The sequence below is a fragment of the Lolium rigidum genome, unplaced genomic scaffold (genome assembly GCF_022539505.1).
Source record: "Lolium rigidum isolate FL_2022 unplaced genomic scaffold, APGP_CSIRO_Lrig_0.1 contig_24363_1, whole genome shotgun sequence".
Taxonomy (NCBI): Eukaryota; Viridiplantae; Streptophyta; class Magnoliopsida; order Poales; family Poaceae; genus Lolium; species Lolium rigidum.
The window spans coordinates 83,477-154,847 of NW_025900026.1; the positions used below are offsets into that span (position 1 = coordinate 83,477).

At 45.9% G+C, this 71,371-nt stretch overlaps 4 protein-coding genes and 1 pseudogene across 4 annotated transcripts; 3 read left to right on the forward strand and 2 right to left on the reverse strand.

Annotated features, from left to right (window-relative positions):
* Positions 1-8,895: 8,895 nt before the first annotated feature.
* Positions 8,896-11,065, forward strand: LOC124680684 (calmodulin-binding receptor kinase CaMRLK-like). The gene is made up of 2 exons (XM_047215745.1): positions 8,896-10,240; positions 10,398-11,065. Exons 1-2 carry the CDS (start codon positions 8,896-8,898, stop codon positions 11,063-11,065), a joined length of 2,013 nt encoding a protein of 670 aa, XP_047071701.1.
* Positions 11,066-19,503: 8,438 nt separating this feature from the next.
* On the reverse strand, positions 19,504-22,756 carry LOC124680686 (annotated as a pseudogene).
* A 4,169-nt stretch (positions 22,757-26,925) lies between these two features.
* Positions 26,926-33,449, forward strand: LOC124680689 (50S ribosomal protein L1-like). Its single transcript, XM_047215748.1, has 10 exons — positions 26,926-27,492; positions 29,357-29,443; positions 29,888-29,929; positions 30,080-30,185; positions 30,398-30,462; positions 30,542-30,586; positions 30,664-30,771; positions 30,898-30,985; positions 32,074-32,120; positions 32,896-33,449. The coding sequence occupies exons 1-10, from the start codon at positions 26,926-26,928 to the stop codon at positions 32,971-32,973; spliced, it is 1,233 nt and encodes a 410-aa protein (XP_047071704.1). The 3' UTR covers positions 32,974-33,449.
* A 1,369-nt stretch (positions 33,450-34,818) lies between these two features.
* Positions 34,819-36,464, forward strand: LOC124680685 (aspartyl protease family protein At5g10770-like). The gene is made up of 2 exons (XM_047215746.1): positions 34,819-34,945; positions 35,236-36,464. Exons 1-2 carry the CDS (start codon positions 34,819-34,821, stop codon positions 36,462-36,464), a joined length of 1,356 nt encoding a protein of 451 aa, XP_047071702.1.
* Positions 36,465-51,843: 15,379 nt separating this feature from the next.
* Positions 51,844-53,004, reverse strand: LOC124680687 (peroxidase 2-like). Its single transcript, XM_047215747.1, has 3 exons — positions 52,789-53,004; positions 52,486-52,665; positions 51,844-52,401 (listed from the first exon to the last, which is right to left on the reverse strand). The coding sequence occupies exons 1-3, from the start codon at positions 52,993-52,995 to the stop codon at positions 51,844-51,846; spliced, it is 945 nt and encodes a 314-aa protein (XP_047071703.1). The 5' UTR covers positions 52,996-53,004.
* Positions 53,005-71,371: the final 18,367 nt, after the last annotated feature.

Here is a 71,371-nt window from a genome sequence, read left to right on the forward strand (position 1 = left end):
CACACCCATTTCATCTCCTCCACTCTCCATTTCCACTCCTCTCGAACGCCATGTCTTCGTCCGGCGGTTCGAGCGACGGAATAGAGGGTGAGCTGATCGCTGCATTCCAGGCGGAGTACGAGGAGGAGATGCTGAACGAGGAGGAGGAGCCAAGACGTCCGCGAAAGCGCCGAGAGTTCATCAGGCGTGATCGTCTTGGTGCCCACGATCGGCTGTTCGAGGACTACTTCGCCGACGACTGCAACTACCCTCCGAGCTTCTTTCGGCGAAGGTATCGGATGAGGCGATCCCTTTTCCTGCGCATTGTGGATAGATTGGGTGAATACTCTCCGTATTTCACCCAAAGGAATGATGCTCTCAACCGTGCTGGTTTTTCTCCCCTGCAAAAGTGTACTGCGGCTTTGCGTCTGTTAGCTTATGGAGCCTCTGCAGATACAATAGATGAGTGGCTTAAGTTAGCTAGACAAACTTCATCAGATTGTCTAGATAGATTCTGTGAAGGCATCATTGCCTGTTACGGAGAACACTTTTGCCGTCGACCTACTATCGAGGATACTCAGCGTCTGTTAGCGAAAGCGGAGGAGCGTGGCTTTCCGGGGATGTTAGGGAGCATCGATTGCATGCATTGGCAGTGGAGGAACTGCCCAGTGGCTTTTGCTGGTCAATTCACAAGGGGAGACATCAAACACCCTACCATAATCTTAGAAGCCGTTGCGTCGTATGATCGCTGGATCTGGCATGCCTTTTTTGAGTGGCCGGGTCCAACAACGACCTCAATGTACTCAACCAGTCGCCGTTGTTCACGGACGTGCTTAGGGGAGAAGCACCCGTAGTGAACTTCACGGTGAATGGACACGAGTACAACTATGGTTACTACCTTGCCGACGGCATCTACCCCTTGATACGTCTCCAACGTATCGATAATTTCTTGTGTTCCATGCCACATTATTGATGTTATCTACATGTTATATGCACACTTTATGTCATATTCGTGCATTTTCTGGAACTAACCTATTAACAAGATGCCGAAGTGCCAGCTCTCGTTTTCTCGCTGTTTTTGGTTTCGAAATCCTAGTAACGAAATATTCTCGGAATCGGACGAAATCAACGCCAAAGTTCCTATTTTCACCGGAAGCATCCGAACACCCGGGAAGGACCGGAGGGGGGCATCGGGCCCCCGGACCCTAGGCCGGCGCGGCCCGGGCCTGGCCGCGCCGCCCTATGGTGTCGTCGCCCCTTCGACCCCCCTGGCGCCGCCTCTTCGCCTATAAAAAGCCCCTGGATCGAAAACATCGAGGCGTTCGACGAAAACCACAGAAACCTTCCAGAGCCGCCGCCATCGCGAAGCCAAGATCTGGGGGACAGGAGTCTCTGTTCCGGCACCCTGCCGGAGCGGGGAAGTGCCCCGGAAGGCTTCTCCATCGACACCGCTGCCATCTCCACCGCCATCTTCATCACCGCCGCTGCTCCCATGAGGAGGGAGTAGTTCTCCATCGAGGCTCGGGGCTGTACCGGTAGCTATGTGGTTCATCTCTCTCCTATGTGTTTCAATACAATAATCTCATGAGCTGCCTTACATGATTGAGATTCATATGATGATGCTTGTAATCTAGATGTCATTATGCTAGTCAAGTGAGTTTTACTTATGTGATCTCCGGAGACTCCTAGTCCCACGTGTGTAAAGGTGACAGTGTGTGCACCGTGTGGGTCTCTTAGGCCATATTTCACAGAATACTTACTCAATGTTGAATGGCATAGTGAGGTGCTTATTTATATCTCTTTACGATTGCAATGTGTTTGTATCACAATTTATCTATGTGCTACTCTAGTGATGTGTTATTAAAGTAGTTTTATTCCTCCTGCACGTGTGCAAAGGTGACAGTGTGTGCACCGTGTTAGTACTTGGTTTATGCTATGATTATGATCTCTTGTAGATTATGAAGTTAACTATTGCTATGATAATATTGATGTGATCTATTCCTCCTACATATGCATGAAGGTGACGAGTGTGCATGCTATGCTAGTACTTGGTTTAGTCTCGTTGATCTATCTTACACTAAAGGTTACTAAAACATGAGCATTATTGTGGAGCTTGTTAACTCCGGCATTGAGGGTTCGTGTAATCCTACGCAATGTGTTCATCATCCAACAAAAGTGTATAGTATGCATTTATCTATTCTGTTATGTGATCAATGTTGAGAGTGTCCACTAGTGAAAGTCTAATCCCTAGGCCTTGTTCCTAAATACTGCTGAGTTACTACTGCTTGTTTACTGTTTTACTGCGTTACTACTGCTGCGTTACTACTGCTACATTACTACTGCTTGTTTATCGTCCTGGGCAAAGCACTTTTCTGGTGTCGTTGCCGTTGCTACTACTTATTCATACCACATGTATTTCACTATCTCTTCGCCGAACTAGTGCACCTATTAGGTGTGTTGGGGACACAAGAGACTTCTTGCTTTGTGGTTGCAGGGTTGCATGAGAGGGATATCTTTGACCTCTTCCTCCCCGAGTTCGATAAACCTTGGGTATCCACTTAAGGGAAACTTGCTCGCTGTTCTACAAACCTCTGCTCTTGGAGGCCCAACACTGTCTACAAGAATAGAAGCTCCCGTAGACATCAAGCACTTTTCTGGCGCCGTTGTCGGGGAGGAAAGGTAAAAAGGCACTCATACTACGGTCTCAGGTAAAGTATTTTTCTGGCGCCGTCGTGTGTGTGCTCGAAGCTATTTCCTTTAGATCCCGCAATTGCATCTTTTTGTTTCTTGTTTACACTAGTTTGGCATAATGTACAAGAGTGAGCTTCTTATTCTATTTCCCGATTTAAAACATGGATTGTTTGATGCGAAAATTAAAAAACCTATGAAATCTTATTTGCATGCTTGGTAGTAATATTAGTATGAACGCTTTGAACACCATTGTTGATAATGATATAGAAAGTTCTAAGCTTGGGGAAGCTGGTTTTCATGATATTTTTAGTCCCCCAAGCATTGAGGAGAAAATTTTCTTTGATGATACTTTGCCTCCTATTTCGATGATGATAATGATAGTGGTCTTTTTGTGCCACCTACTATGGAGAGTAAATTTTGTTGTGATTATACTATGCCTCCTACACTTGATGAGAATAATAATGATAGCTACTTTGTTGAATTTGCTCCCACTACAACTAATAAAACTGATTATGCTTATGTGGAGAGTAATAATTTTATGCATGAGACTCATGATAAGAATGCTTTATGTGATAGTTATATTGTTGAGTTTGCTCATGTTGCTACTGAAAGTTATTATGAGAGAGGAAAATATGGTTGTAGAAATTTTCATGTTACTAAAATGCCTCTCTATGTGCTGAAATTTTTGATGCTACGCTTGTTTTATCTTCCTATGCTTGTTACTTTGCTCTTCATGAACTTGTTTATTTACAAGATTCCTATGCATAGGAAGCATGTTAGACTTAAATGTGTTTTGAATTTGCCTCTTGATGCTCTCTTTTGCTTCAAATACTATTTCTTGCGAGTGCATCATTAAAACTGCTGAGCCCATCTTAATGGCTAAAAAGAAAGAACTTCTTGGGAGATAACCCATGTGTTTATTTTGCTACAGTACTTTGTTTTATATTTGTGTCTTGGAAGTTGTTTACTACTGTAGCAACCTCTCCTTATCTTAGTTTTGTGTTTTGTTGTGCCAAGTAAAGTCTTTGATAGTAAAGTAAGTACTAGATTTGGATTACTGCGCAGAAACAGATTTCTTTGCTGTCACGAATCTGGGTCTAATTCTCTGTAGGTAACTCAGAAAATTATGCCAATTTACGTGAGTGATCCTCAGATATGTACGCAACTTTCATTCAATTTTAGCATTTTCATTTGCGCAAGTCTGGTGGCCTAATAAAATCCATCTTTACGGACTGTTCTGTTTTGACAGATTCTGCCTTTTATTTCGCATTGCCTCTTTTGCTATGTTGGATGAATTTCTTTGATCCATTAATGTCCAAGTAGCTTTATGCAATGTCCAGAAGTGTTAAGAATGATTGTGTCACCTCTGAACATGTTAATTTTTATTGTCCACTAACCCTCTAATGAGTTGTTTCGAGTTTGGTGTGGAGGAAGTTTTCAAGGGTCAAGAGAGGAGGATGATATACTATGATCAAGGAGAGTGAAAGCTCTAAGCTTGGGGATGCCCCGGTGGTTCATCCCTGCATATATCAAGAAGACTCAAGCGTCTAAGCTTGGGGATGCCCAAGGCATCCCCTTCTTCATCGATAAATTATCAGGTTCCTTCTCTTGAAACTATATTTTTATTCGGTCACATCTTATGTACTTTACTTGGAGCGTATGTTTCTTTGTTTCTATTTTGTTTTTGTTTGAATAAATTGGATTACATCATGCTTGTGTGGGAGAGAGACACGCTCCGCTGGTTCATATGAACACATGTGTTCTTAGCTCATAATATTCATGGCGAAGTTTCCTCTTCGTTAAATTGTTATATGGTTGGAATTGGAAAATGATACATGTAGTAATTGCTATAATGTCTTGGGTAATGTGATACTTGGCAATTGTTGTGCTCATGTTTAAGCTCTTGCATCATATACTTTGCACCTATTAGTGAAGAATACATAGAGCATGCTAAAATTTGGTTTGCATAATTGGTCTCTCTAAGGTCTAGATAATTTCTAGTAAGGTGTTTGAACAACAAGGAAGACAATGTATAGTTTTATAATGCTTGTAATATGTCTTTTATGTGAGTTTTGCTGTACTAGTTCATACTTGTGTTTGTTTCAAACAACCTTGCTAGCCTAAACCTTGTATCGAGAGGGAATACTTCTCATGCATCCAAATACTTGAGCCAACCACTATGCCATTTGTGTCCACCATACCTACCTACTACATGGTATTTCTCCGCCATTCCAAAGTAAATTGCTTGAGTGCTACCTTTAAACAATTCAAAATTTATCACCTCTGATTTGTGTCAATGTTTTATAGCTCATGAGGAAGTATGTGGTGTTTATCTTTCAATCTTGTTGGGCAACTTTCACCAATGGACTAGTGGCTTCATCCGCTTATCCAATAATTTTGCAAAAAGAGCCGGCAATGGGATTCCCAGTCCCAAATTAATTAACAAAAATAGACACTCCTCCATGGTATGTGATTGTTGGACGGCACCCGAAGGATTCGGTTAGCCATGGCTTGTGTAAGCAAAGGTTGGGAGGAGTGTCATCATAATAAAACTAAAATAAAAAGGCACTCCTTCATGGTATGAGATTGTTGGCAGGCACCCGAGGATTCGGTTAGCCATGGTTTGTGAAAGAAAGGTTGGAAGGAGTGCCATCCAAAAATAAAATAAAATGGGAGCCGCTCTTTGAAGGTTTGTCCGGCAAGGGGGTTAGAGTACCCGCTACCATTCGTTGACAACAACATACACCTCTCAAAACTTTATTTTTATGCTCTCTTTATGTTTTCAAAATCAAAGCTCTAGCACAAATATAGCAATCGATGCTTTCCTCTTTGAAGGACCATTCTTTTACTTTTATGTTGAGTCAGTTCACCTATCTCTCTCCACCTCAAGAAGCAAACACTTGTGTGAACTGTGCATTGATTCTTACGTATTTGCATATTGCATTTGTTATATTGCTTTGCATTGACAATTATCCATGAGATATACATGTTATAAATTGAAAGCAACCGCTGAAACTTAATCTTCTTTTGTGTTGCTTCAATACCTTTACTTTGAATTATTACTTTATGAGTTAACTCTTATGCAAGACTTATTGATGCTTGTCTTGAAGTGCTATTCATGAAAAGTCTTTGCTTTATGATTCAGCTTGTTTACCCATGTCATATACATTGTTTTGATCGCTGCATTCACTACATATGCTTTACAAATAGTATGATCAAGATTATGATGGCATGTCACTCCGTAAATTATCTTTGTTATCGTTTTACCTCGCTCGGGACGAGCGGAACTAAGCTTGGGGATGCTGATACGTCTCCAACGTATCGATAATTTCTTGTGTTCCATGCCACATTATTGATGTTATCTACATGTTATATGCACACTTTATGTCATATTCGTGCATTTTCCGGAACTAACCTATTAACAAGATGCCGAAGTGCCGCTCTCGTTTTCTGCTGTTTTTGGTTTCAGAAATCCTAGTAACGAAATATTCTCGGAATCGGACGAAATCAACGCCAAAGTTCCTATTTTCACCGGAAGCATCCAGAACACCCGGGAAGGACCGAGAGGGGCACTCGGGCCCCGCACCCTAGGCCGGCGCGGCCCAGGCCCTGGCCGCGCCGCCCTATGGTGTCGTCGCCCCTTCGACCCCCCTGGCGCCGCCTCTTCGCCTATAAAAAGCCCCTGGATCGAAAACATCGAGGCGTTCGACGAAAACCACAGAAACCTTCCCGCAGCCGCCGCCATCGCGAAGCCAAGATCCGGGGACAGGAGTCTCTGTTCCGGCACCTCGCCGGAGCGGGGAAGTGCCCCGGAAGGCTTCTCCATCGATACCGCCGCCATCTCCACCGCCATCTTCATCACCGCCGCTGCTCCCATGAGGAGGGAGTAGTTCTCCATCGAGGCTCGGGGCTGTACCGGTAGCTATGTGGTTCATCTCTCTCCTATGTGTTTCAATACAATAATCTCATGAGCTGCCTTACATGATTGAGATTCATATGATGATGCTTGTAATCTAGATGTCATTATGCTAGTCAAGTGAGTTTTACTTATGTGATCTCCGGAGACTCCTAGTCCCACGTGTGTAAAGGTGACAGAGTGTGTGCACCGTGTGGGTCTCTTAGGCCATATTTCACAGAATACTTACTCAATGTTGAATGGCATAGTGAGGTGCTTATTTATATCTCTTTACGATTGCAATGTGTTTGTATCACAATTTATCTATGTGCTACTCTAGTGATGTGTTATTAAAGTAGTTTTATTCCTCCTGCACGTGTGCAAAGGTGACAAGTGTGTGCACCGTGTTAGTACTTGGTTTATGCTATGATTATGATCTCTTGTAGATTATGAAGTTAACTATTGCTATGATAATATTGATGTGATCTATTCCTCCTACATATGCATGAAGGTGACAAGTGTGCATGCTATGCTAGTACTTGGTTTAGTCTCGTTGATCTATCTTACACTAAAGGTTACTAAAACATGAGCATTATTGTGGAGCTTGTTAACTCCGGCATTGAGGGTTCGTGTAATCCTACGCAATGTGTTCATCATCCAACAAAAGTGTAGAGTATGCATTTATCTATTCTGTTATGTGATCAATGTTGAGAGTGTCCACTAGTGAAAGTCTAATCCCTAGGCCTTGTTCCTAAATACCGCTGAGTTACTATCGCTTGTTTATCGTTTTATCGCGTTACTACTCGCTGCGTTACTACCGCTACATTACTACCGCTTGTTTATCGTCCCGGGCAAAGCACTTTTCCGGTGTCGTTGCCGTTGCTACTACTTATTCATACCACCCGTATTTCACTATCTCTTCGCCGAACTAGTGCACCTATTAGGTGTGTTGGGGACACAAGAGACTTCTTGCTTTGTGGTTGCAGGGTTGCATGAGAGGGATATCTTTGACCTCTTCCTCCCCGAGTTCGATAAACCTTGGGTATCCACTTAAGGGAAACTTGCCGCCGTTCTACAAACCTCTCGCTCTTGGAGGCCCAACACTCGTCTACAAGAATAGAAGCTCCCGTAGACATCACCCTCCCGGCCGGTGTTCATGAAAGGTGTTACTCTTCCACAAAGTGAAAAGCGCCGAATGTTCACCGTCGCTCAATCAGCCTTGGCGCAAAGATGTCGAGTGTGCCTTTGGAGTGCTCGAAGGCTAGGTTCAACATTCTAGCGAGCTTCCGGACGCTCCTACTCCGTGCGTACTCTTGGGTTGATCATGCGTGCATGTGTCATTCCGCACAACATGATCATCGACGATGAGCGTGGTACAAATTTGGAGCACACCTATGAGACCGTTGAGTCCAATGTCGGCCCCGCAATACACCACCATGCACCACCAAGCCTAGCAACCAGATTCGGATGGACAACGATATGAGGGACTCATCGTTGTATACACAGACTCCAGACAAGATTTGATAGAGCATGTGTGGGCTCATAATGGCTAGATTATGTAATTTTTTCAACTATTTATGTAATTTTTTCTAATTTTTATGTAATTTCTTTTTATGATGTAATCGGTAACAATTTTAGTTCAATAAAATAATTTCCTTCCATTATTTTTAATGTTGTAATCTGAAAAAGATAAGCTAATGTTGAGGAGAGAGAAAAGTCGATGTGGAGGAGAGAGAAGTGAGAGCTCTCACTATAGCCCATGCATTGGTAAGGTGGGGTGAGAGTGGGGTGAGAGTGAGGTGAGAGTGAGGAAAAAGCTGACGTGGCGAGGCTAGAGTGGGGCGGTGCATTGGCACCAGCCTTACAGTCTCTATGACTTGAGCTAACATTTTTTGACAGTCAAGATAAACTCTCGACGAATTTTCACGGGTATTCTACCCGCAAAAAAAAATCAGCGTATTCTAGCTGTAGCTGTAGCTTTGCAGTTTTTGGAAGTCAAGAAGGCAGAAAAACTCAGAGGGGAACCGGCGTACCAGATCAACCATCTCGCTCACTCTCTCCACCCGACTCCACTCTTCCAAGTCCACGATGAGATGGGGAAACCAACAACTCCTCGACCCCCATGTTTCAAGCTCACACTGACTGACACTACCAGTCGCTATTAAACCAGCTCACACACTTCCCACCCACATCAACTGAGCAACTCCCCTGCACTGCACGGCGCACTGTTCCATTCTTCATCTTCTTCCTCCGTCAATGTCCAAATCTCCTTCAAATAAGTAATGACTCCCCGACACACGTACTAGGTACACTTCCACTGCTCCTCAGCAATGCCACTCCACCCCCTCCTCGTCCTCCTACTGCTGCTGGTCCTTTCCGCCTCCATTCCTTCCGACTCTGCCTCCTCTTCCTGCCCCGGCGACGACGCGGCCATCGTCGCCGCCGCGTTCCGGCACGTGCGCAACTTCCAGCCGCAGAGCGTCTCGGCATGCACGCCTGTCCAGGAGCTCCGCCTCCCGTCCCGGAACCTGACGGGCGCCGTGGCCTGGGCGACGCTCGCGAACCTGTCCGCACTCGCCGCGCTCGACCTCTCCGGGAACGCGCTCCGGGGCGCCATCCCCGGCGCGTTCTGGCGCGCGCCGTCGCTCCTCTCCGTGGACGTATCCGGGAACCAGCTCGGCGGCACGCTGCGGGTGGAGCCGAGCCCGCGGCTCCGGTCCCTCAACGTGTCCGGCAACCGCTTCACCGGCGTGGCCGGGCTGGACGGCCTCGCGGGGCTCGACGCGCTCGATTTGTCGGCGAACAGGATCCGGGCGGTGCCGCTGGGGCTGAGGCGGCTAGCGCGGCTCAGCCGGCTCGACCTCTCCGGGAACGCCATGCAGGGGAGGTTCCCCGGCGACCTGCCGCCGCTCGGTGGGGTGCGTTTCTTGAACGTGTCGTACAACAACATGACTGGCGCGGTGAACGCCAGTGCGGTGAAGAAGTTCGGAGCCTCGGCGTTCGTGCACGCTGGCAATGCCTCGTTAGTGTTCTCCAAGGACTCTGCTGCGCCTGCGCCGCTTAGGGCGCCTCCACCGTCGCCGCCGCCGCCACGAGGACCAAGTACAAAGAAGGATCCGGCGAGGAAGGCGAAGAGCACGGAGACGGAAACGAAAGGAAAGAAGCATCTGGGTGTGGTCGCCGTGGCGCTGGTGTGCGGCGTGGCGTCATTGATCGTTCTGCTTTGCTTGGTCGGATCCGTGGCGTGCGGGGTAGTGAGGTGCAGGAAGAGGAAGAACGGAGGCAAGGAGGCGGAAGAGAAGAATGCGCAGTGGGGCGGTGAGAAGGAGGAAGAAGAAGAAGTTGCTGTGCCGGCCGCAGCGGCAAAGGGGGCTTCTGCCGCGCCGGTGGTGCTCTTCGAGCGGCCACTCATGGAGCTGACGCTTGCCGACCTCGCCGCGGCCACGTCCGGGTTCGGGCGCGAGTCCCAGCTCGCGGAGCGCGGCGGCCGCAGCGGCGCCGCGTACCGCGCCGTTCTACCCGGCGACCTGCACGTCGTCGTGCGCGTCGTGGAGGGCGGCATGGCAGGAGTCGAGGAGGACGACGACGACCCGGCTGCCGCGGCCGCCGCGTTCCGGGAGCTCGCGCGGTTCCGGCACCCCAACATACTGCCGCTCCTTGGCTACTGCATCGCAGGTACTAGCTCATTCTTGGGTTCTTTTCTAGTTGGAGCAGTTAGGTTAGGTGCAACGACCAAAGTCAGATGAGCTTTCGCCATGCATTCAAGTCTCTGCCGACTGCCGGAGCCGCGCGCCGCAGCTTTTGAAATTCAAAGCCGGTTCATTTACTGCAGGGAGGGAGAAGCTGCTGCTGTACGAGTACATGGAGAAGGGCGACCTGCACCGGTGGCTGCACGAGCTGCCGGCGGGGCGGCCGGACATGGACGACGCCGGCGGCAGCGGCGACATCTGGGAGACGGCGGAGGACAAGCGCTCCATATCGGACTGGCCGACCCGGCACCGCATCGCGCTGGGCGTGGCCCGGGGGCTGGCGTTCCTGCACCAGGGGTGGGCGGGGTCGGGCCGCGCCGTCGTGCACGGCCACCTGGTCCCAACGAACGTCCTGCTCGGCGACGACCTGGAGCCCCGGATCTCCGACTTCGGGCACCTCGGCGGCGGCGGCGGCGAGGACGCCACGGCGGAGGGGGACGTGTACGGGTTCGGCGTGCTGGTGCTGGAGCTGATGACGGGGCAGGCGCGGTGGGACGAGGCGTCCGTCAGCTGGGCGCGCGGCATCGTGCGCGACGGCAAGGCGCTCGACATCGTCGACCCCAGGGTGCACGGCGACGCGGCGGCCGGGCCGGAGGCGGAGACGGAGCGGGAGATGGTCGAGTGCCTGCGCGTCGGGTACCTGTGCACGGCGCACGCGCCCGACAAGAGGCCGACGATGCAGCAGGTGGTGGGGGTGCTCAAGGACATCCGGCCGGCTGCCCGTGCGCCTCACGGTGCCGACGATGCATGATGCCATGATGCCAAGTGAACTCATCGTGATCATGTCAGCCACCAACACATTTTTTTTTTTTGAGGGAAGTCAGCCACCAACACATGCATTCGCTCGAGTACACCATGCACCTCACTCACAACACGGCAGCTTTGTACAATATTTGTAAACAATTTTCCTTGCCGGAAACAGTTGATTTCACAGCCTTTTTCTCGTGTTGCTTTGGGGTCTTCATTGCGTTGGCACTTGGCAGGAACACCAACAGTTCCTACTTAGACTAGCCACAATGGGAGTATCATAGGTAGTATCATGCATTCCATGCATGCAAAATGCTGATGTGGCAGTGCAATTAAGGATGAGAGAGAGGGTACTAGTATCATAGGTAGATCATCGTATCATAGCACATACTACTAGAAAAATTAATGCCAAGTAAATCTTGTACATATATTTTTATTGAGATTCTACAAAACAATTAATATATGAAGACTATGATACTATTATATGATACCATGCATTGTGGAGATAGTAACATCTAGTAGTATCATACGCATGATACTTCTATATGATACTATGCATTGTGACTAGTCTTAATTGTTGGCACATGTTTTGCCCGGACAAACAGTTGGGTTCCCGCCATTTAATTTCAAAAGGCTGGCTTACATTGCTTATACCCAGACCAAAATCATGGACAAAATATTCAGAGCAAGTTTACTATAGTACAACCCACCGTTGACAATAAGAAATATGCCCTGCCATCTATAGCGAACTTATAACTAGTATATATTTTCTCTGTTTTTATTTAGTTGGTGTTCTGAGTTTAGACAAAATCATACTCCCACCGTTTGAGATTATAAGGCCAGAGATCTTTTTAAATTTGTTACAATTATAAGATCTATCCTATTTATTGTCCTTTTCTCTCCCAATAATGCATGTTCACTTATTCCTCTCTCTTCTCTCATCTACTATTACTTATAAAGGCAAAAAGTGCCGTTGGAAAATTGAATCTCCACCGTTTATTCACGTGCATCACACGGTCCACGTTTCGCTGTTCTCCCACATCCTCCAACCATCAACCACGCCCACAAATAGATCCTAAAATCACGTTGCAAATTAACTGCCACATATGCATGTCAACCACTCCAAAAATCCTGCAGCATAATTTTCTCCCCAAGTCTACCTCTTGCCTAATTTATCTTTTAGACGACAACAACCGATACTCAGATGACGGGAGCTGGAGATTAATTGCCAGCTCGCTCAACTCGCCCCGCCATCGGCTTGGACGCGGAGTTCTCTATGGAGTGCACGACGCCTAAGGCTTCTAGGGCGAAGCCGTCCATGGCTTGCGTGACGGCGCCTTCAACAACGTTTGTGGCGGCGCCCTGGACACCGTGTGTGGCCTCGAGCCTTCGATAGCATGCACGACAAGGTATTCCCTGCCAGTAGTGTACGAGGACGCCCTGGATGGCTCTTCAATGCCCTCGACGACGTGCGTGGAGATCCAGGTCTTCCCGGTATTCCGAGCGTGCACAACACCATCCTCCAAGGTAAGTATATCCTTTTTCTGATTCACCCTTTTCTGTTTCTTCTAGGGCGTCCTGGACGTGCACAACGGTGCCCTCTGATTCCTTATCCCAAGGAATTGCCAGCATAACTAATTAATGGTGAGTGTTTTTGGGTCAAGTTTTTCACATCTGGCTGCAATGGTTTCAGAAGAAAAAAAACACGAGCTTGAACTTCTACAGTTATCTTTGCAATGTAAAGTTTGTTTGTATGAGTTTGAGTTTCCATGTTGATGTTGTACAAAGAATAGAAAAACTATGCCACATTTCTTGCGGTGCTGAATTGGTTTTTTTTCCTATCCATTTTCCATTAGTTTACCAATGAATATAGTTTTTAAGCGTTTGATTGAGAAGATACTCGAACATCAACTTCATAATTGCTGCTATAAAAATAGCGGCAATCAGCTAATATAAGCCATATGTCTGCCCTACAGGCCCGTGAAATTTCAATTAGTCAAGCAAGATGCATTTGATGCGATTCGTAGAAATTGGAACTTTTCAAGGTATGCACGTCACATAACGATCCTATGAATTCTGGTTGCCTGCAGTTTGTCTGGTTGTCTCATATCTTGAATATTACAATTGTGCTATAGTGTCATGTTGCTCGTGTCTGGCGGGGAACACATCACCGTTCTTGAAAGTGGAGGCCGATGCACATTATATTGCGGTGTAATCAAGGTATGTCCGCAACCACCAATACACATCGTTATACCATTCATTTTGAGAAGCAAGGCCTTGGACTATAAAATTGCAACATGACCAGTTGTCGAAGTGAATAGGCCACATTCCATCTTCATGCACATTTTAGGTGGAGGTATGTATTGCCCTGCCAAAGCTACGACATTGGGTAAGACGTCTTAATGAAAAACATGACAACGGTGAAGGAAACTAGAGCCATATTTTCATAGGTAGAAGAGTGAGGCAACTCTCCGAGGTTCGAAAATTGCAGTCGTGTTTTTAAACAGTAAAAACACGACTGCAATTTTCGAACCTCGGAGAGTTGCTTGCACAACCACGCTGCTTACCGCTCGAACTAGCATTTGAGGCATGCAAATTGTTTCTTCACTGTTAGTTTGATCAGAGCATTTGAAGCATCATGTTTTCTTTGATTCAGCAACCATATATAGTGCATGCAATTTAAGTATAATGATAGTTCATGCATATAAAATCATATGTGCCATTAGCTGATTACCGGAATACAGAGAGCTATTGTTTCAGTAAGAGAATGAGGCATATAGTCTCCTAGCTGCGTATGTTGTTCCCATATATTTAGCAGAATGATGGTGTGCTTGATGTATATTTAAGAGGTAACGAAGCATCAATTTGTACGAGAAGTAATTGTGATATCTTGTTCGGATCATGTACACCTATGAGATGGAATTGTTCAATAATCTACTTGATTCTATTCGCGAGGACTTTGTTTGACGTGATAGGATAGATTTGGAGATCTTGATTGAACGCATATGCCAATTCGTGCAGGTTAAGAGGATTTGAACGAATTATACGCCAATAGAATATAGAAGAAGCTTCACTATTAGAGTGACAAGGAGGTGTCACATTCTTATCATCCTTGCCTAGAAGAGATTTGGGCAAAAGTATGTTGTTTTTAGTACTATTTGTGAGTGAGATGAGCAACACTAGCGAGGTAGATAACAATGTGAAGAGTATCTTTTGATTAGTTTTTTTTTCTTTTTCTTTGTGTGGTAGATATGGCACTCTATTTTGGGACTTCTGGTTTCCATCAAGTTTAAGAGCTCAATCAATCCTCCAGGTCAAGTAGATCGACTCATTTTTTTAGCTTAGTGATTATATTTGTTTTGGAAATTATATCTTAATTAAGCATTGAACATTTTTGTGGCAGAACATTTTAAACATAGATGGAGAAACGAGTAATATAATTTTGAGCTCTTTTATTTGGCTTCATTCGTATTTGTTGAGAAGTTCCTTGCATGTATAGTGGTGTTGGGACTTCCAGAGATGTGAACCATCTACGGAAGTGTTGTGGGGATTTTCATGAGTTGGGAACTGAAGATTGTAGGTGACGTTGCATTGTTGCTAGGACAAACACGACAATCACTACCTCAAAAAAATCATTGTGAAGTGGTTGTTAAGAAATTTTATTAATGATAATCAAAACGTGCATTGCACGTGCCCGCTTACTAGTGAGTGTAAAATTATTGGTGCATGCAGTAACCCTCTAGCCTTATAATCTCGAACAGAGAGAGTACTTCACAAAGTTTAACCAATAATATAATAATAAAAAAATATAATATTTATCATACCAAATACATATAATATGGAAGTATACTCTATGTCAATTTTACTAGCACAATAGATTTTGAATCATAGATGTTGATATTGTTTGTAAATATTTAGTCAAAGCTTAACTTTGACTAAACCTAGAACGCGTAGTAATTGTGAACGGAGAGAGTACAATAGTTAGTCATAGAGATGTGGTATTTTATCATTACTTGGCCCACATTTCATTTCCGCAAAGTGTTTAGGAGTACGTGATAGAGCTGGCTCTTGCGAGAGCCAACTTACCTTCTCTCCTCTTCTCTTTCCACTAACTAAGCATAAATACAATATTTAAATCTTTATAGTCTGTTGACTAAACCTTATTGTACTTGCTCTTAGAGCTTCACTAGAAAGAATACTAGACCAAAATCATGCACAAAAATTTTCTTCCATCGAATAGTTGATTTCAAAACATTTTTCTCGGGTCGCTTGGGGTTTTTGTTGTGTTGGTAGGGACAGAAAAAGTTCGTAGTTAATTGTTTGCCGATAGGGATGTAACTGGATCGGGTTTGATTTTGGCTTTACCATATCATATACCATATTTTTCGACGGATTCGGAGCAGATCAGATAATAATCAATTGCTGATTTGAATATGGATATAAATGACCATAGATTCGAAACAAAAAAAATGGAGCGAACTCGAGGTATAAACAAAATTAATCGGATATGTGTAGGTCAGAAAACCATACAATCAAAAATAATAATCCCTCCAAACCATATTAATTATTGCCAATATAGATGTAGACACATTTTAGTTTTAAATACATACATATTAGCGACAAGTAATATAAATCGGAGAGAGTAGATAAAACGAGTTTGATAAAACACACATAAAATAAACAATGTTGAATAAATATAACATAGCCATACTAACAAAGTAAGTTCATGTAGATGCAATTACGCAAACATAAGACATGGGTGTGACATTCAGAGCATCACTGATCAGAATCCGCAGGCAGTTTTTCACTGGTATGGCGTAGTAGCAAAGATATTGGTAATGCTAAACAAAAGGTGAGATCGAGATTGAAAAACATCAGCGTACGAACGATGGTGCTCATGCAAGCTTGCTTTACAAGTATGGCGTAGTAGCAAAGATATTGCTAAAATAGCAAAAGGAGACGCAGAACGATGGTTAGTGGAGGGGAATGCGAGGTTGTTAAGCTTGCTAGACATAGATCTCACTGGGGTTAGTTACCGGCCGGCCAAGGGGACCTCACGCTTTTGGCCTTTTAGGTTTGGGAGGCCACACCACACATGTACACGAGAGTACAAGAGTCAAAAAAGGAAGGGCTCGATCTTGTCGCCATGCCTCCGGATCGTTGTGGGGACTGGGGAGGCTACGACAGTGTGCAGGTCAGCGATTAGGGTTTTGGTGGCTTGCTTCCAGCGAGTTGCGCACCCGTACAAGGCCAACAGCAGCGCACTTGTCACAAACTCACTACGTGAATGTGGATGTAGTTATGCAGACTGATTATTTTACTGTAAGTGCAGACTGATTTTGATGTGTATGTGTATATTATTATAAGGAGAAACTACGGCTCAATCAACTTACAAATACCAGTTGTTGATAGTCCTCAACTCCTCATATCAAGACTTTCTCCTCCCTTTTGTAATTGCACAGATTCTATTAAGAGCATCTCCAACAGGCGCGCTATCGTGGCGCGCTAAACCTCAGATTCCGCGCGCTGTAAACAGGTAGCGCGCGCTGGGCCGTATTTTCCCCCGCCGGACGCGCTACTATGCAGCGCGTGCGCGGGCGGAAAAAATCGTCCTCCGCCGGGCGCGGCAAAATACAGCACGCGCGGGCGCGGAAAACAGTTTTGTAGACTAGTTTGCAATCACAAAGATCAAATAATCACACATAATTCATAAAACAAATGATGTACCATAATTTAAATGGACACAAAGTGCAACATACATCACATAGTTCAAGAACGACACACAAAATGACGTAGTTCAACAATGACACACGACATATGGTTCAAATGGACAAAGTGAAACACATATCACAAATGCATATCATACTTCCGCATTTTCCAAATCAACACCTTCTTCTTCTTCTTCCTCGTCATCTTGGGTTGAAGGAGGAATAGTAGCATTCATGGAAGACACGAAGCCTCCCGGTGGTGCTCCCATACTCCCATAGACACCACTCACCGAGCCTCCCATGGTCCCTCCAAACACTCCTCCATAGCTTGGTCCTCCCATGCCGGCCATGCCTCCATAGCCTCCCATGCCGGCCATGCCTCCCATGCCGGCCATGGGCATGCTTCCCATGCCGGCCATGCCTCCCATGGTGGGCATGGGCATGCTTCCCATGCCGGCCATGCCTCCCATGCCTCCTCCAAACGTCGGCATGCCTCCTTCAAACATGCCTCCTCCAAACGTCGGCATGCCTCCTTCAAACATGCCTCCTCCAAACATGCCGGTAGTGGAAGTGTTCATGTTGGCTACCAACAATCTCTTTTTGGCCAACACTTCATCGCGAAGAAGGTTGATGTACTCCTTTTGCCTCTCATCCATATGGGAAGTATCCATCAAGAAAATCTTCCTCTCCTCCTCCGCTAGGCGTGCATGCCGGTAGTTGGATCCATTCCAATTGTCAACCACGTCTTGCAAAGCAACTTGTCCTCCGCTATGGTGTAGTTGGCGGATCGACCGGGAGGGCGAGGTTCAATCAACCCTTCTCCTTCCTCATCTACATCCTCATATTCCTCCTCTCCATCGGCGGCTTCATCATGCATGAACGAGGATCCAACATTCATTGTGTCCATGAATGCCGCATCATCGACTCTACATTGCAATGAAATTCATCACTTCCCGGCTAGGTATGCATCTAAACTACAATTTGGACGAAAAGTAGTGTTTTTTTTACCTCTCGGGCATTTCATCATGCACCGTATGTGCGCCCGCGCGGTTGCCGGACGGAGGCGGCGGCTGGTTCGTCGTCGTCGTCGTCGGAGGAGGCGCCTGGTTCGTCGGAGGAGGAGGAGGCTGCGGCCGGCGGGGGACGGGCGCCTTCGCTTTCTTCGGCGGCGCGACGGAGGCGGGACCGATGTGCGGCCGTTTGCTCGACGGCGCCTTTCCCCTCCTCGGCACGGGCCGGGCGGTGCCGGCGGCTTGCGTGGCCATCTGCGCGACGGCAGCGCCTGCGTGCAGTGCCCCGCGCGGCGGGACGAAGAGCGCGCGCGCAGCAGCCGTTGCGTTGCCACCGTCGGCGCCGCCGCTAGGGTTTGGCGGTGGTACGGCGGAAGTGGCGGCGGCGGAGGGTGGGACAGAGTAGGGAGGGGTCGGTGGGTTGCCGGAGGGGTCGTCCATCGTCGGGATTTCGCCGGCGGCGCGCGGAGACGACGGATTGGGCGCTCGGGCGGCAACGCGGAAGAGGAAGTTTCAGCGCGGGGGTTTTTTTCGCGCTTGGACGAGCTTTGCCGCGCGCTGTAGCCGACGCGCCAGATATGCCGCTCCGGTTTGTGCAAAACGCCGCGCGCCCAAAAATTTTTACAGCGCCGCGCCGTTTACCGCGCCTGCTGGAGCGCCACATTCCCTCCCGCGCGCGCTATATCGGTCGTTTTTATGCCGCGCGGCCTATATAGCGCGTCTGTTGGAGATGCTCTAAGGTCTGGATAACTGGTGTAGTGAAAATAACTGACCCCGCGCCGCTCCGACACGCGGCGACTAGGGGAAACCATAGCTGCCGCTCGCCGCCGATTCGGTGGCGGCGGTGCCATTGCCCCCGCGGTGCCAGTGCGATTATCGCCTGATCCACGTGCACAGGCCAGGCCGGGCTACTTCAACAAACTGGCTGGTCAGGGTTACAATTCTGGAGTGGGTGGAGGCCCCTCCAATTGTGCCAGATACAATCCGAGTGGTGGCTATCATCCGCGACAGGGTGACAATCGTGGAGGACAGTACCGTGACGGCAACAATGGTTGCGATGGAGGAGGGAATCGGCCGGTCATACGGCGTCCAACTGCTTCAAGAAGTTCAAAACCGACTACCTTGGCAGCAACAATGATGGGCGGTACATGGACCGCCAAGTTGCACCTGCTATCACACATTGACTTCGTCGGAGACATTACCGGAGAAAAAAAAAAGTGCTACCAAAGCAGGTTTTGCTGAAAATTGACTTCATCGGAGACATCACCAGAGAAAAAAAAAAGTGCTACCAAAACAGATTTCGCCGCAGACATCGCAAGCTTTTAGCAAAACCAAAGAGCAAATGTAGCAAAACAGATTTCGCCGGAGAATCACCTTGTGCTACCATGCCTAACCATGCCTAAGGCGTACTAGATACCCGATAGTACACCGTATTAGTGGCACCAAAATGGTCAGATCTAGCTAAAAATTGAAAAGAATGCTTTATTTCGAGAGTTTCGTATAAATGTTGGATTTGTCAAATCCTGTGCCGCACATTAGACATGCTAATGCGAACCTAACTCTATCAAACTTCAAAGTGATACTCAAATATTACAATTCAATAAAAAACAAAATTAATTGATTTAGAAGTATCCCCTAACATAACAGCTTAAGTTCCAAATCAAAATCATCAAAAGAGGTGACTCACCAGATACACACGTCTCATTTCTACATCTCTTCTTTACAAACGGCCTCTGTTACAAGCATACTAGTATTACTCAAAAAATTCAATCTAATTCTGTACTGTGAGTACTCTAAAATCTCATGAATTGGACTACTGTATCCTATATATATAGCTATCTAAATTCCATTGATCTCCAATATAAACAAGTTTTATGCACATAAGAACGAAACAAACAACTGCAGGCTTCAACACCGTGACAGAGAAACTCAGAAGTCGACGCTGCCGTCGCCGCCGGCCCTGCACATGCACCCGGGCGTCCTGGGCTGGCGGTAGACGGTGCGGCCCCTCGGCCGGGCGCGCACCCGCTTGTACTCCTCCACCATGGTCATCACCCTCTTCCGGAAGCCGCTCCACTCGATGCCGCCTTCCTCCGACAGGATCTGCGCGTAGCGCTTCCGGTTCGGGTGCAGCGTCGGCGCCCGGCCCCTGCCGTGGTACACGCGGTACCCCGACACGAGCGACGACAGCTGGCTGCCGGAGTCCGTCACGGCGAACACGTCCGACGAGGCGCACGCTATGAAGTCCAGCGCCGCGAGCTGCGATGGCAGGTCAGTCTCGTCAGGTTGAAAACTCAAATTCAGAAACTGTCACGGAAGAAAAGTGCTTCCATCCATACCCGGGAAGAGAAGTTCTTTAATGGAGCGAGCTCGTCGGAGGAGAGGATGTCCTCCTTGGTCACCAGATTCGGGTACAGCCGCGTCAGAGGGCGAAGCCGTGTCGCACCGCCGTATATCTGAGACCCGGCAACGTACATGAACGTCCGGTGGTCGTAGCCGAGCGCGGACAGAATGAGCCCGGCTTCTTCAGGCGTCAGCGGGCACCTCCCCTGGCTCCTCAGCTCCTCCGGCGACACCGTGCTGGCGACACACAAGCACCACAAAAGGTTATGTCAGGAACCACTACAGTTCTTGGAAGATGCAGCAAAAACAGCATGCTACAAACAGGTGATCACTGATCAGTGTCGCACGCAGCAATGGCGTGGTTGCTTACGTGTTCCGAAGGCGCGCGGCGAGGGCCGGGAAGTGGGTCTCCCTGAACGCGTGCAGCTCCCTCCTCTCCTCTTCTCCGCCGCCGAACTCGCAGAGGGAGTAGGCGACCATGTCCACCTCGAACCTCATGTGCAGAGCGAGGTACCTGCTCGGCCCGCCGGCGTCATCGGTGTGCTCCTCCCGGGACGCCGTGTCAATCATGTTGCCTCCGAAGATCTGCTTGTCCATCTCCGTCTGCATCTCGCTCACTCCTCGCAGCCGCTGGACCAGCAGAGACCCCAGCTTCTGGATTTCAGGGGTGAACTTCAGCGCGTGGAAGTTGCATCTGCACCGCAGCCTCTGCAAATGCAAACAAACATCTTATGATGAAACAGGGCGTGTGGATGGAGGCGGCCGGTGTTCATTGTACATTGTTCATCTGAAAATAATCTCAAACGGAGATGAACTTGTTACCTGCAGATGGACTGGTACCGAGTCGAAGCCGAGCCGGTTACCGAACCCGAGGAAATGAACGACATGGTTCTTCCGAAGAACGGGAAGTGCAGTTTTGATGAATTCAGACGGATCAGCCTCTTTCGTGATGTCATTATCAGTGATCTGAGATAAAGGGGCACGAGTGGAACAAATAAGAAACCCTGAAGAAACAGAGGCATCTGAAGTTTCAGAACATGGTTCGGGCACTAACTTGGCTACCGATTGCCTCGAAATCTACAGACTGTAGATGGGGCGGCAAATCTTTCACAATGCGCACGTCACTCTTCATGTAGTTCACAAAGTAGTCTTCCTGGTAGATGTCACCGAACTGACTGGATGAAAAGGAGAGATGGCACACATACCAAACAAAAACTGTCAAACTTCATTTAATGGAAAAGAAAGTCAAATACAGCCACTGCACAATTTTTGTCTCTACAAATTGATGAGCGACTACTATTTCCCAACATAATAGTTCGAATTTCTAACCTTTTGTCCTTCCACACGCTGCTGTAAAGAAACCGGGGGAGAACTAGTGTGGCATTAAGCAGAGCTGCAACGACAACTGCGTTACACACCTGGAGGAAGAATGGAGCTCATTTAGGAACTGGTAAATATCAAAATTGAACTGATCTTTATGGGGATTTTAAAAATGGATCCTTACGGCCACACGCTGTTGATTCAATCCACCGTTTGCACTGATCAGAATGTAGCCATTGTTGTTCTCGCCGGGCTCTATAAGATTGATCAAATCCAGTGTAAGGAAGCAAGTAAAAAAGGCACAGCAACAATCTGCACAGGGTTGAGTAAAGTCTAACCATCGTCTGCCAAACTGTGTTTGGCGGCACAGGGCTTCCATTTGCGCGCCTGTTGGTAGGGTTCTTCCCATAATGCGAAATTATCACTATCTGACTCGTTCTGCACTGGCAGGAATTGGAGAAGTGCAGCATCAGTAAAAGTGAAAGATATACAGTTGCAGAGAGTAACTGGTACTGATGACAGAATCAAACCTTTGTGGTGGCTAAAGTTGCCATCTGTATAAGTCTTTCATGCATTATCTGCTCTGCTTGTTCTTTCCTTACTAAATTCTGCTTGACCTCCTTCGTTCACAAAAATGGATTTATCAGGTCCAGAGAATTCACGACATGAGGTGCAGAGATCAAAAATGTTTCAGTATGCAAGAAGATTCAAATGGGTACAGCTATCGTACAATCAGAGAACAGAATCAAATTCAGACGCGAAAGAAAACCGACAGAGGCGATCAGATAGGAAAGGTGATCTTGAATTCTTGATCAAACGAGGCTGTTCTGAATTCGACCGGGAGCAGAGCAAACATACCTGGAGGCCCCTGAAGTTGACAGAGATGGCGCCGTTCCTGAACTGCACCTGGTGGACCGCGGACATGAGGAGGGAGGCGACGAGCAGGAGGCAGCCCATGAAGCCGACCACCCCGGCGAAGACCCTGAGGTCCCACGAGGTGACGCCGCCGGCGCCGCCCCGCGCCGCCTTCCCCTGCCGCAGCCTCCCGATGTTGGTCGCGCCGACCCGCCCCTCGCCGCCCGTCTGGCCGACGACGACCCAAGAGCCCTCCATTTCCGCCGCGCGGCCGATCGATCAAGAAAGCGCCGCCATTACAGGACCTCCAGCCGTTCCTCCATCGGGGGCTGGGCTGGCTTGGCTTGTCGTGGAGGGCAACCCCTCAAGTCCAGCATCACGGCAAGAAGGACCCCATCTGGTGCCGAATTATTCTCTTCCCCTGACCTGACCTCCATTTTCCATGGAAAGCGTGGGCATCCCGCGATCGCTCGTGGTACGAGTTTCGGAGTAAAGAACGGTTGGTCAAACGAGGCGGCAGCTTCCGTTCGTTCGTTCGTTCTGTCCCGATCGGCGCAACCACCGGGCAGGTGAGATGGATGGATGATAAGGTAATGATCGGCGGCGGCGATAAAGAAATCGATCGGGGATCGGTGATGAGGATTAAAGAAGTGGTGAGCGGACGTGGAAGGGGTGGAGCTAACGTGAGGACGACTCGCCGGCATCGTCCTATATATGTGCCCTGGCGATCGCTGTGGCAGGTAGGTGGTGGCGTGGCGTGGCGGGGTGGAGATGGCATTTTGGGAGCGGGAGGTGTTCCGTAGAAGCGAAGAGAGGTTTCGGTTGGGAATGAGGAGGTCGATTGATGACGACGACGGGAAAGGCGACGGGAGTCGGTAGCCGGCCCGGTTGGTGGCGCACGAGTGCAATTTTGGTTCTCCGTAGCCGGCGTTGTGGACATAGCCTGTCACCGAGTAATAAACACAGTGCCATCTGGGCTTATGTCCTGCCGTGTGGTGGCAAGCGGGTGAGATGGCGGCGGCTTCGGCCGCTCTGGAACCATGGCGGCCGCGCGTCGGACATACAGGTGGAGTGGCTGTCCCGTGTGCGGTGTGCCTCGAGAAGACGACCAATATTGGCAGCCCATAAAAAGTTGAGAGGCTGCATGAGCGGCCAGCTTGAAAAGGTCGTAGGGCGTACCAGAGTAGTTCGAAAGTTTTGGTGATCCGAGAGGTCTAGGCTCAGTACTTGTGGCTTGCAAACCAACTGTGCGTCCGGAGATCACAAGACTCCACAATGTTTGCCCGGTACTGGTAGTTGGAGATCACAAGACTCCACAATGTGCTGTTGGCAAAAGCACCGGCACCGCACGAGCTGCAAGCAGTGATTTCCTTTTCCGATAAAATTTAAGGGTGTGTCTATTGCTCGAACTAACTTTGTTCTCAGTCAGATGATGTCATTAAATTTTAGTCACAATTTCCTCATGATTAGAACGAATCACGATGCAAATTCAATAATGTAAAATTTGACTGAGTACGAAGTTAGTTCTCAGCTAGCCGAGAACTACCAAATCCCAAAAAATAAAATGTTATGTTCATAAGAATTACTAAGCACATCAAACATAAAAAAAAGTATCATATTGAGGTTCTTGGACCACCTAATGATCAGTGTCCTGCCAAAATCGTGGCCATTGAAGTATTGAATTCATCTAAATCCTACATGGGAGCATCAATCAGACGATTCCCCGCCTTCTTTAACACCACCGGTGTGATCACCGCCGATGAGCTTGGCGCGGAGGCAGGTCTACCTTTTTTTTCTGCACGACGCCACCATAGCTACGATAATGTATATGTGACTGACCAATTTCTAACTTTAAAAACCTTGCTACAACGCCGGGCGCAGATCCGAGGCCTCCACCCCCTCCCGCAGCCGGAGCATCAAACGAAGGATGCAGGGACACATTGTTTCCCGATCAAAGATAGGCAGATAGCGGCAGTGGCGGCGAGGATGGAACCATAGGTCTTCTTTCATGGGACGAAAGCAACGGATCGACCAATTCACTCGTTTGAGTACATTTTTTAAAATGGAGTGAGTTGAAAAACATGTATCTACAATCTTAGAATATTACAATTTCAAATATAGCCAAGAATCAAAACATATAAATCTACTATAAATATTATCCAAAATTTCATCTTTTATGCTTTTTTTACGGCCATACTATTATCTGGACTTATCTTTTATTTAGACTTGAAACTGATGGATTGTTAAATACATTTCTAGTGGGCTCACTGGATTTTCATCTAAAATATTCACCTTTCTACACGGTGTCACCCAAAAGACTTGTAGCACCTGAACACTTCTTAACTTTTGATTCATATCCTTTCTATGAATGAATGATGTTGGTCTGAGTTATTTGTTGTAGTTGCTACGAGAACTAGTCACCAATAGAGAAACAAGGGGTGTTATTGATCTAAGCACAACTCAGTTTTCCAAAAGTTATAAGATAGATGTATGTATACATGAGGGACTCTCACCCATGGCCACCATGGGCGACAACCTAGGGCCCACGCTTGAAAGGGGCCCACGATTGATACTCCTTTATAGCGATTTGCTCGGTAGCGCGCGCTGCCGAGGATAGGGTTCGCTGAAGGATTTCCTTCATGGGCTTGGATCGTTTATTCGCGTACGTCTGATTCCTTTGTTTGGTAGATGGAAATTCGCTTTTCTTTTCAATGATATACAAACCGCACCGGCGCCAACGCTGTATGTGTTCATGCGGTTTTTTTTTCGTTTCGTTTCTTTTCCTTTTTTCGTTTACTTTTTCTGTTCCTTTTTAGTTTCTTGATCCAAAAAGTGAAAATATTGTTCCATGTGTACTTGGATTTTGTTGCCCACACCCTAAAATATAGTTCCCTCATGTAGATATAGTCGTCTTTATCCCAACTATAGTTGTGATTGTGTTCCCCCTTGTAGCTATCATTTATTCCACACAAGCTAATTATTTGTTCCCCATGAAGTCGTAATTTGTTTCTTGGATGGAAACCTTTTTTTTCAATGTAGACATGAGTTGTTCCATGGGTCCTAAATGTTTGTTCCCCGTGTAGACAAGATTTATTCCTCAGACACTAAATGTTTGTTGCTGTCGCCATCGGAGAGAGGATGGAGCCGGGAGCACCTTATTCTTATTTCATGATGTTGTCGCAGCCAAGGTAGTTAGAATCCCAATCCTACTACTGGAATCCTACGATTTGACGATCTTACATCATCGTATCGATCCAAATCCCACTATGAATCCCAATCGGGTAGAATCCATGTTGAGTCCCGATCCAAATCATAGAATCCTTTACAATAATGTAGAATATCGATCCTTTTTATGGACTTTTTTGTTTCTACTAACTCATTATTTTTCCCATCCGCTAAGACTACAGGGATACTACTTAAACATCCCAAGCCCTTTTCACTTGCTTCACTGCCCTTTATTTAACCACCAAACCTCAAATGATCTATCGCTAGAATATTATTGCTAGAAACTTTATGGATTATTATTTTTATCTCCATTATACTATTAACCAAACTTTGTGCTTGATAAAAATATCTTCTCTGAGTAACTATGGTAGGATCCTAGATTCTACGATTCGATACTACGACTCGATTCTGCCCGACGAAAATCGACTCAACTCCGAATCCCGACTCTGACTACCTTGGTCGCAGCCTCACCATTCGAAGAAGACACTGGAAAAAAACTGAAACAAGAAACAAGAACCCTCCCACAAGTGAGAGGGCGAGACCCGCCGCACCTCCAAGGCCTAGAAAACCATTAGAGACGGAGTGGACCAGCGGTGCCGGTAGAGGGGACTGAAACCCTAGCCGCATGTAGATAGCCCCCTAGGAACGAAAACAAGGGCACACATAATGTTCTGCCCTACAAATGCCCGTACGATAATTACTGATGTGCTGGAAGTTTGAGAAACAAAGACGAATGTTCTCTTTCTCTTAGCTAGGAGATTATCTATTATTGAGAAAAAGTTAGGAAAATTTCTCCACTATGTGAGTTGTCTTTTCTTACTTTCTTCGATTCATATTACTTGTCTCTAATATGGATGTATGTAGAAGTAAAATGTCTCTAGATACATCCATATTAGCGATTGCTAAATGCTAATATGGATCGGAGGGAGTACCTTTAATTTTGAATGGAACCATAATTTAGGGAGAATGTAAACATTAATTGTTAGAGATAAGTTGAGAGATTATCCATTGCACACTATGTTTTTCAGGGAGTTCAATTTTTTTTGAGTAAAACTTTGGGATATTTTTTTTGTGAGATAATTTTTTTACAGAGGAAATAGCTAGATGAATGACTATTTTTTTTGAGGGAAGATGAATGACTATTTAATTTCAGCTTAGTGAGTTTATATAGTGAACTTATAGGTGAAGGACAAGAGATGATCGTAGCATAAAAACTACACGGGCCATCAAAGTGTCCTATTTGGGCCGGCGCGAGCTGTATTGATCTTGGGCGTTCACCCGATGGAGCCCAGTCCGGTGTCCACCAGAAGAAACCCTCCCATTTCAGTCCACTCCATCTCTCTTCGTTTCCCCACTTAAACCCCACGCCGCACCACTCGCCGCCGGCCGCCGCCGCCGCCGCCATGGCTCACCTCCGCCTCCTCCTGTCCCACTCGCAACGCCACCCGCACCCCCACCGCCTCCTCCCGCTCTTCCGGTTCTGCTCCTCCAACTCCAGCAACTCCCCACCGCCGCCCATCAAGCCCGTCTCCTACGCCCCGAAGCCGCAGCCCCCACCCGCCGCCGAGGCTCCCTCGTCGGAGCCCCCGACCGCCAGCCCCGACGACTCGCTTCCCAGGAGATTCCAGCAGCAGCCGCAGCCGCAGAATCCGCCGCGGCAGTTCACGAGGCAGGAGATGCGGTTCGCGAACGAGTCGGGCCCCGCGATCGCGCCCGTGTCGTACCCGAGCAGGGTCGCGCCCCTGCCGGAAGACCGTCCAGCGGCCGGAGCGGCCGGAGAGGAGGGGGTGAACGAGGAGGATCTGCGCGGCGAGGGGGAGCGGATCGAGAAGGAGGCCCAGTGGGGGAGGAGGCCCGTCTTCGGCCTCCAGGTGGAGGAGGAGACGGTGCCCTACCCGACGCTCATACCCGTCGTCAAGCGGCCGCAGAAGGTCGCCATTGATCTCGTTGATGCGCTCCGCGAAATCAAGGTCTACCGCTTCTAGTGTTTTGCTTCGAACTTACAAGTCAATGTTGTTGCTGTGACCCCGTTGCGGATTTTCTCTGGTTTCGAGATGGTCTGAGTGCTCTACGATATTTGCGTTGAGAAGAATGCCCCATCTGTAGTAGTAGTAGCATGATTTTGTCCGGTTTAGTCATGCAGATTTAGTAGACTTTGTTTGACTGAATTCTAGGCGAGGGTTAAGCCATTTTTGATGTTTCTTTTTGTGACAATAGATGCTAGCCTACTAGACTTATTACTCCTACTTTCTTAGGCTGCCTGCCTGCCTTTGCCATTGTGGTGGATTATGATAATCCTGTTTGGTTGAGTTGCTGTGACCCATTTTCCTGTTTTATTGCCTGATTTTGGTTTAATTAACAAAAAAATAGTTAAAAATCTTGTTGTTTTTTGGAGAAAAAGCAAAGGACCTTTGCGTTTCATTTGATTTAAAAATATAATGTAATACAGCAGAAACAGAGAGAACCTAGTATACGTCCAGGTTGTCGGCAACACTGCCCTGATGCCTAGCGTGCCAGCATGAGCCCAAAGAGCTGCGTCCTCCGTGATTTTGGTCAGCAGGTTGTAGATCGAGGGTTGTGCTCTATCGAATACGCAGTCATTCCTGTGTTTCTAGGATCTTGTTCTGGCCATCAAGAAACAGAAGAGATATCAAACTGCAAAAGTGCAGTGCTTTGTTTTGCCATATTAGTCGAATTACAACATTTTTGCCAAACAAGACTAACTTCTTCACAACTTCTCTAGAATAAGCTGAGCAACCCTAAACTGGAACGTGATCTTTATTTCTACGTGGATGCTATAAACATTTTCGGTGTTCTTTTTTTTGACCATTTGTTTTTAGCGCAAGTACATCCAAGGCCAAGGCTGGAAGTGCCAGCAGGCGCCGTGATGGGCACAATATGTTAATGGCATGGGTAGGAAAATAAGAGAACCGGATAGGTTAACAATAGCATAGGATTCCTATCCGATAGATTATTTTGGCACCCCTCGGAATTGGTGAATCCACCCAGGAAAAACAACCCCATTTTTCCTAACATTGCTGATTATGCTGGGAAGAGGTCATGTTTTATAAATATGTAAACGTTGAAAACCACTCAGTGGAATTTTAGGAAGTATGATGAAGGGAAAGAAAAGTGAACAGCAACATATTACCAAAATCATGTTCATACAATTTTTAAAATGTGATTGGGTTAACTTGAAACTTTGTAGGTTTATAGGATGTAGCCTTCACCTGCATATCTTATATATTAGATTTTTTTTTAGAACTTATACACATGGTTCGCCTGAAGTTTTCACTGTAAGGATTGTTTTCCCGCTGGATAGTTTGTCCACCTTTTAGCTACCAAATCTTTCAAATTTTTCACTTGCTTGAATATCTTTACATTTGTAGGACAAGTAGTAGACGCCGATTAAGGTGTGATACAGTGGATAAATTTGATATTTCATAATCTTTAAATATCTCAAAAATTATTTACTTCAAAAGTGTCTCCTGTATAGGTTTCACAAGTTTTTATGTTCAGGGTGTCTTCATGATGTTGGGTTGGAGCACCAAATGGTTTTTCTTAGAAAAGTAAAAGAGAATAATCAAGAGTTTTGTTTTGGCACTACAGTATTGTCAATGTAGTTAGTTTTCTCCTTTACACATTTTAGACCTCTGCTAGGTCGTGCGCCCTCATGTTTCAGCACCTATTTGATAAACATATAGGTTAAGATGACTTGTAACCTATGAAGTGTGTGAAAATGTAAAAAGCTTTAAGTTTCCATAAAACATGAGAATTTAATTTTCTTATAGTTAAAGAATCTAATGTCTTACCTGTTCTGTTACTTTCTTCCAGGCCAGTGCAAATGAGAAGAAGCGGAATTTTACTGAAACAGTGGAAGCTCATGTAATGTTAGGTGTTGATCCACGTCGTGGTGACCAGGTCTGCTGCACTTCCTTAGAAGTACCTTAAAGCACACATTTTATCCTGCTAACTTTTCTCACATCATAATTCTACTGTAGTACGGGAAAGTAACTTCTCATGATACTGAATTATTGATTGATATTTTACCAATTCCAGTAATTAAAAGGACTGATGGTTTAGGCCATCATACTTGCTGGGAAGCCAAAGTTCACTTGCGTGAAATCAGTGAAGCTATGTAATATAACAGGGACGCTACTTAAATGCTTTTTTATACCCATTGAGGCCTATCTAATACATTCATCTACAGAAGAAATGTTGTCCATGGTTTCCGTGCTTGCTAAAAGAACTGATGATTAACTAACACTTCATCATTTGATTCGCCAAGTTACCTCCTGATCTGCTTGTGAATGTTAGATGTAAAGTTATTTTCCGACACTGACCAATTTTTTTCCTGGTGTACAGATGGTCCGTGGAGCCATAACTTTGCCTCATGGCACTGGCAAGGTACCTTTCTTAGTATCAATGAAGTCTATTTATGCAAGAATTTTACAGGCATCACTTTGTTTTTCTCTGAAACATTAAAAAAAATCTTGCATTTACAACATGTCATTGGTCCAATTAGTGCTTAATGCTGAGGTCTTTATTATTTTGAAGACTGTCAGGGTAGCAGTATTTGCTGAAGGTCCTGCAGCAGAAGAAGCTAAAGCTGCTGGAGCAGATGTCGTTGGTGGCGACGAGCTGATTGAGGAGATTCGCAAAGGTACTTCATCTCCTTCTGTTGATGTAGGAGTTCCTTTACTATGTTGTGATTTAGGAATTTATTTTCCCTTGAAATATTGCCAGTCGCTACATATTCTCACTCTAGTACAGCATTGTAATGGATTCCCAATTGATGTTTTAGTTTTCCATCTTCGATGTTTGAAATCCTTGTTGATTGGGAGTTCTTTTCCACTTACGATTATATATATGTAGGAGGAGGCAAACTAAGTTTCGACAAGTGCATAGCAACCCCAATGTATATGCCTCGGCTTTCAAAGGTAGTAGTGTGAACTTATGACATCAATGTTATTTCCTGTTTGACATATTATTAACAACCTGATTTATTTGCTTCCTAAGGTCGCTAGAATTTTGGGTCCTCGTGGTTTGATGCCAAACCCTAAGGTAGGCATCTTCCTTTCTCAATTTATTCTGGAACTATACTTAAATCTTCTGCCTTTTGTGACACTTCAGTTCTATAGTTAGGGTCTGTGACAAATGATGTTTCTGGTGCTGTCAAAGCGGCAAAATCAGGCCGTGTTGATTTCAAAATAGACAAAACTGCTATAGTGCATGTTGGTCTTGGAAAGGTATGGGACATCAGTACAAATGCAAATATGCCTGCTGTATTTATCAATGTTCCTAGATGTACCCGAGCAACTTCTCACATTGTAATTCTGTGACATGGCTCAGTATTGTTTGTGTTATATTTGCAGGTGAATTTTTCCGAGGAGAGTTTACGTGAAAATATTGGTGCCTTCGTAAATGCACTTTTACTTGCTAAGCCTGTGGGCTTAAAGAAAAGTAAGTGATCTTCTGGTCGTGCTTACATGGTTATATGCAAGTATTTTTTTGAACAGTGTATTATGAGTGAATATGTCTCACGTATTACAAATCTATGAACCTCAAACATGTTTCAAATAGTTCCGGTAAATTGCTGATGTTGACAATATATTACTGATATTCTACCTCCGTTTCAAGGAATAAGGCGCACGCGTATTCCAAGACAAACTTTGACCATAAAATCTTGATTATATTATACTCCCTCCGTTCCTTTCTATAGTGCCTATTGTTTTTTGGCACGGAAATTAGCGCAAGCAAATTTATTGACACAAAACCCCCCAGCGCTATTTGAGAGGAAAAAAAAGGAAACTGGAAACAGATCGGAGACGTGATCTGCTCCCTACGCGGCCTACTCCTTCCTAATCTCACGTGATCTGTATTTGCTATTTCCTTAACAGACGCGTGCGTGATCTACTCCTTCCTAATCTCACGTCCAGATTTTCTCTACGTGATTGCATACCAGATTTTCTCAACGTGAACAGATTCGTTCCAGATTTTCTGGACGGAAACAAATCGGTGGAAGGGGTTATTTGCAAAAAAAACACAGCTTTCCTCTTATATTCTGAAACAATTGCGAAAAAACAATAGGCATTATAGAAAGAAACGGAGGGAGTATGTAATTAGCACCGTTGGATTCGTATTGAAAAACACTTTCTAATGATGCTAATTTCATACAAACAATCTTTATGTATTGAAAGTACTTGGTCAAACAAAAAACACGTAAAACGATCGCCTTGTTCCTTGAAACGGAGGTAGTATAAATATAATGTATGGAGTATAAACTTTGAGCCTGACTGCTGTACCCTTTACAACATGACTGTTTTCTTTTTGACCATTCTCTGTGAACTTCAATACTTTGGGCACTTGAGGTGAAACTGCTGTTGCCAATAAGAGGCATCTGAGTATCTGATTCGGATGGTGTATTGGCCACTAATTCTTTCTTGGATATTATTTTTCTTCATGCATGCTCCAATACATTTATGTTGTTTCTCTGGTGAAATTGTGATGATGCTATGAAATCCAAGTTGTTAACACTCACTTCTTTTCAGCTTCGAAATATGTTGGATACGTTAAGAAGTTCACGTTGAGTAGCACAGTAAGTTCTCTTCCCTTTCACATTTGTCAGATGATAGGCCTATCATTTGTTTCCACTTTGTAGGGATGTCACAGAATACTTCACACAAAAGTAATGATATGTTAAAGATCTTTGGGTTTTCATATTCTTATGAACTCATATGGTTCTGTTATGACAGCAGTAGGGGAGAACCCTACCAAACTTAGGGTTAGAAATACAAAATGATTTTTAAAAGGCTTAGAAGAAGACAGAAAAGGGTACATTTTTTTGGTCAAAAATCTAACATGCTAACCAAACTGAGAAGGATACAAAGAAATAACCAAGAGCAAGGGTACGCATTTTGGCACTAGTAGTCTTGCAGGCATTTTTTGGGTACTTTCTTCATTCACCAATCAAACTGCAATTGTGCATGTTTCTTTGGCAAAAAATCTTTTGTTTTTTGAATCTAGGTGGTACAGGTAGTGCATTTTTTGTACATTGTGCTCTCTATTGTTTTTAGAGAATGGATCTTTTCTCAGTCTGGCTTATCTCTAAGTCGATACTACGGTACATAGAAAGGTTCAATTACTGCTAGGTCCATCATTAATTGTTTGGATCGGGATTGGCGTTTTAGTTATCTTCATATGATTCATGCACCGGCACCTGTATGTACTGTCCAATGAGAGGTCTTGTGCCTATACAGTTCATGTCATTTCCAATGTGGCGAACTAAAACCCCAAATTCGTCAATTGGTCATTTTCAGCTGCAACATCCCCTCAGATTGCTCATGTCCCTTACTGGAGGAACTTTTTTGCAGATGGGACCTGGATTTTCTGTTACCATACCCTCACTATCAGCAGCAGCTGATAATTATACCAAAGTGCAAGTCAACTAATGAACCATTTTACTTCTGGCACTGTTGCAAGTGGCTGGGCTGTTGGAGTGGAACATACGTGATAACCAGGCTGAGCTCAGTTTTATGATTGCTGTTTGGCCACATTCGGATGATAGTTTTGTGGTAAAAAAACTTTCAGCAAACATTATGTCGTTATGTTTCCTATGGTCACATAAACCATGTGGTTGCTTTTGATGGCCCACTCACCCCTCAGTGCTCTGCAGTTTGTTGTACGCAATGCGAGTTCATTACCAGAAAGTTTGTAGGCATAGGTTTTTCTCATTTTGCAAGATAATTAGAATTGGGAGGTTGGAGCACCGACATTCCAGTGATCAGTGACCACTAGCAAGGAAGTATCTGTTGTTTGCTGGGATTTTGTTAGCAGTTACTACGTACTTTGTTTGTTGCAGCTGACGTGATGCAGTTCAAAATCGTCAGCTGATCCAGCTTTTACAAGTTGGAAGAAATAAAGTAGTTGTCCGGTCTTTTCTTGGCATATATATGTGGCCGTGGTAAAGCAGATTTTGACCTTCTACTCCGTTGGCTGCGTCTGCGTGCTCTGTTTTCTGTTTCTATTCTGGCCTCTAGTATCGTTTCTTCAGTTGAGGTGGCACAGGAATGGATATAGGACCATGCAGATCGAACAACGGGACCTCAGTCGTCACGGACAATGACACCCCTGTTACCGTCCTCCTACTGGCGCTGTCTCGGTTGAATCTTCCTTCATCAGGTGAAGAACTGTGTTTCTGAATGGGGTACAACAAAGCCCTTACCCTTTGCAACACCACTCTCGATTTGCCGCAGAAAGATGTCGGTTAGTTCTGCAAGAAGCCCACCGATGCCCTCACTGAGGCTTTGCCATCTCCATGCACTATGTTGTTACGGTGATGACATACATTCCAGAAGAAAAACAGCATCTTGGGTTTCATTTCTGTCGCTACACTTGAGATCAAATTCAAATAACCATCCAGGTTCGGTCCCGCTGAACTCGGATTCTGGTTGTAGAGTCCAGACTTGCGGCATGCCTTCGAGGAGGGCTCTAGCCGGTGTGCACCTGACAAGATATTTCCCGAATATTCTTCTCAGAGCACCCACAGTGGGACTTTTATGCACGAGCAACAGGGATTTAAAACAGTTTTTTACACGGGATTTGCTAGTTCTTAGCTAGCGTGCTCAGTCAACTCTTACACCATCCGTTTTATATCATGATTTGTGCTAGCCATGAGTTGCAACTGGATTAAGTTAATTCTCAATCGACGGAGAAATAGTCACACCTAAAAAGAAAACCAAAAACCATATTTTGTTAGTATCATATTGTGTATTAATATATACACCTGATGTGCATATATTCCCTGGATTGGCTATACAACGATCTTGTGTCCGTAGTTTGTCTCAGTAGCATTTACATGTGTTAAATTTAGCAGCATATATAATTTGCGAATCAGGATATTCGTTGAAGGTAGGAGCACGCATGATATGGATATATGTGGATGATCGATTAATCGTTGCGCCAGCGCTTTTGGCATCCCTTTTGGAAGCACGGACGTTAATCCCGATTCACTTATACATATGCACAAACGTCGTGTAGACGTACGCAGCTTCGGGCAGATCGTGGAAGCATATAAACAAGAGAAACCATGTGCCCGAGGCTGAGAATAACCATTTTATATTGTAATTCCTCCAATCAGTTGTCATGGAAGAACACCACAAGAACCAGGGCTTCTGACAAGAACAATGCTGCCGACGGCCGAGTCAGCGATGCGTCATGCATAGCTATATATATACGGCAAGCCTTTTCCAGGTACCATGCAACCAGACCCATTAATTTGCTGCATACACTAGCAAATGGCTCCTCACTCTGCCATTCATAGCTGTCTGGTTTTGTGCCTGCTTCTTGTTGCTCCTCAACTTGGCAGCTCTTACAAAACTACTAGCTACTACACCCATGGTGGAAGCAGGCATGTGGTTCTTCGTTCATCTCAGCAGGATGACTCGAGGGCTCCATCGACATGCTCTCCCGTAGAATCTGGTGAAGTATCCTTGCATCAATCTTTGCATATCTGAACCCCATCTCGATCGCTCATGCATATTTACTGCTCTCTCATTTCCATAGTTTTCGTTCTGATTGTAGTTTGAATTTAAACTAAAACCACGACAAGAATTATCAAACAGAGGGAGTAACTAACTTCATATGATATATAATGTGCTTGCCAAATCAATTCGTTTACATAAATATGTTGATAAATTGCCTACGTTTTTCAGGAGATGGCGCGCTATCTGTAACGCACCGACTGAGTCCCTGCTCAGGCGCTGATGCGGACCAAAGCATGCCCACGATCAGCGACACCTTCAACAGGGACGCGCTCCGTCTACGTGCTCTCTCTGGTTCTTGGTCTAATAAGCACTCTGATCTGACGATCCCCTCGACCGGCACTCCCCTTGTGGCATTGCCGGGTGGATCCGAGTACCATGTCACCGTCGGCTATGGCACTCCCGTGCAGAAACTCACGGTGGGGTTCGACACGGCCACTGCAGGAGCCACATTTCTCCAGTGCAAGCCGTGCGCCGCCGGAGCCCCATGCGGAAAGGCCTTCGACCCGTCCAGATCGTCTTCCCTCGCACAGATCCCATGCAGCTCTCACGACTGCCCGTTCAAAGCATGCTCCGGCCCAACCTGCACGATCGCCGTGACAAAGAAGGGCGCCGTCTTGGTGAACGCCACCTTCGTCACGGACACGCTCACGGTGGCGCCATCGATTCCGGTGAACGACATCAGGGTCGCCTGCCTCGAGATGGGCGCTAGAACGACCGACAGCTCGTCCGGGGTGATTGACCTCAGCCGGGAGAGCCACTCTTTGGCATCACGCGTCGTTCTGTCACCGGAGACGGTCGCCTTCTCCTACTGCCTGCCGTGGGACCCTGCCACCCAGGGCTTCCTCACCTTCGGCGCCGTCCGCCCAGAGCGCGCCGGCCGCGGCGTGACCTACGCCAAGCTACAGAGAAACGCTGGCCGTCCGAACCTGTACTTCGTCAAGCTCGTCGGCTTAAGCATCGGTGGCATCGACCTGCCAGTTCCCGCCGCCGCGATCGCCGCCGACGCGCTGGTCGAGGTGCACACCACCTTCACCTACCTGAAGCCGGACGTGTACGCAGTTCTTCGAAGCAATTTCAGGTGGTGGATGAAGGAGTATGTCGTGGCGCCATCGTCCGGCGAGCTCGACACCTGCTACGACTTCACGCACCTCAACGCCATCGAGGTGCCGATCATCACGCTCAGGTTCGAGGGCGGGGCGAGCCTGGAGCTCGGCATCGAGCAGATGATGTACTTCAAGGACCGCCGCAACATCTTCTCCGTGGCGTGCCTCGCTTTCGCTCCGGCGCCGGCCTACGCACCGGCTGCTGCGGTTATTGGGTCACTGGCGCAGTCGGAGACGGAGGTGGTCTATGACGTGCTGGGAGGCAAGCTTGGGCTCGTCCCAAATCGCTGCTGATCCATCCAACGGATCAAGCACCACTGCATGCATGCCTCTTCAAAATGGGTTACTAATAAGATTCACAGTGGCCGTGTACAACTGTGAGATGGACCAGCACATTTTTAGACTGGCTTGATGTACTCTACTTTGGACTTTTACAAGAATAAAGTTTTATGTTTTGGAAAGGAAAATGCTTTATATCCTCCGGAGGCTTCACCGCTCGCGACCTCCGGGTCGAGCGTGCGACACACGTCCGCGCAAGAAAAGGAAAAACGCATGGGCGGTAGGGCCCACCCATGTTGTCTTCTCTTTCCTATCTTCTCCGTGAAATACTCTCATCCATTCCCTTCCCCTTCGTTAGAGCATCTCCACTCGTCCCCCCGAGGAGGCCCCCGGCGAGCGTTTTTTCCATCCGGACGGCGAAATTCGGCCCAGTCGCGCCCCCGGTTCCTCGTTTTCGTCCGGATTTGGGACTAAATTCATCCGGCGATCCCACGCCACCCCCGGCCCCCCGGGAGCTCTCGGGGACTCCGGACGAGTGAAAAGCGGGAAGGGCCCGATCTGTCGGTGACTCGACGCACGAACCCCACCGCCACGTCGCTCAAAATCTCCCCCACCCCTCGTATCTCTCTCGCCGCCGGCACCACCCCGCCGGCTTGTTGCCCGGATTGCGCCGCCACTCCTTCCCCACCTGCCTATATTCCGCCGTGTTTGGACGACGGCCTATCCGTCGCTCTTTCGCCGGCCTGTTTTCCGGCCTCGCTTGCTCGTCGTCGCTCGCGGCTCGGGTTGTCTCGACCACGCCCATCGGGTGTTCGTCCATTTGCCTCGCCGGCCATGGACTCGGACGAAGAGGAGGAGCAGATGTTCGTCGAGCTTATGCAAGAAGAGATGGCAGCAGCCGCCCAAGACGACGAGCACATGATGATCCTTGGTTGCTTGGCAAGCATGTACGCCGGACTGGCAACTCGTCGGCGTGGTGGGTCGGCACGAGGTCGCCGGAAGTGCAAGCCGAGACAGCGAATGGAGGGCTACTGCATGTTGTACGCCGACTACTTCGCCGACAATCCATTGGAGGGCCCCAATTACCATTGATAAGTTGATACCTTGTCGCAGATTGGAGGGATCGACGTATGGATTTCCCAGATCGTCGAAAGCCTCAGATGTTTCCTCTTGATCCTCAATGGCATAAATCTGATGATATTTTGTACTCAGATCTATGTTGGGTTTGGTGACATCATCGTCGAGATTGATGAAGACCTTGCCCATCGTGATAGATTTGTCGATGAAGTCGTAATCGTCGTCATCGCTTGAGCCATCGCTTATATATGAGTCCGCGGATGACTCAAACGACATGTCGCCGAAGATCTTGGCGAGTTTATCTCTTGCTCGGTGCCGACGTAGCGTGTTGCCGAAGTTTCTTCTTCTCCCGACTCGGTTGACGATGTATAGCTTGAAAAATCGGAATCGACCGCCGACGATCCCGACGAGATCGGAATTTCGACACGATACGATCCTTCCTTCTCGATGCGAAAGTGAAACCTTCCGAACGTCATCTCCATGGGCTCCGCCAGATACGCATATGCATCCAAACGGGAGGGTGGGTGAGGAACAAAATCGACAGGACCAGTAGCGATCTGTTTACCTCGATCCATTGCGTTGCTTGCGGTTGACGATGTCGAAGATCTTGAGCGTGCCATCGAGATCAGATCCTTACGCCTCTAATTTCCACAGACGGCGCCAATTGACAAGGTATCAACTTATCAATGCCTATGTATTGTAGGCTAGGGTTTAGTTGGAAGTAGAGGGCAAGTAAATCTCGAAGGTTTCAGCCGAAAAGTACTCGACGATTATGAAAACTAGGGTTTGCAGACAATGATTCGATGATCTCTTCGTCCCTCGACTCCCCCTTTATATAGGAGGTGGAGGCGAGGGTTTCGTTTCGTACAAGTTACAGAGTCCGGGACGGTTTCTAACTCATCCCGCCAGATTACAAATAGCACTTCTTATTACAACTCTAACTTTCCTTAATATATCTTGGGCTCCCGAATCTTCTTATTCTTCGGATAATGGGCCTTCAGTAAATCCTGGGTACTATCTTCGGCAGGCCCATTTGGGATGCCTATGTCACCCGCGTCGTTTCAGGATGAGCAGAAAGCTATTTCTGCAAATTGTGTATGCCATCCGCCACTTTGATCCCTACTTCAGATGCAAGGCGGATTGCACTGGTTTGGTTGGATTTTCGTCACCGCAGAAGTGCACGAGTGGCTATGAGGATGCTGGCGTATGGAGCTCCCGGTGATACCGCAGATGACTATCTTCGGATGGCGGAGTCCACCGCCCTTGATTGTTTCTACCGGTTCCGCAGGGCCGTCATAGCGGTGTTCGGGGACTATTACTTGAGATCACCCACTGTCGAAGACACTCAGAGGATACTTGCAACAAATGAAGCTAGAGGTTTTCCGGGGATGCTTGGAAGCATTGACTCGCATGCATTGGTAATGGAAGAACTGTCCGTTTGCGTGGCGGGGAATGTACAAGGGTCACAAAAAAGGCTGCACTGTGATACTTGAAGCGATGGCTACCCATGATCTTTGGATTTGGCACACTTTCTTTGGTATGCCTGGATCCAACAATGACATCAACGTCCTAAACTGCTCCCCGGTCTTTTCCAAGCTTGTTGAGGGTCATGCTCCCCGGTGGACTATGTGATCAATGGTCGGCACTACAACAAAGGATACTACCTTGCAGACGGTATCTATCCAAAGTGGGCAACATTTGTGAAGACGATCTCCAACCCTAGCACCCCCAAACTTTGCGAGTTTGTCAAGAAACAAGAAGCTTGCCGAAAAGACGTCGAGCGAGCATTTGGTGTCCTCCAGCAGAGATTTGCTCGTCGTCCGGTTCCCCGCTATGACTTGGTCCAAAGATCAGATGTGGGAGGTGATGAACTGCTGTGTGTGCCTACACAACATGATTATTGAAGATGAGCGAAAGCATCCGGTTCCTCTGGCTGAGCAAGAAGCACCATATGAGAGAGAGGGTCCTCTTGCAGAGCCTAATCACCAGGTGCCTCCATCATGGGCCGCCTTCATTGCTATGCGCCAGGAGATTCGAGACTCTACAATGCACCAGCTGCTGCAAGATGATCTGGTGGAGTACATATGGAGGCTCCGAGGCAACGCCAACGCCGACGCCAACTAGTCTGTCTTAATTTGTTTGAAAAATTGTGAAATTTGTGTGCTTCATTTGTTTCAGCACTTGTTAAACATTGTACTGTTATCGCCGAATTTGTTTCAGCAATTTTCGTCCTCTTGTTTGCCGAACTTGTTAAATTTTATGTTGAATTTGTTTGAAATATGTCAAATGGTCGAGGTTGGGGGTTTCCTGCCGGGGGGACGGCTGGAACTTCGGCGCTCCCCACGCCAAATCTTCATCCAATCCGGACGAAAATTTCGCCGGATTTGGGCGTGGGGAGCGCCAACGAGTGGGGATGCTCTTAGTTTCTTCTCACGAGCACCACATCTCGCTTCTTCTTCTCGGGCAACGCCGGTGCGCCACCGAACTACCCTGTCTCTCCTGCGGCCGGCGCCACCACGCCTTTTTCCGCCTCATGATGAGCTCAGCCACGCCTCTCCTTCTGCTGCGTCGAGCTCGGCGTCGACCTCCTCCGTGCGGACTCCTCTCTCGCCACTGCTGCTCCGACCCCGGCACAAGCCCGTCGTCTCTTTGCTCGGTCCGCAGCTGTTGCGCTGCTCATAGCTGCAAGCGACAGGAGGCGCAGCTGCAAGGGAGAGTCGGCGCTGCTGCGAACAGCAGGCGGCGACATGGCGAAGGAACTCGGCCCGGCGGCGCTGCAAGGCCATGCAGTGGTTGCCGCGGCTACAAAGGCTACCCGCCGGTGCTGCAAAGGCTGCCCATCGGAGCTTCAAATGAAGGACGGCAGTGCTGCAAAGGCTGCTCACTGGAGCTGCGAACGAAGAACGACGGTGCTGCAAAGATTGCTCGCCGGAGCTGCAAACGCTTCTCGCCGGAGCTGCAAATGAAGGAAGGCCATGCTACAAAAGCTGCTCGCCAAAGCTGCAAACAAACGACGGCAGTGCTGCAAAGGCTTCCCTCTAGAGCTTCAAAGGCTGGTCGGGGCTGCTGCAAAAGTGCAAAGCCCGATCTTTTGCCTGCTGCAAGGGGGTGAGCTTCTCCGGCGACGACAAGGAGGCCGGGATGTTGCACATGCTACGGGGGTTGTCTTCTCCGGCGACAAAGACGAATGCTGCCGGGGCTCCGCCGCAGGGGATAGTTGTCTTTGGCGCCACCGGTGGCTGTTGCAAGGAGCGCCGCCGCGGGCGAATTTTCCGATGCTGGCGACTGCTACAAGGGGCGCCGCCGCGGGAAAAAATGTCCGGCGCCGGCGGCTGCTGCAAGGGTGCCTCCATGGGGGGGCTTCTCCGACGACGGCGACTGCTGAGGGGTACCCTGCGGATGGCGGTCATCTTCTTCCGCGTCTTTTTTTGTTCGAGTGTGTCCAGTTTCATGGAATCCACGGGGAAGAGAACGTGAGTGGTGTTTAGGATGGACACGTGTCGACCTGGGGAGTAGGAGGTTCGGTTGTTTCCAGCCTCCGGAGGATTATCAGCACTATCCTTTTGGAAAGGTTATGGAATAAGAAAAACAGTATAAGAAAATCTATGATTGCTAAGGTGGTTCGTTTTTCCTTTTGATTCTTGGATAATCTTTGTTTGCTAAGGTGGTCCTTTTCCCTTTTGATTCTTGGATATCCCTATATATCCACTAACGAAGGCTTTTAAACAAAGAATGAAATCCGGTTGTGAACCACCTTGAACGAAAGTTGGGTTGTTGGCAAAGCGAGTATCTCTCATATGAAGGTAGACTCATGTTTATAAATTCCGTTCTAATTAGCCCACCGATGTTCATTGCTATTCTTCTAGTAATACGCAAAGAGGTACATACAAATATTAGACTATTAAAGATCAGTTTTTTTTTTTGGAAAGTTGACCAGCTAAAGCGTAAGAAATGGATATAATTTGCCAATCTAAAGATCTAGGAGGTCCAGGGTGGAAAGTATAGATATCAAAAATAGATGCTCGTTGAGCAAATATCTGTTTAAACTCTTAAATGAGAAGGGGGTGTAGAAGGAATTGTTGCACAATAAAATACCCCTAGAATAAAACACTTTCATAACTGACAGCTAAACACACTGACTCACTTTTTCGGAAAGGGCTCATGGGAGTGAATTATATATACTTTTTTGTCTAGGGGCTCTTTTAAGATAGGTAATGGGCAGAAAATGAGTTTTTGGGAATATGTATGGTTATATGAGCAACCAATAGCACAACAATATTTGTCTCTCTATGATATTGTGTGTTGAAGAAAGGTTTTGGTGGCTAGTGTGTTAAACATGGCTCCTCTAAATATCAAATTTCGAAGTACATTATCTGCTAGTAAGTGGGAGGCTTGGTTTCATTTACTACGCCGCCTCATCTCGGTTAACCTGGCAGAGAATCCGGATTTTTTTTTTTTGGAAATTGACTACCTCTGGCAATTTCTTTGTTAAGTCTATGTATGCAGATTTAATGGATGGGCATACGGTATTTTTTTGTAAATATATTCGAAAAATTATGGTACCACTAAATATTAAGTCTTTATGTGGTTTATTTATAAAAATATGATCCCCACTAAAGACAACCTCACTAAAATAAATTAAAATGGTTTTAAGAAATGTGCATTCCATGATGCCCACAAATGCATCAACCATTTACTTTTTGATTGTCCCTAGCTTCATTCCGCTTATTTTGGAAACTATTTAATATGCTTCTAATGTGCCCCCACCAGCTAATGTTAAAAATATGTTTGAAATAGGCTATGTGGTAGAGAAATCACCTAAAGAAGAAACCCGGATAGGTATTTGTGCTTTGATCGGGACTGTTTAGAATTGCCACAGTGAAATTAGGTTTAGCAAGATCACGAATGCTTACTTTTTAAAGCTATATGTACTGTTAGGTTTTACATCCACGAGTGGTTTTATCTTGTGCTAGAGGCGAAGCAGGCGCATGTGAATTTTAGATGCATCCATCTAGAGATGGTTGCTCGGGCTATCTATAATGTGAGTGGCTCCCACAGATTTCTTAAATAATAGAAGATGCCTAGGCATTACATTTTATATTTTTCCGATATTTATGTGCACCCTGTGCGACCCACGAGATGTAAACCTCTTAAACTATGAAACTTTTGTAATAAAACGGTTGGCTTCATCAGTTGATGCAAAGGCCGGAGCTAAGCACTCCATTTAAAAAAAATCAATGACATACCCACGAATATAAGATGACTTTCAATATTAACTTGAAGATCTTTTTGCAACGTCACTCGTGTACTGTGGGATTTTCCTTTTGGGAGAACATGCACTTTATTGATTAAACGACATCAATACAAATAGTTTCTCGGATGCAATCCGGAACAGAATGAAAAAAAACAACTAGAAAAAACATTTAAACTTGACATAGTTAAGATATGCGCCGCCCCATTCAGATCTTGCTTCACCTGGAAAAACAAAGCCTAAGAGAAGTGCTTCACCAAAATCTTGATCTCAGAGTCTTGGACACCAGAATACCAACAGAAGCTCTACCCAAAGTCGATGAAGAGAGTTTGTGAATCAGCGATAAGTAATCTGAGGCAAAGATCACTGTTTGACAGCCTTCCTCTCGAGCGAAACTCACAGCTCGCCTAAGGGCCAAAGCTTCTGCATATCCGGGTTCAGCGATCCGATTCCAATACTCGCGACAAGTAACAAGAAACTCACCGAGGTGATCTCTGATTAAACACCGTGTAGCCTCCGAGAGAGCAGCATCATAAATGACTAGGACCGCCCCCATCCGTGGTGGAGTTCAATGAAGAGCTGAACCGGTCTTTCACCTTTGATTCGGAGCCGGTTTAGACATCTTTATCTGATCATATCAACATAGGATAGTGATTTACCTCCAATGTGACAAGGATTCGACTTGGCATTACAATTACACTTCTCATTGCGTGCTTTCCAAACGTGCCAAAAACTAATAGTCACTGTGGTCACTTGGTGTTCAGAGGAGCGGCCAAGGAAGTCCAACAACGCTAACCCCCAACTGCAACAGTGGATAGTTGTATCATCTCTCAATGTGGAATTATGGGATATCGAACCGCACGAGCACAAAGGTAAATCAATTTATTCTTCAAACTAGAGTGTCACAATTCGAGTTATCCATGCACTAAACAATTTAAATATTCAAAGGGCGATGGTTTATTTCATGTTTTAAGTAAAATAGTGATGTTTGTGAAGATGCGACAAATGTCCCAACCCCCCATAGTGTAAGAGGACAAGACAAATGTTTTACATTTTAGTTAGCAATGAACCTAGGCTAGGTCTATGGGCTCACTTAATGTTTCTCTCTCTTTCAGCAGTGGTAACCATGTTAATCATAGATGAAAGTACACACACAATTGACATGCTTTAAGGTTGGAAATTGATATGGAAAAAATGTCACAAAACATAAAATTGAGAAGGGAAGTACCTAAATGGTGTTGTCATGCATGCCAAGGGTTTTCCCTTGGCCCCAAGTAAATGTTCTCCATTATCCCTACATGCACGTGTACCAAAAGACGATGTGCTATTGTCTAGAAGGCATCCATGAATATTGTTATAATCTAATACATACCATGCTCAACATTCCAATGCACTTAACATAGATGAATCATAAAAGTATGAAGCCATAAATAGATGCAACCGCGTGCAATTACATCCCTAATGATTTAAATAACGACTTACTCATATAGTTTTGGACTTGTATATGTATGGAACGGCTGCCATGCCACATATACCCAACCTATTTAAATAGAAAATAAATGTTTTTTATTATAAAATTTCTAATATCATAACCACAACCGTTCATAGAAACTATAAACGCCAGTGCTTAAGAACTATAGTAGCGATTTCCTGCCATAATTAATTTACGATCAGGGAAACACAAAACAGCAGTACTAATACTACTAAATGATGACAATGTGAGATCAAATCTATCTGTTAGAGGTAGACTAGTAATGACAAGTGATTTATTACTAGACCGTCACCGGCAAGATAATAATGACAATACGTATAGAGCAAAGAAACGTCACAAGAACAATACAGTTGACGACCACATGTTATGCAAACACGTCACCGACATGTTACTCCTGATGCCCTCCTCTGGTTATACTTGCCAGATCTGCAACACTACTGACGCGAACTTCATGCTTTTATTTGCCATTGTGCCATGTGTTGCCAGATGGGACAACTACCATCGACCAACAAAAGTTGATTAATTGCAGGGACGATGGTAGACAAAAGTCGACGGAAAGTTGATTAATTGCCAGATGGGTGTGTTTTCCGTACTGCTGATGGTGGAGGCCGGCATCGCCGATTTACGAGTCAATGAAGGTAAGGATGCTGGTGAAGTCATTGGAATTGCAGGGACGAAGGACCCCAAATGCTCTTGCATCCACATCGCTGGCCATGTGATTTTTTCGGGTAAGTGGGTTACGTTTGTTGGACACTAATGGGCCAACAATATTCCACACGGTTCAGAGTTTCCTAATCATGTGAGATACTTGAAATCACACATGGGTACATACATATACTCACGTGAGAAGTTTTTGTTCGCACACAAGATTCTATGTACTAATAGTGAGCAATTATCTGTGTGGGGCACTTAAGATCGCACACGGTTATTTATAAATAATCGTGTGTGAGACGGTTGTGTTTGCACACATGATTCTCTGTATTAATCGTGAGCGATATTCGATATCACATACAATATTCTTGAATGAATCATTTTTTATGTGAAAACAAGAAGGTGATGCCAAAACAATCGATTATCCATTTGTTTTCACATCATATATACACCATATATTTACGGATAAAATATATATAATGAAACATACTTCATAATATATGGTTATTGGCCGGAAGGGCTCCAAGCAAACATGGTTGCCATAGTTACATATTAGGCTATTGAAAAAGACCCTAACTTAACACATTACATACTTAGTAAGAATTACCCAGTACACATTATCTAATTAATAACTTCTCACTGCTCACTACTCACTACGCACTAGATTTCCTCGTCGTCATCAGAGAAGATGTTGACGTCGGGAGCGGCGGGTCTACCCTTCCCGGAGCTTGATGCATGCCCCGTCCTCTAAGGCCTTGCAGCTTGTCGTGGAGTCTTACCCAAATACGCGCAATATCTTCGAATCCTTTGACGGGAAACTCCAGACAACCCAGTGCGCGAACAGGTCAGTGCGGAGAGGCCTCGTGCTTCTTCTTGGCGTGTACGACACTACTAGGAAACTAGCTATAGATAGAAAGGCTTTCGTGGCACATATAAAAGTGCATGTGGCACATATAAAAGTGCATGCTCCATAGAATAGAAATTTGACCATTTTGTGGCACAAACCACATGTGCTATAGAAATACACAATTCTGTAGCGCGTATTGGTATATGCGCCGTAGAAATACATAATTATATGACGCATATTGCTATATATGCCACATAATTTTTTGTTCGGATTTTTAAATTCGAGATGTTTTTGAAATTATAGAATTTTTAGAATCTTTTCTAATTTTCGGACTTCTAGGATTTTTTATTTTTAAAATTTATAAAAATTTAGTTTTTTTGATATTATTTATTTTCTAGATGCCCACAAAATGGTTGTAAGAAATGTGCATTCCATGATGCCCACAAATGCATCAACCATTTACTTTTTGATTGTCCCTTCGTTCCGCTTATTTTGGAAACTATTTAATATGCTTCTAATGTGCCCCCACCAGCTAATGTTAAAAATATGTTTGAAATAGGCTATGTGGTAGAGAAATCACCTAAAGAAGAAACCCGGATAGGTATTTGTGCTTTGATCGGAACTGTTTAGAATTGCCACAGTGAAATTAGGTTTAGCAAGAGCACGAATGCTTACTTTTTAAAGCTATCTGTACTGTTAGGTTTTACATCCACGAGTGGTTTTATCTTGTGCTAGAGGCGAAGCGGGCGCATGTGAATTTTAGATGCATCCATCTAGAGATGGTTGCTCGGGCTATCTATAATGTGAGTGGCTCCCACAGATTTCTTAAATAATAGAAGATGCCTAGGCGTTACATTTTATATTTTTCCGATATTTATGTGCACCCTGTGCGACCCACGAGATGTAAACCTCTTAAACTATGAACTTTTGTAATAAAACGGTTGGCTTCATTAGTTGATGCAAAGACCGGAGCTAAGCACTCCATTTAAAAAAAATCAATGACATACCCAGGAATATAAGATGACTTTCAATATTAACTTGAAGATCTTTTTGCAATGTCACTCGTGTACTGTGGGATTTTCCTTTTGGGAGAACATGCACTTTATTGATTAAACGACATCAATACAAATAGTTCCTCGGATGCAATCCTGAACAGAATGAAAAAAAATAACTAGAAAAAACATTTAAACTTGACATAGTTAAGATATGCGCCGCCCCATTCAGATCTTGCTTCACCTGGAAAAACAAAGCCTAAGAGAAGTGCTTCACCAAAATCTTGATCTCAGAGTTTTGGACACCAGAATACCAACAGAAGCTCTGCCCAAAGTCGATGAAGAGAGTTTGTGAATCAGCGATATATCTGAGGCAAAGATCACTGTTTGAAAGCCTTCCTCTCGAGCCAAACTCACAGCTCGCCTAAGGGCCAAAGCTTCTGCATATTCGGGTTCAGCGATCCGATTCCAGTACTCGCGACAAGTAACAAGAAACTCGCCGAGGTGATCTCTGATTAAACACCGTGTAGCCTCCGAGAGAGCAGCATCATAAATGACTAGGACCGCACCCATCCGTGGTGGAGTTCAATGAAGAGCTGAACCGGTCTTACACCTTTGATTCGGAGCCGGTTTAGACATCTTTATCTGATCATATCAATATAGGATAGTGATTTACCTCCAATATGACAAGGATTCGACTTTACATTACAATTACACTTCTCATTGCATGCACCGATGGATCCAGGTACACACTTATACTTCTCTCAAATTCGAACCATGTTCCCTCCAAAGCGAGTCTATAAATAGAAGGCACGGTAGAAACCGCGGGCGGCAGCGCGTGCCGTGACTTATGACTTTGGACTTTGGCGTCGGCGAGGAGAGGAGAGGGCACTCTGGATCGCTTGGGTGGAGCCGGCAAGACAAGCACCGTTGTCTATATGACTAGCCGGCGGTGACCATGTACTGTAGAAGACCACCAGCGAGGCGAGGAGGCCGGCGTGATGCATCGTCGCCACCATGCTTCGTCCGTGGAGGAGTCGTCGGCCGTCCGCGGGTGACAATTCATACCTTGTTGTTCTCTCACTCGTACGTAGGATCTATTTTGCTTGGTCACGGCTGTCTTGGCTATCACAGACTTTGGCATCGGCGAGGGGAGGAGAGGGCACTCTGTATCGGTTGGGCGGATGCGTCGAGACAAGCACCGTCGTCTATATGACTAGCCGGCCGGCGGCATGCTTTCATACCAGGGGAGAAAGGTCTATCCAGCAGGTGTGTTGACTCCCCGTCGTCTATAGGTACGTCGTGTGTTTTAGCAATTTCAGCACCAACAACATCCAGATGGGCGCCAGAAAGAAAGACAGCTCGTCAGGGGTGATCGACCTCAGCCGGGAGAGCCACTCTTTGGCATCGCGCGTCGTTCTGTCGCCGGAGACAGTCGCGTTCTCGTACTGCCTGCCGTGGGACCCTGCCACCCATGGTTTCCTCACCTTCGGCGCCACCCGCCCCGAGCACGCCGGCCGCGCGGCGTGACCTACGCCAAACTACAGAGAAACGCTGGCCGTCCGAACCTGTAATCAACGTAGATGCATCAGATAATTAAATTAGATGATAAATTTTGCATGCCCCCTGATGTGTTAAGTTTAGCATGGTCAATGGTAATTGTGAATACAAAACGGTGAATTTAAGAGAGCATGGTCTTATACCTTGCACCGGCTCTCCATTTTCATCAGTATATCGGTTTGTCATGTCTTTGAAAGGGGTATGCTTGTTAGAGTCAGTTACATATACGTTTCAGTATGTCCTGTAATATACCTAGTTGTATAGAACTAGGAATCCCTCCTGTACACGGTTGTTGTCCAACCGACCTTACGTAATATATAAGCAGCACAAGCCCTCGATCGTTTGTATCGACGAGGATAGATCCAATCTTTGTCATGGTATCAGAGCTACCTCTTCCATAGACAAATCAAATCTCCATCGATCCAAGAAACTCCAAGGTCGTTGTGGCTGAGGTGTCGTTGTTGCGGGAACTGACAAGGTTCTCTGGGGGGGGGGACTAGGTGCGCTGCCGGAGGCGGCGAGGTCCATTTGTTTTCACATCATATATACACCATATATTTACGGATAAAATATATATAATGAAACATACTTCATAATATATGGTTATTGGCCGGAAGGGCTCCAAGCAAACATGGTTTCCATAGTTACATATTAGGCTATTGAAAAATACCCTAACTTAACACATTACATACTTAGTAAGAATTACCCAGTACACATTATCTAATTAATAACTTCTCACTGCTCACTACTCACTACGCACTAGATTTCCTCGTCGTCATCAGAGATAATGTTGACGTCGGGAGCGGCGGCTCTACCCTTCCCGGAGCTTGATGCATGCCCCGTCCTCTAAGGCCTTGCAGCTTGTCGTGGAGGCTTACCCAAATACGCGCAATATCTTCGAATCCTTTGACGGGAAACTCCAGACAACCCAGTGCGCGAACAGGTCCGTGCGGAGAGTCCTCGTGCTTCTTCTTGGCGTGTACGACACTACTAGGAAACTAGCTATAGATAGAAAGGTTTTCTGTGGCACATATAAAAGTGCATGCTCCACATAATAGAAATTTGACCATTTTATGGCACAAACCACATGGGCTATAGAAATACACAATTCTGTAGCGCGTATTGGTATATGCGCCATAGAAATACATAATTATATGACGCATATTGTTATATATGCCAGATAATTTTTTGTTCGGATTTTTAAATTCTAGTTGTTTTTGAAATTATAGAATTTTTAGAATCTTTTCTAATTTTCGGACTTCTAGGATTTTTTTATTTTTTAAAATTAGTTTTTTAAAATTTCTAAAAATTTAGTTTTTTTGAATATTTTTTATTTTCTCGATTCTTTTGATATTTTTTAATTTAAAAAATAGATTCTTTTCCAATTTTTGAACTTTAAGACTTTTTTGATTTTTTTGAATTTTTTTTTTGAAATTTCTAAAAATTTAGAATTTATTGAAATTTTTAGATTTTTTGCTATTTTTATTTTTTTTAAATTTATCTGAATTTTGAATTTTTGATTGTTTGAATTTCCTTAAAAAAATTAAGATATTGTTTTTTTCAAAATTTAAAAACATACATACACATAGCACACATAAGCTACACACACATATAGTACATATACAAGGCTTAAGAGGGTTGATATGATACTAATACCAATAGGAAGTTTAGTAGCATAGGGGTACCTCAATTAACTAAAACTTCGAAGTAAAGCGTACTTGGGTTGAAGCAATTTGAAGATGGGTGACCTAGTGGGAATTCGTCATTTCATTATAATTGCGATATGTTTATTGTGTTATTAGATGTTTAAAAATTAAAACATTATAGTTTTTTTGGATTATTTTATTTTGTTTTTCCTGACTTTGTTTTTTTATTTTTTTATTTTTGAATGTTTTGAGAATTCCATGACGCATATGGTGTGGATGCACCACAGAAATGTAAGAATTCTTTGTCGCATGTAGATATGCGCCACATAAATAAAATTTAGTGGCGAGAATTTTGTGGCGCATCCCATATGCGCCGCAGAATTCCAAATTGGTGCGCCACAACCACGACCACCTGCTTCTTCTTGGCACGCTGCTGCTCCTTGCAGAGAGACTCCAGGGGCTTCTTCACCACCATATGCTCCTGGATTTGCTCCTCCATCAACTCCAGGACAACCACCGCATTCCTGTACTCCATGTTTGAGAAGGACTAGCCAGAGTACGAGGGTGAGGAGCTGCCCATCATGGTCAGGTAGCGGGAGGGAATGCTCGTCCTCTTCTATCAGAGACGCTTGCTCCCCTTGTTGCGGCACCGACTGAAGACGCGGTGGCGTCTGCGCCGAGGGCTGCCACACGCAAGAGATGCGAGCGGTCTTCTTGCTACATGACATATCAAATCTAGTGTCTGCTAGAGTGCTGCTGGGTACCAAGATGGCGTGCGGCGACGCGAAGCTTTATATAGAGGTAGGACTTAGGAGACGCGGCCAATGAATCTGTCTCATCACCAACACCTGGTAGTTAGGAGGAGGAAAACAGTCTACACACATCGAGGAAGATGAAAAGATACGAAGAGGCTACATTATTTTAATTTATTGCCGTTTGGGATGAGAAAGAGGAAAAGAAAGTGCAGAATAAAAAAACATCGCAAATAGTTTAGACATAATGTCTTTTCTGGTAACCGTATGCACCACTTTGAATAATATACACTGACGGTTTTCGCCGAGCGGCTCGTGTGTGAATATTTTGTTATGTTCTAGCAAGTAAGAAGTATCGTCCGTGTCTTACTCACGGAGGGTCTGCCCAGACCGCGGTCAGACGGCCGACTTATTCAGATATTTGGGTTCTACCACACAGCCCATGAAAAAGACTTTCCGTGTGTCATGGGAGCCTTAAAATGTTCGATCTGTACTAGTGTACACCCATATTCCGCTAGCTATTTGTGGTATAACCTGGGCTCTAGCCAATATTTTTATTACCATATTTCTTTTTTTAAGTACTACATGCGCTTCTAGAAGTCTAGAGGAGGTGGTGATAGATCTGAAATTTGATTGTTCTAATAATCATTTTGATGTTTATACTAATAAGGGGTTTATGGTTTTTAGTTTCCCCACGAGCCCTTGAGACCTCAAGACAGGCCCGAGCCACCCGAAAACCTGTTTTTAAATGCAACTGCACCTATGTGAGTGACGTCAGCAGCGATGTCACCCATGTGGTGAACAATTCTTTCACAAAATTGTGAAATAAATCTGAAACATAATTAAAACATAACTGAAACACGAATATTTTTGTGAAACAAACTGAAGTGGCGTCAGCAATGACGTCATCAGATTTACTTTTCATCACAATGTTGCACAATATTTTTCATATATCACTTTTGTTTCATAAAAGCCTTACTTGTGTTTCAATTATTAATTTTATATTAAATAAATATCGAAAGGCACACCAATCTCAAAGCAGGGACTGGACGGTAGATATGATACCGTTGCCCGTAAAATCGACGTGTTCGTGAGCCACCCTCTCAGCTCTCTATCTGCTAGTTTATCAATCGCGGTTGACGATTCTGCAGTTTTTCCTGATCTGGCCGGCGGTGCCGGTGAGGGGCTTTATGTTGCCCATTTTAATCATTGCCTTTGCGAAATCATATCGGAATATTGCTGGGTTGTTACTGTAATGTCGCACCAGCGCGTCTTGCGACCCCCCGTTGAAGAGCTCCTGATCAGAGTGGAACAGGCCGCGCCGGTCAATCAGGTTCTGGAAGTAGGCGGCGTCGAATGCCATTGGAGTCTTCGTGTCTATGGATGCCAGGCTGCTGCCTGTCCCGCACTTCGGGCACGTCTTCCGAAGCTGATTCGCGAAGGATGCATCGATGTTGGAGTCGTTGTAGATGCGGTCGCGGAAGCTGGGGCACTTGGCCATGCCGATCGTGTGGGCGCCAGACAGCACCGTCATGTCTTTCGGCGAGAGCCCCTGTCTGTCGAACTTGGTGATGAGCGTAGCGAGGCTGGCGCTCGCTAGTGGGAGGTCGGTGTTGGCGAGGGACCTGTTCGCCGTCATCGAGTCGCGCCGCCCGAGCAGCACGTCCCAGTATGGCCCGCCAAGCTACAAGTGACAGAAACAAACTTAATTCTTGAAATCAAGCAAAGTAGCAAGCGAGCATACCCCGACCGACGGTCCGGCACGCACCAGAAATGTCCCGTCGCGCGCTGTAAGCGCGAGAATGTCGGCGCACGAGACGACGCCGGGGCACTTGGCCTCCACGCTTGCCTTGATGGTGTCGATGGCATCGAAGCCACGAAGGGAATTCACGTTCGGGTCGGCGGACTTCTCGCCTCCATCGTCCAGAAGAATCGAGCCGTCGCAGCCCTGTAGTACATGGATGATAGATACTTCGCTCTCAGATATCATACGACTATACGAGTGTTGCGTCTGTCATGTTCAAATCAGCCCTATCGCTATTTGAAATGTTGAGTGGGGCTTATCTCTCACCTGGACAAAGCAGTCGTGGAAGAAGAGCCTCAGAAGCGAGGCGCCGATCCGACGTTCCTGGCCGACGGCATGTTTCATCTCCGCCCGCACGGTAGTCTCCAGGCTGGGGCAGGATGCTTCGTAGAAATTCTTCGAGAGCTGCGCGTGGGCAACACCGGAGAGGAGAGAGACGACGAGCAGGCAGTGCAGTAACCTACCATTAGACATGGCGATCAAAGCTAGATCGATTCTAGATTATGCCTAGACAAGCGGAGTCGTCGTCCTGAAGTGACCAACGTACTCAAGTAGTGTAGCGCCTTGCGTTGTTCGATCACCTGTGAAGCCTGGGTCTCTATTTGTAGCTCGTCCACAGAGTTTCACGCACGCGGCGCGTTTTACAAAACGATCGCCGGGAAGTGCAAATTTAGAGAGCAATTGATATTGTTGCATCATTTCATGGATATTTGGAATTAATATGTACGTACTGCCTGGCCAAATATTCAGAGATCGTGTAAATCTTCAATGATCGGATCATATCGCTATTCATATTTGGAATTAATAAGTACTGATTGGCCAAATATTCTGAGATCGTGTAAATCTTCATAGGCCGGATAACATCGTTATTCATGTTATACTATTAGAGGAAACATCTTAACAGTAGTCAATGTCGCCAGTCCATATCGGCAGCCTACATCAACCCATGCAGGATGACGAGGCAGATAAAAATATTATATACTACCATCGTTCCAATAACTAAAACATATTTTTTTAGCCAAAACACAAACATTAGTAAGTTTGAGCGTATACACACACAAAATCAAATTTACAATATTAAATAAAATATATTATGATAATAAATTTGGTGTTGAATCTATTGATATTGATTTGATATCATAAATTTTCATATTTTTGTCGAAAATAATGGTCAAATTTAGATGTCAATGACGTTTGATTAACTTTACAGGCCTTATTTATAGGAATGGAGGGAGTATATAGAAGATATCTAAATTAAACAATTAATTTGTCGCCAACCAAAATAAATGTACTGCATCCTCCATTTCAATATATATAGAGAGGTATTTGATCAACCTTAATTAGAATATATATATGGTTTGTAAAATCATGTTAAGCAGTAATTTTTTTCAATACATACTACTATCTCCTTCCCAATGTATAAGGTGTATATTAAATTAAAAGTCAAACCTTTGTAATTTAAAACATTTACAATATTAAATAAAGATGCTATGAAAATATATTTCATTGTGAATATATGGATATTAATTTGGTATCACATGTTCGTATTTGCATCTATAAAATTTGTCAAACATAGAAGACACTCGGTAGTGAACAGGAATGCAAACTCAGTGGTAGGGACCGGGAAAGGTAGCTTGGTAGTCCGTGATGGCTGGTTGCAGGTACATCTGGGCATGGGCAGCCCGGCCCGGACGGCTCCGAAAATCCCGGACCGGGCCGGGTCAGGCTTGCACTTCGGGCCGGGCTCGGGCCTGAAATCTGAGCCTCGAATCTCGGACCGGGCCGGGCTCGGCTCTTCATTTTTTCTCATTTTAGCATGGTCGGGCCGGGCTTCTCGGGCTGGGTTGGGCTTTTTACTCGTTCGGGCCGGGTTCGGGCTTAAATTAGAGGCCCGATGGTTGGGCCGGGCCAGGCTCGGGCCTGACATTTTACCCGCGGGCTTTTTTAAACCCGGCCCGAAGCCCGGCCTGGCCCGAACTTTGCCCAGGTGTAGTTGCAGGATCAATTGACAACGAGACTTTGAGAAAATAGGCACACCATGTATTCATAGCTAAGCCAGGGTTTGGGCGCTGGAAGAGGGTATCTTGTTGGTGGGGCGGTGGCTCAGTTGAATTGCCATGCCGCTAGGTGTGGCGGACGCTTGGCGACATCGTGGCTATTGGCCTAGCTTACAAATAAAATTCATCTATTTTAGCAAGAAAACATTGTTTCTTCAAGCAGCTAGTGAATCAAATATAATCCTTTTATTGAGTTTATATTGTTTATTTTATAATCATTAAGATCGCTAGAATATTGGGTCCTCATGGTTTGATGCCAAACCCTATAGGTGGCATCTTTCTTTTTCAATTTATTTTGGATAATGGATCCTTTCTCAATCTGGCTATCTCTACGTCCCAGAGAGAAGGTCGAATTACTACTAGCTACATCATAACATCACTAATGGTGTGGAACCCGATTGGTGCTTTTACTTGTCTTGATATTATTCAGACTAGCATAATACCCGTGCGATGCTACGGGACAATAATCATCGACAAATAATTTTTTGGTGGGATGCAATTATTTTCCACTTTAAGTTGGCAGAGAAAATAACAATCGGTATTGTTCTCCATCCTACTCTATGCGAATTTCTTGATAATGATGCATGAACCTTATAAGAAGTCTATAGCATACCTAACATAATCTTTAACATTCACTGCTGTTGTATAGGCACTAAAACTACTAACACACCTTATAAGAAGTCTATAGCATACCTAACATAATCTTTAACATTCACTGCTATTGTATAGGAATTAAAACTAATAACACACTTACATAGTGTACACAAAACGACATTTTTCTTATGAATGACACAAGATGACTTGTTGCCATCCAACGTCCCTTTCCTAGGACGTGTAGACAGTACTAACAATCATACACTAGAAAGTATATAAGGCTACACATTAAGAAAAATATTCGTTTGATTAATTTAGTTGTGTCAACACAGCCATAAGATGGATAATGACATTCAGCGGTAGTACCCTGAAAACTCGGTGGTTAATCATGTGAAATCCACGATCGATGAACTCGGTAGCACAACCCACAGCTACACGGTATGATCAACAGAGCCGCCAGCCACGGTACAAGATTATGTATGTGATAGAGCTGGTGGCAAGACAGCGGAAGCAATGGGTTAGAGTCAGCGAGCGGTGAAAGCCGCCTAGCAAATTAGTAGTGTTGTGAAAAGATCATTAGATCTGATCTAACCTATGAGACAAGGCGTCAAGCAGATTAGGGAGTAAACGAACATGCAAACACACAAACGGAAAGAACTACCTCCCTCCCACGATGGATTATGCATGGGAATATGAGCTTCTCTCTATCAGCTTTGGGCCTTTGGCCTTCGACGTGTAGAACGAGGCTTGGGGGGGGGGGGGGGCGACAATTGGGTGGGTGGGGGGGGGGGGGTCTCACCCCTCCTCTCGCCTGTCTCTGCATGGTTAGTGTTGACATTATACACTATATAAAAGTTAATCAGATTCACGCTTCCTGCTTACTTTTGGTATCTGTTCATCAGCTATTTTCTCTTCTCGTTCCTCCAATCAGCTCCTAATACGTCTTCAAAATAAACTGGCCAATTTTTTTCAAATTTATTTTTTTCACTCTAGCGGGCAACCGGCTACCGGTTACTAGGGTCTCCGTCAGTCAAAGCGGTGGATGCTGCCCGGTCTTCGGTGAGTCGGTTTCCACGTGCCCTCCCACGTCTTACCACTCAAGAGCACCACGTATGGCTAGCTAGCGTTTCTGATTTTGTCTCTCCAACCCATCAACTCACCACCGCGCCGCCCTTTCCCTCATTGAAGCCAAGGATAGCCCAGGCGACGTGCGTGCCGATGGCGGCGTTCTCGGAGCAGAGCGGCGGCCGGCCGGGGACGGCGACCTTAGGGGCGGGGCACGCGCGTGCCAAGAACATCCGCCACGGGGTAGGCGCCGGCCGGCGGCAGCAGCGCCACGGGACGGGGCAGGCGCGTGCGAGGGACAGCGCCCTCGGGGCCCGGAGCGGCCTAGGCGCAGTCCGTGCCGGTGGCGGCGACCTCGGAGCGGAGTAGCGACGGCGGGATGGGGACGGCGACTTTGGAGGTGGGACACGCGCGTGCCGGCGGTGGCGACCGCGGGGGTGGGGCGAGGCACGTGCCAAAGACGGCGTCCTTGGGGAAGAGCGGCCGAGGCGGCGTGCGTGCCGGCGGCGGCGACCTCGGGGCGGACAAGCAGCGGGCGGGGGACGGCGACCTTGGGGGCCGAGGCACGCGCTTGCCGGCGGCGGCGGCCGCGGGACGGGGCGGCCGCGTGCCGGGGACGGCGCCCTTGGGGCAGGCCGAGGTGCGGCCGTGGGACGGCGACCTTGGGGCGGACCACGTGCGGGCTGGCGGCGGCCACGTCGGGCGCGGCAGGCAGCGGTCCGTGCGCGGCCACCGCACTCGCCGCGGCTGCCGGGACAAGGAGGAGGGCCGCCCCGCTGCTCTCCCCGATGGCATAGGCAGTGCTGCACGGACGACGTGCTTCTACCGCTCACCGACGGCCTCGCCTTCGCCGCAGCACTGCGGTGAGCACTCCGGCGGTGGCCAATTCCCCTCCAAGCGAGTTCGTGCCCCGGCACTAGGAGACGTCCCCGCTTGCGCTGATCCGGATTCTAGCATTTTCCAACTCTTACGTATTAATCTATACGAGCAGATGTACAGGTTGGCCTCAAGACGACGATGAGCGGCGGTTGGTTCAAGTGGAGCACGCTGCGGGATGGGCAGATCGACGACTCTATGGGCGGCATGATGCCTATAAACCTCGACTAAATCAGCGTGCGGGTAAGTGTTCTTTAGCTATCAAATCCGTTGTACTTCCGCGCCGTTTTGACTCATGCATCGCCGGCTTGAGCTCCGGCCGGATACTCCCATGCCATGTCCCTAGCGAGTCGTCGGATTTGGGCGTCGTGGTCCGGATGTGTACCCGGGAGCCTCTTCGATCCTTGCATCCTTCCGGATCCTCTTCCCCTCTTCATTGCTTTTTCTTTTTGCTTTAAGGTTTCTTTCTCATCTGTTCATGTAATTCTGGTTTTGCAATGCAAAACATTTAGATTTTCTCTCTTGTGTTCAGTAATTCTGGCAGGAACAATGCGAAGTACATGCGTCCTTACAAAACAGTTCACTCAAAAGCTTCAACTTGCAATATTTTGATGTGCATGATTCCACCCGGATCTTACTTCGGTATTTCGGAGGAAGTGGCAACTATACGATTTGTTGAGGCGCGGATCATAGCCATAGTTGTACTTGCAGGCTGCACTTGTGCTGCTGGAGTGCCATAGTTGTACTTGCAGGCTGCACTTGTGCCGCTGGAGTTGCGAGGCGGCACTGCAATACATACCATCCATATGTTGTAGTTCACGATCTGGGTCGGATGGCTTCCTTGTGAGCTCTGAAGTTATTTTAGTTTCCATTCCCATCATCCCACGTGAGCTCTGAAGTTGTTAGTGGTAGGCTCTAATTGAATATTTGATGCAATTATTTCTTGCCGTACCTGAGAGGTCGAGTGGTCTAATGTAAGCTAATATCACTTCCATCTTCTTGGTTAATACTTAATAGGTCACAGTTTCATGGGCCTATATGCCCATGTATTCTTTGTTCCTGGTAGTTAGGCTTACTAGATGTATGTGTTATTTTCTGCAGGTAGTCCTGGTTTTGCCTGTTCTACGTCTTTGGCAGTCTCAGCTGCCTATAGCTTTAGATTTTTCTTCAGGTTCAGGTGCTATATAGGGTGGTTTGTCCTGACATATTTTTTTTCAGATTTTTTTGTCTTTCTATTTATTTTTGTCATGTACATATGAGATTCTTTATTTGCAAGAGGAAATGGACTATATGTAAAAGTAGGCACCTTAGATCATTTCATGGTTGCGGGTAGATTCACTAAGTTAGACATAGCTTCAGATAATATCTGATTTGCATTTATACAATCAAAACATTTTCTTTTCCTTTATCCAGTGTTCAACTAATGTAGATGCAATTAGGTCGCTCACATCTCCATCATTGCACATTTTAGTGAACTGGACATTGCATTGTCAGCTTTGTCTGATCAATTATATTGTATGCGTTTTTAAACCATGACACATATGTTAGTCTGTACACTTCTTTGTTAGTGTTTTCATTGGAGTTGATAGATCGAGTGAGTATTTTCCGTAGACTTACCAATAAACAACATACCATGCTTTACGTTAATTAGACATATTGTTCTTACCTTGTCTATATTAGAAAAATAGAAATCAGTTCATGTTTGCAGTTCAGTTATCCTATAATTAGACATTGTTCTTAAGCATTCCCTGTTAGAAAAAATAAATATTGGATCATGTTTTCAGGTTAATCACCTAAAATTGGGCAGACTTCTTTTGCTGTCCAAGTTGAATAGTTCGTTACATGTTGCACTCCATTTACCAAGCGGCAGCAGGCCATTGGTCATAATTATCCTTCTAATCGAAAGAATTTCTTATTTGCTTCTTTTGCTCTCCTCCTCCTCTCAGGATGTCTTGCGGACATGAGCTCGTCACCTGTCATTGACGAGTTTGCTTCTAAAGATGATTGATTTTCTATGGAAGGCGACATTGCAGCTGAAACGCACCTCCGGGTTCTTGGGTTGCTTCGAGGAAGATTGTCTTTCTATGGAAAAGCGGCATTCCGGTACTGCCTATAGTGTTACTCTAAGTATTAACCAGGTCCATTGATTTATGTAATGGCACCTGCTCATGGTACAAGGCTTGGAGATGTAATGGCACCTGCTCATGGTACAAGGCTTGGAGAATAGGTTTTAGAACAAGATATAATCCGAAGAAATCGAAGATGGGTTCCCGACAATCTGAATGAAGGGCATCTAGATTACTTACTTCCGAGCTGCTTGCGGGCTCAACATTCTGACCTTTCCGGCGTACATCTTGTGTGCAAACAAATTCCACTGACTGCACTATGGATTAAGATGCTACCGCTACGATTCTCGCTCAGGTCTACACTACTGCATTGCAGTTGCAGATGCTCGGTACTCATTGAGGTATCTTTACAAGCATGCAATTGCCTATGCAGCATATCCTCGTTTAAGTGATGTTGCACGATGGTTGTTTAATGCCTACGATCCCTTATTTTCGGTCTCTCTCGTCCTTGAGGTGTTCCTTAAGTTTGTAGCGGGTTTAACCGTTGATGTCTCTTATATTCCGTCTTCGGCCTCTACTTTTAGTATGGCTATAATCTGTTTTATCCGTTACGCAACTAATTTTGGGTACCTTCGGGAAAGCTGCTCGGTATCTTCAGTCTCCACATCTCAAACTAACTACCCCCGCTATGCAATTTTGCTAGGACACGCAGACGCTATCCGGCTTTGGCTTAGCCCGCGTGTAGATATGAATCGGCGTCCCGCAAAATAGTTCGCAAAACTTACAACCTCCACCATGTAATCCATCGTATATATGTAGGTACTGCTACAGCTGGATAGTGGTGTTCATATTGCGCCACGGGGGCGGCGTGCCGCCGCGCCAATGCCTCCTAGTTCTGTTAAGAACCCACCAAAATCAAGGAAAGAGCAAGGCAAAGCATTAGAGAGGCTGCCAAAATTAACGGAGTTAGTTCACAGCCGCATGCAATCGGTTCTCAATTAACGGAAATGGATGCGTGAGCCTACTTATGATCGTATGCTCAGTTCGAAGCTCTATACTGTCCGATGGGAAGCAGAAAATCGGGTTCCGATTCCTACACCACCGAGTCCGATGGGAATCGATTCCTCGGAGGATATCCAACAACGTCAATTTAGTTTCCGATCCGATGGCTCCTATGCCAGAAAATTAATCGGCAATTAATGCCGAATCCCCTATCATGATGGCAGCAGATATTTTTTTGCTCCTATTGAATCCCCTATCATCATGGCAGCAAATATTTCTTGCTCCTATTGCTCATTGATACGTATCACAATCATATCTTTAAATTTTCTTTTGTCTCATCTTCCAAGCCTATATATATGGTGTAGCCTATTTTGATTTGCATCTACTGTATGCTCGTGTATTAGTCCTTTGTGACCGCTTATTCTCCAAGACATGGGAGTCATCAAGGTGCCAGTCCTGCTATGCATGCTACTGCTCGCTACACTTCTCTTTGTTCCTGGTAAGCGCACGTCTGCAAATTTCATACTACTTTCATGGAATAAGGCGCTCTTGTTTTACTTGTTTTTTGTTTGACTAAGAATTATTCAAATAGATAAACATTGTTTATATAAAACTAGCACAAATGCCCGTGCGTTGCTACGAGTTCTCCAATCTTACTTGTGATAACACTTTTTACTTCAAATTAGTCCCATTTAGCGCTAAACATCTCTTTCACTGTCCAAGCTTTTGGACAAAAACTTCGGCATTACCCCAAATTTTAGTCCCAATCAACCGAACCACTTTTTACTCTTTAAATGTCAACTTTGGGAGGTATTTGATTAATCTCTTGTAATTAAGTAATCCAATCCATATAATACAATAGCACACACAAATAATAGTAATAATAATTCATATAAAAGATAAAAAAAGTTCATAAATAGAACCATTAATACTTCAATTTTTTTATTTTAATCTATTATTATTAACGATCTTTTAATTTTCTTTTTCTAAATCTTTCAAACTCTGTTTTTCAAAATATAATCCTATTTAATTTAATCTATCCTGTACCTCTTTTTTCTCACCTGAATGACAGCATGCATAGCCTTTAGCATTGCAGCAGTGCAACAGCTAGCTCGTTTTGCATACGCTTGTATGCTGCAAAGTAATCTAATCTGCAACCCAGCGGAAAAGTAATATTTCTCTACTTTTGTTTTGTCGTCCATACTCTTTCCGTAGAAAATATCCTCATGTGATGCCGAAAAAGAACCAAGACCAAAAAAAACTCCAATCGCAATGTACACGAAATATGAATACTAAGATGGCTAGATAGTTAATGAATGTATCGATTAGGCTCCTGGCCGATTATTTTATTGCAAGGACCTGCTGAAGTAGATTCAAAACTATCTACTATCTACAAAGGAACCTGCGATTACTAAGCATCCAACAGCTGATTAATTGATCGATTATGCTCCTGGATTAGGATTTTCCGCCGAGGACCTGCAAGAAGTAGATACAGAGCTAGCTAGGAAGAAAGAATCGATTTCGCTGTACCGGACCGAATTTTAGAGTCAGCAGATCCAAGGTTATCGGTGCAACCTGGTTTTGATAACTGTTCTGCTTTCGTACTCCTGTCCTCCTAGTAGTCACAAACTGACCAATTTTGAAGCACTGGAGAGCTCCCCCGGCCGAACAGTCGCTCGTCGCTGTATCTATGCAACACCACTATGCTCGATGGGTTGTACGCTTGTACTACGGGCTTTGCCACAGCGCAGTCACCTTGGGGCAGACCTCGTCAATTTTGCTTCTGTCCGCCGTGGTTGCCGGCCGCCATTGTGTTGTCTGATCGCTTCAGCTCTCGCCGAATCCTAGGATGGAAATTCGAATTTGAATTCGATCGTAGCTTGGATCGCTTGATTTGATCTGCAGGGCGATCCATCGGTTCCACCACCTCCACGCGCGTGGACGAGGTCCTCCGACTCCACCCACACACGACCGTCGGTAGAGGGAGGAAAGGGGGTCGAGGAGGGAAGGAGAAGTGGATCGGGACTCTGAGCTCCTCCGCTCCCCGTCAATCTCGCCGCAGGTGGGAAGGGATCAGGTAGAGAGGCTGCCATGCGGAGAGGCAGCGGTCGATGCACGGGTTCCTCCCGGTGGCGGCGCGCGTTGAGAGCCAGAGGCGGCGTGGGAGCAAAGATGCGGGATTATTGAGGAAATCGATGACTGCAGGCTGCAGCTCGAGTTTGGCCTGGTCGACGACGGAAACATCACCCTGTTCCTCGCCGCGGCGAAGAAAGGTTCGTCGAGAGACTTGGATCGGTGGCGCGGCGATGAGGATCGTTCTCCTTGTTTATATAATCAGATTTCCTTGGGGGAGGGGTTGATTTGCTTTGGTATGCAGTGCGACCTGTTCCCACGATACCTTCCTCGTTGGATTCCTAGGGACGCACGACTCAAAGGAGTTGTGGTATCGCAAAACGCGGGGCCGCGCTCATACAGACGGACCAATCGTGGCATACGTCAAGAACACCAGCCCGCAGGTTGGCCACTCGGTTAGGCGACAGAAGAGAACCGGTACATGGCATTTTGACCGTATTATGCGAGTTGGTGGGAGGACAAAACGGTCCAAAAAACGTTAGCGAAGACTTTTGGCGTGACAGTGGCACTATTCGCTTTATTATTAGGTATAGATATAGATATAGATTACTAGGTATAGATAGGACAAGCCCAAATAGCGTTGCTACGGCCACATTTAATCAAGTGAACGGAATTTTATATGTTTAAATCCATGGAATCAGCTGCGAAGGTGGAGTCCATGTCCCAGAGTGCTGTCGAGCCGAGCAAAGAGCTCGGGGCCTCCGCCGGGGCGCCCGTGCGACTATCGGGCTACCCACAGCAGCGGTCGTGATAATCCGCCGCCGGAGCCAGCGCGACGACCAGACCATGACGAAGATCGAAGCCGCTGGAGTGGGCGTAAAAGTCGTCGGGCCTAGGGCTCACGGTGGTTGTTGTCGGCCGTCCTACACCTGCATAATGCTCCAAAGGCCCTTTTCACGAAAAAAAGCGATCTCCCCTTCTTGTGCGGAATCAACCTTAAATCGACGGCGGGATCCGGCTCGATGCAGCGACTCCCGGGGGACTGATTCCAGTGATGGCTAGCACCGACAGTGGGTCGAACGAGGAGGAAAAGGCGGCGGTGTTTCGGCCCATCGTCGAGGCGGCGGTGCTCGGCGGTGTGAACGCCGGAGGGAATACGACGGCAAGGCTATGGCAGCGAGGTGAGAAGAATTTTTTAGTCCATCGGCTACTGGGAATAATATTTGGGAACCACGCGGAGGCGAAAGACAAAAAAGTTCTCCGCTAAAATTGCTTGGGGTTCGGCTAAACACGGTTTGTACTTTTGTTCCTCTAATCCTTTTACAAGATCCCTTAGAGATGGGTCTTACACTACTGCCCAAGTCCAAATACGCATCTCGTCAGTCGAACTGATTCTCCTCGTCAGTGTGTGCTCCAGGTGCGCAGGATGGAGCTTCGGTGGCAGCGGTGGCCGGAATCATCCCCGATCTCGTCCCTTCCCGGCCTACCACGGCCCCCTTCCTGGCCGCCCGACTGACACGCTGTCGCCGGAGCTCTTGCGCGCGCGGCCGTCAAGGTCATCCTCTCCCCAGCATGACTTTCCTGGAGATGCCTAGCCGGAGGAAAATCGCCGGTCCTGCTCCGTTGCTGCGCGTGCTTCGCGATCTGCCGTTAATCTCGGCCTCTGTGAGGTCCAGCGCCGATGACTCTCCCCGATTCCACCGGGAAACAGCGAGCCAACTCCGACGAATTTGTGAGATCCAGTGGCCGAGTGGGGTGCTAGTGACAGATTTCGGTACGCAATTCTCCCCGTCCCCGGTCCGTCCCTCTATGCGGAGCTCGACAATGGCGCCCCTCTCCCTTTCCTCCCGCAGGGCCGACGCGCGCATCTCCCCGTGCTCCCTGTCGCCATCCGGGTCGCCGCCGTGGGTTTGGGGGATAGCCGTGGTGGTGGATTCCGAGTCAGCGGCGGCGGTAGAAACTCCAGGGCAGGCTGAGCCAGCGTGCATGGAGGTGGGCGGGGACGGCGTCAAGGAGGCGGGGGTGGGGCGGAGCCCGGCGGAAGCGAGCAGGACGGGCGGTGGTTATTTTGGCCTTGGTTTCTGCGGGGAATTGCCGAAGTTAGGTTCGGGTGCTCCTAGAAAAAAAAGAGACCAAACGAACCGTTACGTGGTAATTTTTGAAGTATTATGTGCTTGGTGGCGTGGGGCGTCGGTCCAAAAAAAGTCGTTACTTGGCGCTTTTGTGCAGTAAACTTACCTTCAACTGTATTGCGCATGCATTAATATCGTTAAGAGTTTCTTTTGCCTGAATCGAAAGCGATCACTAATTACATATAATATAGTCGAGATTTGTGTCTTGCTTTCAATTTTTACGGGTCAAAGTTCGTCTCTTGGATACGTGACGCGCTTTATTCCTTAAAATGGCAGGCAGCATAAAGAACAGTGCACTTCCTCAATGCATTATCTATGCCACTCATATATGAGCTTTCTTACCTGGCCACACATCTATCTATTTTGCTTCTTTTTTATCATTGCACGATCTGATCTTATATCATACACCATATTGTGGTGATTGTTTTGTAAGATTGGAAGCCAAGACCGCAAAGAACATAGCAAGACCTATCGTTATAAGTTTGCATGCTATACAGATTCATGTCTTGAGACCTGCCGCAAGGAGAGCTTTACTGAAGGGAGTGTGTCTTGGTCAATAAATATCGAGTTATAATCTTTTGTTACTGCACCAAAGAATGTTGAATAAAAACATGTTACAACTGCTGTAGGATTTTTGATGTAATAAATAATGTGGCTCAGTGGTATCTTCGAGTTGACCATGACCAATATCACAAGTTTCGAGGCTTTACCAAATACTACTATATCATGATGGCAGAGCTCTTCGCCGTGCTAGTTTATTTTTATGATAGAGATGATCGGAAATTTCATAAATATATGTAGGAAGTACAAACAGATATGAGCTTAGCGTGGCCCAACCCATGACCTTGCTATCGATGCGGCGAAATAAAAGAGTTGTTTTTAAGAAAATAGAGCAATGCAATTACTTTGGTAAAAGATGGGCATTACAATTTTTTCAGAAAATAACATTAGCAATATCAATGCGTTACTGGGATTGGTTAGAGGGAGTGACCCCGCAACAAAATACTACATTGGAAGGTACAACTTGTAAGCGGATTTACTAAGAGCGTTGTGAGACCAGAAGGGAATGCTTGAGGCCACCCAGTCGGAGAAAGGATATTATCAAATGTATTTTCAAGTAATTCTAATAAAACCCAAGCTATTTGTTGACCTTTTTTGCTTTGGTAAATACTATACAAACGGAGTCGATGGGAGTTGTTCACCGGACCTCCAACAACAGCCGATCTAGGTCCCGATCGGACGGGTCCTCTTCAATTTGACTCTCGCTAACTAGGCAAGGTTCTCCTGGCCAAATCTGTATTTTCTCAGTAGTTAATGATGTTGTTACGGTGTTACTCATTGTACCTCCCGTAATGCCTCCAGTGACGCACCCCAAATCAATCCCCTCTGTGACGACCATCCCAAGTCCTTGTCGCGTTGTTCCATAATCAACTTATTCTCTCCTCCCATTGCCCACTAGTTTGGTCTTGAATGCTAACTAACTAGTATTCTAAATTGTGAGGTTAGTTTGAGCCAACTTATTGTGTTTTGATTAGCTAAGGGAAAGGGGAATACTTAGGACTCGCACCATGCATGTTGACTTTACTACCTTGATGAAGGAAGTGATGAAGTTGCTCTTGCATCTTGCGTAATAAGCCATGTCAAGAGTTAATATTACACCAAATACGCGAGGCTTGGACATGTCTCCTTTTCTTCTTCTCATGTATTTATCGTTTCCTTTTTAAATCATGTCTAAAGAATCCCTTGTATGTGATGAGTGTAGTGTAAAAGCACCTATACAGAGTACCCTATCTGGCAGAAATTATTACAAGTAACACACCTATTTTGAGTAAATCTATTATAGTGTTTGGGGCCCCTATGAGGTTTACTCTATGTGTACTGGTGTTTGTTGTCCTAAGTTGCCACTGCTGCCCATGGCTCTTTAACTAGGCTGCACTCAGCGTGATTAAAACAGTAGTACCTTCATTGGCCCTAGTTTAGTCGATTTACTTAGCTATTTGCTTAAACATAAAGGTGATGTGTTTTATGTTTTAAGATCTATGTGCTCTTATCCAAAATCAGTTCAGAACTACTAATGATTACATTTAAATGTAGTCACAAGATCCCTTTAACCCTAGTTTACCATTGCCTTGCTTAAAATGACCCTCGAGCATCGGACTACTTGTGTTAACACTCAGGAGAAAAGGAGTTACGAAACGTAAAAATAGGCATCTAAATGGGGTTGCTCGTTCTCTTATATTCACAATGAATGTCCCCATCTATCTCTGGGGAGAAGCCTTACGCCACCATTATTTGATCTTACTGCGTGCCCTTCCACGTGTTCTTCAACGCAAAACTCCTAGTTGAATGTCTTTTTAGAAGTCAAAATGATTTTGGTGTTTTTGTTTTTGTGTGGTTTGTCTAGGACCATAGGAACTATAGGAACTGCATTGACAAGAACTTGATCCTCGTGGATGTCAAATGTGTCTCCCTCAGGATATTCTCCTTCTCAAAGGGATATAGGGTGTTGATGTTCGTGAACGTCGATTCTTAGTGAATATGGATGTGACATTTCGGTGAAGACAAACCTTATTATGGTACCACGAGTGATACTAGAATCGCTCTAGTCAGTGCCTGGAGTGCAACAAGAGGGGACATCAACAATGGAGTGTACTCATATGGCACAATCCTTGTTCCCACTTCGGGGGCATCACACTATCCCTAGCCAGGACGAGGAAATAATTGATACTAGTGGTGGTAATAATAGTATAATTCTTCTCATGGAGACACACAAGATGCTGAAAAGCTGAAATTCACGGACTCATAAAGGGTGACTGCCTATGCATGAGGACGCATGTAACAATTTAAAACTCTCTTGGTCCGTAGCTCTACTGGCACTAGAGGTCAGGTGATAATCAACTCCCCTATCTAGGTTATATTGATTTGCCTATTGCTCTTACAAAAACCTTCAGGAACCTCAAATATCTAGTAAATCTTAAATACTATATTAGATATAAAAACAACGATTACACCAACTGTAGCTTACAAGTACTCGTATCCAATCCTTCCAATGTTTTATTGTCTCTTGATTTTGTACGTCTTCCTGTACTTTAGTTGTTTCGAAGCCTGCCATTGTGTTATCATTCATGCGCATTAGATGTTCAAGGACTGAAGAACCAGCCTACCGAACTCGATTTCATATTCAATAATCTCATATAGCTCGAGCTCTCTCCAAATTTCTTGTGCAGCCCGACAAGTGAAGAGCGAGTGCATCATATCCTCCGCACCTTGATTGCAAACAGGGCAAGCCCCACTCTTTCCCATGTGACAGATTTACCAAAGTACTCTTTAGAGGTACTATCCCATGGAGAGCTCTCCAAATTATTATATTAACACAGGGATCTTCTGTCGAATATCTTCAACGGGATTCCCTATGGCCCCGCCACCCCACAAGGTAGTGCGAGCTAACCAAGATTTGGACCGAATTGATATTTCCATTGAAGGTCATAGGCAGATCGAACCGTCTATCGACCATGTTTTGTGTGCCCCCAAACAATAAAGTCATCAAATCCCTAGTTATTTAACGGTATATGTCGGATCACTGGTAGAAAAAGAGGCTTCCGTCCAGCCCCATTAGTCGCGAAAATATAGGAACCGCGACTAATGGAGTCTTTATGTCGCGGTTCGGGCGGAGCAGCGACCAAGGCACGGGCCCAGGGGCGCTCAGTGAGCCAGCTAGTGCACAGTGAGGCCCGAGACCTTTAGTGTTGCCCAGCCCGAGGAGCCAGCAGCGACTAAAGCCCGCCCTATATGCAGATTCATTACTTGCACTTAGCCATTTGGTACTTCTCTTCACAAACTTCACAAGGAAATTAGGTTTGCTTTTGGCTCCTCTTATGCACACAAAGTGTTTGATGAAATGCTAAGGCATAGAGTAAAACATGATATGAAGTGTCGGAGCCACACTTTCAAACTTCCTCATTTATTTCCTCTGATCGCGGTTAGCAACTTGAACCTTTCATATGTGTCATTGATAAAATACATATATGTAGTTCATTGTTTAATTTCTATTCTTTACCGCTTCATTCACATTTATATTACAGTGTTAAATACTCTCTTTATATTATAATAAATGCGGATAGATCGGCAATACTGATGTCTTGATGCAGGCCTCTCCGTGAGTTCACTACGGGTTTGAAAGATTTCTCGTAGTGGCTAATGCGAACTTGAAAGGTTTTTGTTATCTGTCCATGTGTTATTTGTAAGAATGGAAGAGATTTACTCTTCCTCAAAAGTTCCACCACTTTGCATGGTTTCATGCCAAGCTATAATTATTGGACCAAGCATATGGAGAAAGAGGGGTTATAATGGAAGAAGATGAAGAAGGGGATGATTTCGCTGATGAATCTATCTGATCATTTGATCAAATACTTTCATGGAGGGGATCTTGGAAGGTGAAGAGGTGAAGGGAAGGTGAAAGAAAGAGGCCACGTGATGAGCCCGTTGATGATCTTGGTCGGACCATTGCTGATGCACGGAGGCGCGGGCCGAAAGGAGAGGAGAATTTGGATTGCATGTTAGAGGATCTGAGAGTCGGCATTTGTACCCGGATGCGATAATGGTCACGAAAAAGCTGGGATGCACATGTGGATTAATAGTTTGAAATGGAAGGCCTGAGGAAGGTGCTAGCTGACTTCGGGATTTGAAAACTTCTTTGAAAATGTTGAAGAATATGTTTCCAAAGAATAGCAGGTTGCCCATAAGTACATTACGTAGCAAAAGAAGGTTGCTTGCCCTCTGGGATTTAAGGATTCACGAAGATACATGCACCATCTTATTTGCATCCTCTACAGCAGTGAATACGAGAATTTGAATGAATATGCGCATTGCATTACATAAGATCGGAGGCGATGATCTGCATTGATGATGTTGAGAAGCGAGAAACCTAGGGAAGAGGGTTCCCGCCAAGGTGATGTGGTATGCTCCTATAATACCACGGTTGAAGCTTCGTTGTTCGGGAACAAGAGCATGCAGAGGGTGTTGCGATGGCAACAAAGAGAGTGTAAGTCGGACGGGGGAGATTGAGACACCCGCGGATGGAACACAATGGAGAAATATCATAGAGAGAGTTCAAAGATTTTGCAGCTAATATAAAGGAACATAAGATTTGGTCTAAGTACGGATGGCATGAATCCTTTTGTGACGAGCTCCGATCGCAGCACCTAGCCAGTGACTCTATGCATCTACAACCTTCTCCTTGGTGTGCATGAGGCGGAAGTTCATTATGATGCGTGTCATCAAAGGTTGAAGCAACGACAACTGTGATGTACCTAAGGCCATTAGTTGATGAACTTTTTAAGTTGTGAATAGGAACTGGTGTCGTGTATGGGATAGGCACAAAGAGAGAGGAATTTGACCTCTGACGTTGCTTTTAGTAACCATCGCGGTGCTTTGCTCTTAGTAACCTTCGGGACTATCAAATAAGGGATACAATGCATACATACTGCCCGTGGCGAAAGTGTACATTTGCCAAATTGTAAACGTGTATGAGCATCGTCGATTTCTTGAAAATTCATCAGTAAGAAAGAAAGGCAAGCATTACAACGGCAATGAGATCATAGGCGAAGCACTGAGATCTGATACAAATCTTTGATATGGTCAAGGATTTGAAAGTCATCTTTGGAAAGGGTCACGGTGGACAATCGGGTTCGAAGGAGGCAGCGGGCACGCACCTGAAGAAGAAATTTATATTGCAGGGAGCTACATAAAAATGCTGGAAAGTCCTAGATGTACGCACTCTTGCAGTCGCGTGATGCATGTTACGAAGAATATTTGCGTGGAGCCTCAGCTTCTTTGGGCGTGTATGGGAAGACAAATGATACAAAGGAACACGGCGGGACCAACAGATTTGAAAGACCGATGGCCAGGCATCCGGGAATGGTTTCAGGTGCGTGCCCGGCTCGCTCGACCAAAGAAGAGGTCATCTTTTGAATGCACGGCCGATCTGAAGGTCCCGTCTAGATTCTGGAGTATTATAGGGAATAATAAACATAGGCGGAGAAAAAGTTCCAAAACACAGAAAGTCTCATAGGCCCGCCCGTGATTATGACGCAATTGCTTAGGTGCTTTGAGGGAGCTCCTGCGGAAAAAATGTTCGAGTAGCCATTATGAAGCTGGCATTCCTCGTACCGAAATCTCGGAAGGTAATGATCAGGAAGTTCCCACGGTTCTGAGCGATGTGGTCCAATGTCTTGTCGGTTTGAGTTGGTGTTCCAGCCATCCTTCTTCAATATTATGACGCACCTCCTGGTTTCACCTAGTCGAAGAGATTTCCATTCGTTCATGTATTTCTACAATATGTTCCCCCAGAGGAGTTCATCGGAGTATTAAAAGCATGTTGCGTAACCGTTCTAGGCGAGAAGGAAGCATCGCCAAGGCTATGAAGCTGAGAAGTAAATTTAGTTATGTTAACTGTTCTGATCTTGTAGATTAGTCTGCCCATGATGCACAGCGAGGAAGCGAGTGGCAGGCACGATCGGAAGGAAATCGCGATATGTAGACGGCCATTCTATATTTGACCACCTGCAATCTTGACCAATTCCAGCTTGGTGGCTCGTAATTTGAGAGCACAAGAATATTTCACCTTTCGAACAACCCGGGAAGCTGAATCCTGGATTAGGGCGGCCCCACATGGAGACTTTTAATGGGTTGGTTGAGAAAACATTTAATGAATGACAATGATGTTGGAAGTCAATTTGTACATGTTGTCAAGACACCATCTTCGACTATAGCGACTTTCCAAAGTACAGATGTGAATACTTTGCGGTCTCGCCCAAGATAAAGAGCACCAACCAAAGCGATTGGTGTCGCTTTGAAATCACAACTTAGGGAATGGGCAAAGGTCACATATTATGGTTACATAGAGGAGATATGGGAACTGGCTGGACCCTCTAAGGTCCCTTTGTTCGGTGCAAATGGTTCAGCTAACGGAGGTGGGGTAAAGGTG

What these genes read in the sequence shown, in the direction of transcription:
- LOC124680684 (XM_047215745.1), top strand. Translation starts at nt 8,896, where the DNA reads ATGCCACTCCACCCCCTCCTCGTCCTCCTACTGCTGCTGGTCCTTTCC. An exon ending in CCTTGGCTACTGCATCGCAG is followed by an intron (nt 10,241 to 10,397) that starts GTACTAGCTCAT and finishes CATTTACTGCAG; the next exon opens with GGAGGGAGAAGCTGCTGCTG.
- LOC124680687 (XM_047215747.1), bottom strand. Translation starts at nt 52,995, where the DNA reads ATGTCTAATGGTAGGTTACTGCACTGCCTGCTCGTCGTCTCTCTCCTC. An exon ending in TCCACGACTGCTTTGTCCAG is followed by an intron (nt 52,666 to 52,788) that starts GTGAGAGATAAG and finishes CATGTACTACAG; the next exon opens with GGCTGCGACGGCTCGATTCT. An exon ending in CGCGCGACGGGACATTTCTG is followed by an intron (nt 52,402 to 52,485) that starts GTGCGTGCCGGA and finishes TGTCACTTGTAG; the next exon opens with CTTGGCGGGCCATACTGGGA.
- LOC124680689 (XM_047215748.1), top strand. Translation starts at nt 26,926, where the DNA reads ATGGCTCACCTCCGCCTCCTCCTGTCCCACTCGCAACGCCACCCGCAC. An exon ending in TGCCTCATGGCACTGGCAAG is followed by an intron (nt 29,930 to 30,079) that starts GTACCTTTCTTA and finishes ATTATTTTGAAG; the next exon opens with ACTGTCAGGGTAGCAGTATT. An exon ending in AGTTCACGTTGAGTAGCACA is followed by an intron (nt 32,121 to 32,895) that starts GTAAGTTCTCTT and finishes ACTTTTTTGCAG; the next exon opens with ATGGGACCTGGATTTTCTGT.
- LOC124680685 (XM_047215746.1), top strand. Translation starts at nt 34,819, where the DNA reads ATGGCTCCTCACTCTGCCATTCATAGCTGTCTGGTTTTGTGCCTGCTT. An exon ending in AAGCAGGCATGTGGTTCTTC is followed by an intron (nt 34,946 to 35,235) that starts GTTCATCTCAGC and finishes TACGTTTTTCAG; the next exon opens with GAGATGGCGCGCTATCTGTA.